Source organism: Triplophysa dalaica, chromosome 9 (genome assembly GCF_015846415.1).
Source record: "Triplophysa dalaica isolate WHDGS20190420 chromosome 9, ASM1584641v1, whole genome shotgun sequence".
Taxonomy (NCBI): domain Eukaryota; kingdom Metazoa; phylum Chordata; class Actinopteri; order Cypriniformes; family Nemacheilidae; genus Triplophysa; species Triplophysa dalaica.
Window position 1 is genome coordinate 5,540,354 of NC_079550.1, and position 72,089 is coordinate 5,612,442.

The window sequence follows — 72,089 nt, forward strand, 5'->3', positions numbered from 1 at the left end:
TTGTATTCAGAATGAAATCCTACAAGGACCTCTTAAAGAACCATATGCAACTAAAATGACATCAATTAGTTTTGTAATACAGTAGTAAATGTTTCTTTTGTGAATTCTTCATTGACATAATTATTCAACCCCTTAAAGACTACCACTCTGAAGAACAGAGGTTCAATGAAGTGTTTTCAATCAGGTATTGAAAACACCTGTGGATATCAGGGAGCAGCAATAAAGCCTAATAAGCACCAATTAGGCAGCTTTAAAATGACTGTGATACTCAGCTCCTTCTAGACATTTACTGGTGTGGTTACAAACATGGTGAGGTCAAGAGAATGGTCCAGGAAGACAAGAGAACAGGTGATTACTCTTCACAGCAAGGGCAATGGCTATAAGAAGATTGCAAAGATGTTAAAAATACCAAGAGACACCATAGGAAGCATCATTCGCAAATTCAAGGCAAAGGGCACTGTTGAAACGCTACCTGGTCGTGGCAGAAAGAAGATGCTGACTTAGACTGCTGTGCGCTACCTGAAGCGTAGAGTGGAGAAAAGTCCCCGTGTGACTGCTGAGGAACTGAAAAAAGATTTGTCAGATGTGGGTACTGAAGTTTCTGCTCAGACAATACGGCGCACCCTGCGTAATGAAGGCCTCCATGCCAGAACACCCAGGCGCACCCCCTTGCTGTCCCCAAAGAATAAGAAGAGTCGACTGCAGTATGCCAAAAGTCATGTGGACAAACCACAAAAGTTTTGGGATAGTGTTCTGTGGACTGATGAAACAAAATCAGAACTGTTTGGGCCCATGGATCAACGCTATGTTTGGAGGAGGAAGAACAAGGCCTAATAAGAAAAGAACACCTTGCCTACTGTGAAGCATGGCGGGGGGTCAATCATGCTTTGGGGCTGTTTTGCTTCTGCAGGTACTGGGAAGCTTCAGCGTGCGCAAGGTACCATGAATTCTCTTCAGTACCAGGAGATATTGGATGACAATGTGATGCAGTCCGTCACAAACCTGAGGCTTGGAAGACGTTGGACCTTTCAACAGGACAATGATCCCAAGCATACCTCCAAGTCCACTAGAGCATGGTTGCAGATTAAAGGCTGGAACATTTTGAAGTGGCCATCGCAGTCACCAGACTTAAATCCGATTGAGAACCTCTGGTGGGACTTAAAGAAAGCAGTTGCAGTGCGCAAGCCTAAGAATGTGACTGAACTGGAGGCTTTTGCCCATGATGAATGGGCGAAGATACCCGTAGATCGCTGCAAGACACTTGTGTCAAGCTATGCTTCATGTTTAAAAGCTGTTATAACTGGAAAAGGATGTTGTACTAAGTACTAAGATTGAATGTCACTTGGGGGTTAAATAAAACTGATAATGATGTGAGCTCAGAAAAGACATTTGTGGTTATTTCATTATAAATGTTATGTTATATTTGTCTGACCTACACGTGCCTCTATGATTTAATTGTAAGCAGGATGACTGAATGATCATAACCAATGTCAAACCGACCAAAACAATCAATTTCAGTGGGGGTTGAATCATTTTAAACACAACTGTAGTTGGGCATACAGCAGGGAGCTTCTTCCAAGGCATGCTTCTCTTAAAGGGAATATGCGCTGTAAGGGTGACAAGTTTTCCTGAGTGGTTTTTCCAGGATCTTGTGGGGGCTCAGGTCCACGTATGTGTAGAGTTAATTTCCTCCTCTATCATTTTGAAGGTGGATTCTCAGAAGTCCAAACTCTTTAAATCTCCAATGGTCTCCCCAGTATGTATCCCTCCACTGCCCATCAGGTACTGTGGTTGTCCCCTCTTTCAGTCTTGGCTTACACATCTTCACGTGGCTTTTATGTCCTAGGTGACGCTGATCCTGGATCTGTACCGCCGTCACCCCCCCCCCCCCCCCCCCAACGTCAACCTGGTATCCTGGTTTCTTGGGAAGATAATAGGGGTGGGAGGGAAGTGTTGCCTGACAGACCTGCCCAGCCGGACCACATCCAAGACAGTCCGTCCACGTTGCTGTTCGAGGCCCCGGCCCGATGTTCTGGAGCGCAAGGAACCAATGGGTCACCGGGGCGTTAGTATCCTTTGCTTGGGCCATCAACTGCAGGGGGGCGTGGTCTGTGACCAGTGCGAAGCTTCGGCCCAGCAGGTAGTGGCTCTAGAACTGGCCACTTCATGGCCAGGGCCTCTTTCTTCACTGCCGCGTACTTGGTCTCGGCGGGTGTCAACTTGCGGCTGATGTAAGTAACGGGGTGTTCTTCTTCTTCTCCTTCCAGGACATGGGATAGGACGGCTCCCAGACTGGTGTCGGAGGCGTCAGTCTGAAGGAAAAAGGGCAGCTGAAGTCCGGGGCATACAGGATCGGTGATGAGGTGAGGGCCTGCTTGAGGGTCCGAACCCAGCTCAACCCCGAGGCACCATGTATCTGGCCGCGAGCACTGGGAGAGGCAGTGCGGTGCACTGCATCCCAATGCTCGCGGCGGCCAGGGAAAGCATGGCTGACATTCCTACATCCGATTCTTCCTGAGCTCATTCCCGGAGAAGGGAGCTGCAAGAAATCATCGGAGTCAGATGCCAGTAAGTCAACCCCGATGCTGCAAGGGAGATCTCATCATCACGCACCGTTTCCGATACGTGGGTGGGACCATCTCTTGGGGAACGGTCAAACGAATCGAGGTGCGAACTGTCCGCGAGCCAGTGGCTAACGGATTTAATGCTCACAGTAATCCTCACATCACCCTCGCTACTCGCCAAGTGTACAGCAGGGCCATAGCCACTGCTGTCACGGAAGGGGAAGCATACGACATGGTGGCTGAGTCCCGTGGGAACACAGCCGCCCGTGACGCAATGTCTGAATCGTGAACCGCCCGCAGTGGGGGCAGAACTTGATCCCCACTCCTTGACGAGTGTATTGCACCCATTAGAACAGCGGGACATGCCACACTGGAGAAATTTGCTCTTTTCGAGATATAACTTGAACGTCCAGGGGAAGTCAGCAGGAAAGGACAGTCCGCTGCATCACGTCCTGAGAATCCAGCAGTAATTCAGCGTAGAGTTAAAGTCTCAAAGTCGACAATGTGTGAAGGCTCCGAAGAACAAAAGGTCAATGAATGCAGCACACCGTTTCCCCTTTATACCCGGATATCCGGGGGCGAAGTCCGGCATGCAAATTTCATTGGCCTGTTTCTGAACCAGTCGAAGTGATAGGTTCTCAAGGGCGAACTATCTGTCGGTTCGAAACAACGTCGAGAGACCGACAGAAAGGGAAGAGTATTGACACGAATAAACCAACTCGATTTACTAAGGTTTGCACTCATCAGTGCACAGGTAATTGCGGCTTTATTTAACGCCCAAAAAAACAAGTCTGTTTTGTAAATCTGCTAATTGGTCTTTGGTACTTGGCAGATATATTTGGGTTATTTTCATGCCTCCATTTACAACTTTGTTAAAGCTGTTACACAAGAAAATGAACCATTCCCTGTTGGAAGGCTATCCACTTTCTACATTTACATAAAGTATTTCTAAGCTGATTAAAAAGAATACTTTTGAGTTCTACTGTAGCACTCCAGATGATTTTGTTGTTATGAAGATGAAACAGTGAAGGTCGTCATGTATGCATATGGCAAACTCTTTTATCCAAGTCATTTAAACATGCGTTCATATTTATTGTTTGGTTCTCTGTTTTTTTCCCAATAATGTAAATGATGTACACTGCATCCGAAGACTATTTTTGTCATCGTATTTTTGCACTTTTTGCAATATTTATTCATAAATTTCCTCCTAGGTCACTCCCCCCAGGGAGTCCTCCAGGGTCCTAGAGCAAATCAGTTTTCTTTAACATTTATGCAGTTGGCAGAAGCTTTTATCCAAAGCGACTTATATTGCTTTATCCAATACATTTATACATAGGTATGTGCAATCCCATGGGATCAAACCCACAATCTTGCATTGTTAACGCAATGCTCTTACCACTGAGCTACAGGAAAGCTGTTTATGTAAATTATGTACAATTTAATTTGTTTATATTTAGAATGATGGATATAGAATGCACTCTGTGTTGTTTGCTTACTTTGCTCAAAAGCATGATGCATGCATGTATACATGTCATAATAACAAGGAACTATCTTCCAACCGCAACTGTAGATCTGTAGTTCCAACCACGCAAATTTACAATGCTGCTTGCAATTGATCAATGGAATGATGGTTTAGAGAAAAACTTGATTTGATGAACCCTTCTGGAATGAAGGAAGTTGCAACCATAGTTGCCTAATGATGCTTTGGGAAACGCACCCCTGACTGGCATTTTAAGATATCGAACCTAACAGCTTAAGGATGAAGTCGCAACGTGATGGGACAGCTTCATGATATATATTTTGATACGGAACTTACCAGACATCCAAAACAATGCTGTGTGCTGCGTTATACATGCTCAGTTAATACCTGCGCATATGAGGGTATTAATAGCAAGCCGGTAACTCACAAAGACCTCATGAAGTGTTTAAAGCAGTCAAAACAGCACCGGGAATTCCTCCATTACACGTGCAGGCACAGATCTTAAAAACACTCCTTTAAGATAACCAACTCACTTGATATTCGGGTCGTATCTTGTTATCACTCCATGTTTTTGATTCGGTTAGATGCCTTTCGTCTGTGTTGCATTCATATTTCAACAGAACTCACCAGAGTTCCTTTGAAAGACTCTCACAAATAAACTGCACTAACAGAGCAATCACAACAGAATTCATTTTAACCGAACTAAACATGCCATATGTGAACGGAGCCTAATATGCATTCGGCGTAGACATTTTATCAGTATGTGTTCCCTGAGAACCACCCCTCATAATCTCCCTCTAAATTAAACTGAAAATAAAGCAGTTAAATATGTATAGTATCTTATCTATACAGAAATCAATGTGATCTGTAATTGAAATTCCCTTTATTGTCAAAAATCTCTGATTACACAGCACATTTTACATTTATTAGAACTATTTCATTCATTGTATTTTATTGACATTTTTTCATCTGATTAAAAACTGAATAAAATCTCATGAGAGATTGTTAAAAGTCTTCTGAGTGGTCAAAAAAATGCAATTAGCAAGGGACAATTTTCATATATATAGGCATACATTATATATATATATCAGACACATCTGACATGACAATCAGCGTACAGTCAGGGACTGTGGTAAGATTTCAACAATTTAATGTGTTTGTACTGAGAACAGCTGAACAGAACAAATGTACCATAACATTATTAACTGAATGAAATTATTCTTAAAAACTATTATGAAAAACTGTATAATAATTGCATTAAATTACAGATGCAGCCACCACTGGACAACACTTCCAGTGTCTTATTTTTTACTCTCTCTGGACTGAATGAAACAATGGAAAACAGATACGTATTTTTTTCCTTGACAGCATTGTATTATCCATTGATTGTTTTCTGTAATATTATTGTAATTTGTGTTATAATCACATATAAGAAGCTACATGAGCCAATGTATGTGTTCATTTGTAATTTGTGCATGAATGCCCTTTTTGGCACTGCTGGATTCTACCCTAAATTCATGTATGATTTATTATCTGAATACCATGTCATTTCATATGCTGGATGTCTGATTCAGATATTTGTCATTTATTCATCTGCTTTGTGTGACTTATCAACATTAACAGTGATGGCATATGACAGGTATGTGGCAATATGTAGACCGCTGGAGTATCATGCAAAAATGACAAAGCAAAGGGTTCTTCAGTGTATCTTGTTTTGCTGGCTGGCTCCATTTAGTTGTATGTCTGTTCTTATTGGATTAACATCAAGACTCACCTTATGTGGCTCAAGTATTGAAAAGCTATATTGTGAAAATTGGGCTGTTGCGAAACTTTCTTGTTTTTCTAACACTGTAAATAATGTGTATGGGTACATTGTAATTCTTGTATACTTTGGTCATGCAGTGTTGATATTTTGCTCATATATCCACTTGATTAGAAAGTGCAGAAAGTCAATGGAGGGGAGACACAAATTTATACAGACGTGTGTACCACATCTGCTCTCGTTGATCAATGTGACTGTTGCTTTACTGTTTGATGTACTTTACAGCCGTTATGGCTCAAAGAGTTTGCCGCAAGGAGTCCGTAACTTCATGTCATTGGAATTCCTCCTCATACCCCCTATTTTAAATCCTGTTATTTACGGATTAAATCTAACGGCACTACGGCAGCATGTCATGAGAGTGTTTTTAAAAAAAACAAGGGGGAATATCTAAGTTAAGTGTCACCTTAAGTCCAATGATGATCATTTGTGATAACATAGTCTACTCTGTAATTAATAAAAACTTTTTTATGATGATGTGACTAATGACATTAAATAAAGCACAATTATACCTAATATTTACAAGGTATACATGTCATTCAGTTTATTTTATTTTTATGTTGAATCCTATGTGGTACAGTCTGTTTTCGATAACACAATAAGGTTGTAAACATTATATTCATGTATAAGCCCAAAACGCCATATAATAATCTTTGTCAAAACAGTTAAAATCAATACAATCTTAACACTTATTCCATCAGTAAATTTAACAGTCGATTAGTAAATGATAAAATTAACATGAAAACATATAAATAAATCTTGTAGAGGTATTCCTCATTGATTTTTCATTTTAGCCAATGGATTAGCAAATACAACCTAATTTCAAAGTGTTACTGTATTATTTTGATTTTGAAACACACTTGGAAAATCAGAAAAAGGCAAAGGCTCTTTTGACCAGGGTCAGTTTTAGGTCACTTCTATGCCACTGTATGTATACAAATGAATTGGCATAACTGACTAGTATAGTTGATAAACGAATAAAATCAATTCATTGACAGTTTCTTTGAATTTAATGCATTTATTTAACAGAATTATTTACCCATTTTGATTACAAACACAGGAATATTAGAGATACATACAATGAAACAGTTTCTTAAAGTGGCCATCTGCGTCTTTATCCCATGCCCATACGGGTGCACCGCTGTAGCACTAAGAATCATGGGGCGTGCAGTGCCCTTCAGTTGTATCCTTTGAAATCTTTTAAGGGCCCTTTGAAATGGCCAGTTATCTGCACTTCAGTTTTGAACGACCCTTCAGTATGGCGACCATGATTGTTCTCATTTTATGAGAACAATCATGGTCAAAATATTACTGGAGTGTCTGATTTGTGGCTCTCTTTCATCTCCTTTCCAATATGGCAGGGATGGCGAACTACGGTTCTGGAGAGTTTTGCTTGTTGTGTGTGTTTCCCTTTGTGTGTCAGACCACAGAGCTTTTTTAAGAGTCATTTTGCTTATTCACATTGTAGTCCCATATAATACTATATAGATAGTATTGTGTGTACATAGTCTCTACATGAATGATGAAAATCAATACAATGGAGGAGTGTCATACAGATTTGAAAAGGAAAAAATGATTACTGAATGTCTATTTTTGGTTGAACTATCCCTTTATGTAATACAGATAAAAAGCTTCAGGTGTAACAATGATCAATGATGGGAGATGTAGTTCATGATGACAGTTTAGGAGATGTGAGGAGTGCCCTCTTGTGGAGCACAAGGGCACTCCAGCTGGTTATTCTATCAGCAAAGCCACTGGTAGGAAAGAAAAGGGGCCGGATTCACAAAAATTCTAATCAAAACAGAAACATTCTACAAAGAAATTCTTATTGTTATCTTTGTTGTGAATTTGATAGAAGACATACAAATTACAGTTATTTGCATATTAATATGTATCTAATTGTATTACCAACCATGTTTACCAACGCTTTTCGCTGTCTTGAGTTGCTTCGATGAACCAAATTTGCAAAAACAAAAAAAGGTCAGTGACATTTAATGAAAAAGGTGCATAAACAGTCATACAATTAACTTGAAACTGGGTATGGGCAATTCCAGTGTAAGGATGTGACATTTTTAGTCATAACTTGAAATATAACTTCTCAGATAATATATTTATTACCAATAAATTGAAATCTGAAATTTTTTTACTAAACCCCTGATTACGGAGTCCACACATCAATACTATCAGTCTATGCAGTTATATAAGCATATAAGTTTTCTGTTTTAAAAGAGGGAAAAAATATGGATTATGGACGTGACAACAAAGGGTGCATAATTTCGAGAGACAACATACTTCTATGAATTAAAAATCAGACACGGGATGACTCTTTACGGAACATGAAGAGAACACTGTTTTAGTTTCATGAGGCCATTTTTGAATATGAACCGTTATGGATGGAAAATTCACTTACCAGACTATTTAAGACTGCTTTAAACACAGACATGAAAATGCACACACTTTTAAAATGTTTAGAGAGAATGTTTATTTTCTTTGGCAGACTGTTTTTTCTTCCAAATCAACTTACATTGCATTGTATTATATATTTTGTTTCTGACTAAGTGCAATCCGCTGGGATCGTACCCATGACCTTCACATTGTTAGTGCCATCCAACCACCGAACCAAAGGAAAGACTTCAGATTGGCGTTTAAACCCAAATAATGACATCTGACCTATCATGGTGAAAACCTTTGGTTAAAATTTAACGTTTGCATTGAATTGCAGATTAAGTTTTGTTTATCTTTTTTATTTATTTTTGAAACATTTCCAAAATCATTCAAATCCTTTTGCCATAATAGAATGTAGTTTCAGCTATCGGCCAGCAGGGGCTAAAGTTCAGTTCTTGACCACCTGATGATCATCTATACTTGATATATAAATATCTTACAGAGGACTCACCAATTATATCTTTCTCCGACTGGCGACAACAACCATCTGCCTGAAGCTACTTAGCAAACTTACCTTTTTGGAAACCAACTACAGCAAATAAAACATATCTGGACTCAAAAAAGACCCTCAGAATTAATTCATGATTGGTTCCTATAAAAACAGACTACTGACAAGTGACGCTTACATTCTCTTTTTAAAGTGACCAGATGGAGAATGGAACCATGCCTTCATATTTTTACTTCACTTTGTTTAAGGAATTTGTTCACCTGAGATATTTCATCCTAATAGTGACACTTTTAGTTTATCTAGCCATTGTATTATTTAATGTCATTATTTTATATGTGGTGTTTAAGGAAAGAAGTCTTCATGAACCAATGTACATATTAATATCTTGTCTGTCTGTCAATGACCTCTTTGGCTCAACTGGTTTCTTTCCTAGATTAATAATTGATATCCTTTCTGATACAAATGTTATTTCCAGGTCAGCATGCTTTGTTCAGATATATATCATTTATACATATGCAATATCTGAATACACAATATTAACTCTGATGGCGTATGATAGATATGTTGCCATTTGTCATCCTTTAAAATATCACAGACTTATGAACTCAAAAGTAACAACACTATACATAGTAGTAGCATCACTTTATGGGATGATTTCTATGGGCCTTGTTATTTTTTAACAGCTAGATTGCCTTTGTGTGGGACTGACATAGCCAGACTTTACTGTTCCACCTGGTCTGTGGTTCGACTCTCTTGTGGGGTTTCAACTTCGACTAACAACATTATTGGATTGTTTGTGACAACAACAACAGTTTTTCTGCCTGCCTTTTTCATTTTATACACGTATTTCAGAATTTTGATCATTTGTCAGAAAAGCTCTAAAGAATTTAGGGGCAAAGCATTGCAAACTTGTCTTCCTCACATTGTAAGCTTTGTTAACTACTCTATTGCATCCTTTTGTGATATTGCTTTAAGTCGACTGGATTCAGACAAGTTCAGGATTGCTGCTTTAGTTTTTTCAGTGGAATTTCTGGTTTTTCCACCATTTTGCAATCCTCTCATTTATGGCTTAAACTTGCCAGAAATACGCAAACATATTTTGTGCTTGTTTCAACGGTCAAAAATTGCCCATGTTCCTAAGTAAGTAAAACAGTTAAATGTAAACTATTTAATTTAGTTAAACTATCAACATAATTACATAAGACAGGGGTTACATGGTTTTATCCAATTTCTGAATATATCAGAAGTGTCATTTCCAAACGTACCGAACCTGTGTGTACCATTGTTCATGGATTCAGCTGAAAAATGTAAATGTATGGTGTTATGGGTTTGACCAGGAAAGTAGAAGAATGAATGAAGACCAAAACTTTTCCTTATAGTTTATGAACTTTAACTTTTAACAGTCTTGGTTAGGGGAAATGTGTTTGTTTTCTGTATAAATAATCTGTAATAATCAGTCTAATATATATTGTTGGACTCATAATTCCCATTATTCTTTTTTATACTTATTTGAGTAGATTTTGGATTGAGAACGTGGAATATACTTTAATATATTTTTAAAAGCGGAAATATACATAATAAAACTCTTATTCAGAAAATGAATAAAATAAAGAAAATACTTTGAATCAAGATTTAAAAAAACATATTTGCACATTGGGAATATGACCAGTACATCACAAAAACTGTCAAAGATATTACAACATAAAGTGTTATTAGCTTCAGTTTGTGAGCGTTTCACATCATATACATTATTTTGTAAAAAATAGCACAGCATGACTACAGAACTGAGCCAAGAAAATTACTTAACCCTTAACCCTCAAAATTACATATTTATAAGTTTTTTTCTTGTGAAAATGATTTACTTCAATGTAACTACACCTCAGCTACATTAAGTATGCAGATACATGAATATGCAAATTATCCCGGCCTCCATTCTCTCGCTCTTGGCAGTTCAGAAGTGAAACTGAGAGCTGATACAGCAGTGCAGTGATAGTTTCAGCCTGAATCATCTTTGCATATTTATGCTACAAACTGTTGATCCACATGGCTCAAATGAGTTGATGTGATTGGTTACAGGTTTATGATGTCATTAACTGGGGCAGTTTCAAATCGTATTTTAAACTGTCTTTGGTAAACTGCAGTTTTAAGAAGAAATACTCAGCAATGGTTAAAAAATAAAAAAATTTACACATGGTTTGTCTTGAAGCACAATATAAACACCACATGAAGCCATTATATGTGCATTTACAAATAAGTTAATCGGCTTCAGGCACATCACTAATTGATGTACTAAGTTTATTTTTATTTGAATGTCTTTAAAGTCACCATGCAATCGAACAGGGAAATTCAAAATGTTTTACACAGTGTTGCACTGATTATTATAAATGATTTATCCGTGCAAACTCTTATTTTTTTATATTCATTTACACTTGTAATCTTTAATCAAAAACGTTAAGCTCCTCTCCCCCTCTCAACAACTCTTTATCACATGATAACCTCAACAAAAAAGAGGTTGGACTTTACTGACTGTCCAATGGCCAGGCATTTTTACCCCTCCCCTGCAGGCCCAACATACAACAAACCAATCAAAAAGGTAGGACCAAAATAAAGCCCAATCCAACATTATTTTCTAATTTCAGAAGCCTGTTACTCTGATATATACAACGATACGGAGAACTCTATCCCAACTTCCGTTTTATGGTAACTATAAATTACCCAACCTTTCTCAATCCCCAGCTGGCCTGCTTTGGCACAACAAATATTTAAATAAACACGACTGATCATGTAATAATCACATATAATACATAGTTATGTTGAAAAGGTCACGCTGGCCGTAGGCTGAACTCCTTAATTTCTTTTAACCAATAAAACCCAATACATAAACATCTTGGATGACATGGGGGTGAGTAAACTATCATTAAAATGCATTTTGAAAATGAACTACTCCTTTAAATGTTATAGGTGTCTTGATTGCAAACAACTTGCTTTTACATATCTTAAAATATATTAGTGTGATTGTTTTGTCTCAAGATGCACACAGTAGTGTTTTTTGTAAAGTATGTTTTCTAAAAACGACCGGAATATCCTGGATTAACAAAGGCCAAGTCCAGGCTTAAACTAATCCCCATCCGAGAAACTACCCCATCCACTGGTCTAGTCTCTGAATAAAAGCAACTTTTTTGTAATTGTAAAGTCTGAGTACAGTGACATTAAAATATGTGTTCTGAGTTGGTCACACAAAAAAAAGTGTGTTATTAACCAGCCGGCCAAATTTGAATGGAGAAAAAAACATCTAAGTAAATAAAATAAATTATCAAAAAGTTGGAAAAATAAGCAGGACTCTCTGCTCACAAACGCTGGGGGCGTGAACGCTGTTGCCGCTTAAACCACGCCTACTGGAATCGCTCAACCTGAGTCCTCAGCGCAGTAGGCTATATGTGAATTATTTGAATACTCTTTATGGGAGGATTTGAATTAAAAAACGTACGATATTCATCAATAGATAATTCACGAGCATATTAAAATGTATGACAATTTGCCAGAGGAGAGGGCTCATAGCCCGGTAGTTTCTTCGGGCTCCGAGCCCGATATTAGCCTGAACCCAGAGTGCGTTCTTGTTACAAATAGCAGCCGGCGATGGTCAAAGATAGCATTTGTGCATGGAGGAAGCTTAAAGAGACAGGCTTCATATGCAGCGTAATAGAATTCTATTTTAATTATAAACAGAGAGCATCTTTGCTATAACCAATCACATATTTAAAAAGCATGCGCAGAATAAAAACGGTCTAATTCTTAGACCAAAGAAGGTGGCGGTTTGTCTTTTTTCTCCCGTGAATATTAGCCATAAGCAGGTGATAACTAACCACTTAGGTGATTGTGATAACGATGGACTGCTGCAGAAATGACAAATGCTGCATATACAAAACTATGCTCCAACAGGCGTTTCGGCCACCATTAACATTTTTCAAGCCAGAGCCTTTTCTCGACCAATCACATTCGGCTCATGTTGTTATGGATATGACAGTTCTCTGTCATTGGTTAGCTGTGAAAAAGTTTCTTGACAGGACGTTTGAATTTTGTTCAACCTCAAAAGAGGCTCTGAGCTGCAGAAAAAGACGCTGGCGCTGGTGTTTTAAAAAGCACTCACGACTTTTTTGGAAAAGATGGTTTAATTCAGGATTACAATTTGAAACAGACGCTAGCAGCTTCAAAAAAGAAGTCAAGTGTGACCCTGGCCTAAGAGAGCTTGGTTTTTGTCTGATAGCGAACCAGCCGGGGTGGATTGTCTGTTTGAGCTCGTCTCAAAATGTGAGAGCTTACAACCCTGAGCTCGTGAATGAGCAGACACCTGATGCTACGCGCTCTTATGATAGTGGAAGCATGCTCGGACAATCCATTGCATCATCGTTCCCCCGTTTTAGCCCCGCCCAAAAATTCCTGAACCGAGAATTGGTGAAAAACTGTTTAACGTTTAACCCCACAATTCAGAACTACATACTTTGAGTCTTTGTAACGTGTTTCAGAAATATATTTCTAACATCTATAATGTGTTTAGAAACAATTCTCTCTACCCGGACTTTAAGTAACTTTTCTCCAGACTGATTTTAAGGGGTGGGATGTTATGAGTGTAAAGAAACAAACCTCACGCTCACTCTCACCGGCATTCTCATCACCTACACTGTAACCATCATCACCACCACATTCAAGATCACTATATAAGCACCAGGGTGGGGTATTGTTTGTATTGGATCGATTCCAAGTAATGATTCCACAGTTCAAGTTAAACATATGTGGTAACACGTTACAATTAACTTACCATCTGCTATCTGAGTTGTTCTGTTACAGTGTGGGCCATAAAAATACATTTCGCCTAGGGCCTCCAAATGTTAAAAACCTGCCCTGATTCTGGGGAGAAATTTGGTCTCAAGAATTCCAATACAAATGTCCTAAATAGAAGTCCAAAGAAAGCTAATTCCTCAAAATAATCTTTAAAATGAAACACAAATAAAAGTTAAATATTCCTTTTAAGCAAAAAATATTAAGAATAAATAAAATAACACTAAAGTCCACATACTTAATGTATGTCAAAATTAATTAACAATAAATATGACTGACTTTAAATAACACACTGAATTTTTTTTACCTGTATGACCTTCGATCACAGTGTTGCAATATTCTTCAAATAAAACAGAAGCCATGAATCTCATCAGCGACTCATTAAGGACTCTCATCTTTGGCCTTTTGACCACAGGGACTTAATTAAATTGTTGAAAATTATACCCGAAAGTCCTTTTGTCTTGGCCCACTGAGGAATGTGGTGGACAGCATGTTTTCTGGATGGCCAAGGGACCATATTAAGAGTCAAAACAAGTTAATGATCTGATAATGACATGTTTATTTTTATTAAGTTACATCATTAAGTTACATTAAATGAACATTTTGTTTTATTTCTTTGTAGTTTCCTTTGACCTTACGTATTGTATGGTGTCTTTTTTTAAGTGACAAACTGTAAAGTACAACACTGCAGTAAAATTTGAAAAATGTGCCACAGTTTCAAAACATTTCAGTTTTATTTCCGTTTCGCATTGCATCTAGAACAACTCATAAGTGTGGCACACCGGACATACACATGCTGGTTAAAAATCTACTCCTAATGTAAAATGTGGCAGTTATCATTTGCTATTAATCAAAATGTGTTTTTTGAATGTTGATCAACAAATATGATATATATCAAGGCATGCGAATGTACTTCCTCAAAGTAACAATAGATGTTTTCCAAATTCTATCACAAAACATATGTCTTATTACCTTAATTTCGTCCAATCAGCATAAACTATTATATCCCACTAAATACCTACATTTTCTGGTTGGTCTGTCTTGTTGTTGTGTTTTCTGACTTAATTAGTTTTCTAACTTTTTTATGTTTTCTGACTTTCAACTTTGTTTTGGGAATTGTTGTTGTGTTTTATGGTTTGTTTTGGGTTTGGTGTCCTCAAATTTGTATTTAGGCCACAGAGGTGCAGACTTGAATAATTGTTTTCATCTATTTTTATTATAAATAACTATTTGTTATTTTCCTAAAAGTTTTGGGCCTTCAGAACTTGTCAGAAATTAGGCCTACGAAAAAGTTGGTATCTGGGTGTGGTGGGGGGCTTTGTAGCACCCCCTGTAACATGGCTTAGTGTTTAGCTCATGCATACAGGTTTGCACGTGTACAAAACTTATCACCCATTAACCATCCATTAACTATACCCAAACTTGAGCTGTATGTTTAGTCACTGGGTCTAATCACATTGATGCGACATTTGTAAGCATAGTGCAAGCAAAGGGCAACAGGAAGCGTGTCACTGAAAAAGGACTTTAAAACAGGCCGATTAGATTTATATATATTTATCTTGTTCAGAATAATATAAAGACACAACTGATTTAAATCTGTGAAGAAATATCATAAATTGTGTTGCTGTGGTAATGCGTCAAACTTTAATACTATATTTAGTTTTTTTATGCTCTTGGTATTCTTTAAATGTCATGATAGTTGGCGCACACAACAGTGGTTCACATTAAAGCAGCTATATGAGGAGGCTTCTGGTCTGGCTCTCATGATATGAGGAGGCCTGGCAATTAGGCTTGATGGACCACATTTGAAAAAACTTTCAATGTTCAAGGTCAAAGAAATCTAATGAAGAGTGGTGGAGGTTGTCTTTTTGGCATCATAGGAGGAAGTAATCTACTAAATCTAAATCTGCAAATATCTACCAGCAGGGGCTGAAAGTCAGTTTGTGATCACCTGATGATCATATATACTTGATATATAAATATCTTACAGAGGACTCAGCAATTATAATTTTCTCCGACTGGCGACAACAACCATCTGCCTGAAGCTACTTAGCAAACTTCCCTTTTTGCAGACCAACTACAGAATAAAACATATCTGGACTCAAAAAAGACCCTCAGAATTAATTCATGATTGGTTCCTATAAAAACAGACTACTGACAAGTGACGCTTACATTCTCTTTTTAAAGTGACCAGATGGAGAATGGAACCATGCCTTCATATTTTTACTTCACTTTGTTTAAGGAATTTGTTCACCTGAGATATTTCATCCTAATAGTGACACTTTTAGTTTATCTAGCCATTGTATTATTTAATGTCATTATTTTATATGTGGTGTTTAAGGAAAGAAGTCTTCATGAACCAATGTACATATTAATATCTTGTCTGTCTGTCAATGAACTCTCTGGCTCAACTGGTTTCTTTCCTAGATTAATAATTGATATCCTTTCTGATACAAATGTTATTTCCAGGTCAGCATGCTTTGTTCAGATATATATCATTTATACATACGCAATATCTGAATACACAATATTAACTCTGATGGCGTATGATAGATATATTGCCATTTGTCATCCTTTAAAATATCACGGACTTATGAACACCAAAATAACAACACTATACATAGCAATAGCATCACTTTATTCAATGTTTTCTATGGGCCTTATTGTTTTTTTAACAGCTAGATTGCCTTTGTGTGGACTGACATAGCCAGACTTTACTGTTCCACCTGGTCTGTGGTTCGACTCTCTTGTGGGGTTTCAACTTCGACTAACAACATTATTGGATTGTTTGTGACAACAACAACAGTTTTTCTGCCTGCCTTTTTCATTTTATACACGTATGTCAGAATTTTGATCATTTGTCAGAAAAGCTCTAAAGAATTTAGGGGAAAAGCATTGCAAACTTGTCTTCCTCACATTGTAAGCTTTGTTAACTACTCTATAGCAATCTTTTGTGATATTGCTTTAAGTCGACTGGATTCAGACAAGTTAAGGATTGCTGCTTTAGTTTTTTCATTGGAATTTCTGGTTTTTCCACCATTTTGCAATCCTCTCATTTATGGCTTAAACTTGCCAGAAATACGCAAACATATTTTGTATTTGTTTCAACGGTCCAAAATTGCCCATCTTCCTGAATAAGTTTATAAGATGAATGTAAACTTCTTATTTTGTTAAACTGCCAATATTAAAAAGACAGATAATACATGGTTAAAAAATGTTTTAGTCCTTTTAATACCAAACATTTGTGAACCAACAATAATTTGGGTTCAACATGTATCTTGTAAAATGTAAAAGTGTGATATTATTTGTTTGACCAGGAATGTAGAAGAATTGTTTAAGATCAAAACTCTTCCTTTCTGCTCATGCAGTTTAAATGATAACAGACTAGATAAGCGACATAAAAATATTTGTTTAGTGCTACTGTATATGCTGAGGGAGATGCTCCCATGTAAAACATCTAAATGCTTTGAACAGCAAAAATAAAACGAATTATACTCTCTTTTCTCTATAAATAACAATCTTTCCAAATAATCACTTTAACATATGCTGTAGTACTTAAAGCACAATTTTGATATTTTTCCTATCATTTTTTATACTAAATATATTTACGCTGGAGTGTATTACTGAGTATTTCTTTAAACTCTGAAAAATGCATTAATAAAAGGCTGTAAAGTTTATCCTGTACTGTGTTCGCATTGGCACAAAACAGCTTTTGAATTGCTTATATGTATGGAATTGAAGTATCAAAATAAAATATAATAATGAAGTTTCTACATAAGTCTCTATAGAACTTTTCAATTTTTTGGCATTGCTGCAAGGCAGTTTTACTGAAAAAGGATTTTAGCAATAAAGGCATGAGAAAAAAAAAATTTAGGAAACAGATTTTCAAGATGGGCTCGGAACATAGACCCTGGACGGATTTAGTACAGTTTATTTTATTTTATTAAAAGTTTGACATGCAGGACACTGCTGACAAAACATCCTGAAATAAGTCAAACCACAACATAGCACATACTCAAAACAATCTTGTGTACTGTGCATAAAAAAAGCTTTAAATATGGGTGCACTGAGATAAACAACAATGGTAATACTCATGAAATAGTATATTACAAATACATCAAACATCCATAAATTATTTATAAAACAATTTAAGACCACGAGGGATAAAGGACAGTTTGTGCATGTTTGACTTCTGGGCACAACACATTCCCTGCCATCGTTGTAAATATGGAGTACGGAGATGATGGTCTAGTGGGTTATAACACTAAACTGGTAAATCAAAGGTTGCTGGTTCGATCCCAGCAGCCACCACCAGTGTGTCCTTGAGCAAGACACTTTACTCCATGTTGCTCCAGGGGGATTGTCCCTGTAATAAGTGACACTGTAAGTCGCTTTGGATAAAAGCGTCTGCCAAATGACTAAATGTAAATAAGCAGGAGTTTGAGGCACAGTCCAGAAACTTTTTTCCTTTTATTCTTTTGAAGTTAAATTTTCTTGCATAAGGCACACTTTTCTATAAACTCTTCAGCACGTTCAAAGTCGTCATGTGATTGGTTGAATTTCACAAGTTTTTCGGGAGATGTGCTTGTGGCGTAATAATTCATCACGATCGACTAAATGCTTAATTCTTCAAATTATGCGAGGCTAATGGCATAAAGTTATAATCATCGTTGTTTCTGTTAACTGTTGACACGTTCGTGAATTCACACCGGTTATTTACTGTGGTGATAATTACACCTGTCTGTTACGATCGGCACAAAACAAAACGTGATTGGTTGATTTACCTGTCAGTCGTATGGGCTCTTGGGCAGGCCTTGGCCAAAGAAAGCGGCTTGTTCCTGGCTACGCGAGACTACCCCACTGATATTCTAAATCTTGCTTCAAGTATAAAATTGTGAGGATTTCTAAAAATAACTGAATATATAATGGAAATATATGCTAAAATAAAAGAAATATATTATGACATTTAAATGTTTTAGATAATTTTCTCAAAAATCATCATGACATGTTCTTAAGTCAGGTTCCTAAAATCATTCCCTTTTGGGGTGTAATAAACTTTGTGTAATAAACATCATACTTATTAAACAAGAACAGCTTATACACGCAAAAATAAATAAAATGAACATACGAAAACAATAAAAAGAATATAAGGAAGAAAAAAAAATTCTTAACAGAGGCTCTCTCAAATTAAGTTAAATTCTTCTAACTGTGAAATTGCAGAAAGGGCTTTCGTATTTTTAATACATTTTAATGTTTTATATATCTGTTTGACTCCAATTAACCATTGCACGAAGTTGGGTTTTGTAATACCTACATTTCTGAAAAAAATATTCTGCCAGACAAATACAAAAATTTGTAATCAAAACCAAATGTTTGTCCTCACATAAAACCCAAATTTAACCATCATCACATCAATGGGTGGGACCAAAATCTCCCTGGATTGCAACCATTCTTGAACAACCCTCTCCAAAAAGGCTGTACAAAGTCACACAGAAAGAAAACATGGTCTAAAGTTTCAATGTTTGTTTCACAAAAGGTAACGCTACTCCACCAGAGCGATTACTTCCATTACTGAAAATGATGTTATACCCCATTGATTGGTCCAAAAACATGTATCCGCCTCTGAAGATTGAGTCTCTTGTAAAAAACACACAATTAAATCTTTGCCCTTTACAAAACAAAAAGATTGTTTTTCTCTTAACTATGTCTTTCAAGCCCCTAACATCCAAAGAACCAAAGGAAATTTTAACATTGAACAGTATCACTGGAACAGAGAAAGAGTATAAAAAAGTAACCTACCCAAATGATATTTTTAATAACAAGCTCTCTGTATCTAAAGAAAAAAAAACAGTGGCCTTCTAGTAGAGCTCCCTTGTCCCTTTAAAGTGTTGCCCCACTCTTTTATGCATGAAATTGCAGCTTTTCATCCGGCAGCACTTATCAGACCCCCTTCAATAAACCCAACGGGTTTTAACATAAACCCAACTTTATCCGCCCTCCTTGCTTGGTCAATCTGTGGCCACAACTTCTTCCTGTCTTCCAAATCCTCTCTAGGAAGAATTTCAGCGAAATTAATTCCTTCGCTTTGCAGACAGCAGAACCTTTACTTTGTTGCCAGATTTCTTCGTTCACTCGCCTTTGTGTAAACAACACAATGACATTTCTGTTTTTCTTGTCCATTTTTATTCCTAGTCTGTGTAGAACATCCACAGCCTCCCCCATCTTCAAATCCATATTCGAGGCAATTTTACAGAGAATTTGGATGACCTTTGATCTGACCTCTTCATGTTTCTTTTCCTCCATGCCTTTAATATGGAGACACCATCTCATCCTGTATCTTTCCTGCTTTCTGATCCTTTCTTTGAAGCAAGTTTTCATTTCGTACCTCCAAATCTTTAAATCTCATTTACCTCTTCCATGGCAAACTGTATCGCGTTGGACACACTTCGTTCCTGGCTCTAATCTGTTTGCTCTGTTGTTGTAAATCCTCCAATTTCTCATCCACCCTCTTATCCAGTTTTAAGATTGCCTCCAAGATGGTTTTGTTAGTAAATTCCGTCTCCTCGCTAACAGATTTTGCTTTAGCTCTTCTTTCCATCGTGTTTTTAACTGGTGTCGAAGGAAGCGAGTCCACTCCGTGTTCTCTTTTGTTTTGAATAGACAATTCTATTGCATAGTCATGGTCCGTCTCTGTAGCCTTTTTTCCTGAATCAGGCAAAGTATCCTTCTCTTTATCCAGAATTAATGTAGCCAGTTTGATCAACGTTTGCGAAGACATCTTGAAAATCCAATAGGGGAATTTATTACTTTAAATCAACTTTTGGGCACAACTTCCACAAGCTCACAATAACACAACTGCCCAACCCTCCCTCTTTCTCTGCCCCTCTTAGCCTCAACTCATAAAACACGTCAATTAAGGCAAACTGCATGAAAGTTTCCGAATAGTCCCACCAGCATGGGATGCAACTGTTCTCCTGGAACAGAGTTCACCTGAACCAGATATTCAGGAATACTTATGCTTGAAGTTAAAAGTCCCACACCATTCGATAATTTCTCACTTGAAACTGAACTGTGAGCATAAAATACCATAAGTAAACATTTTTTACCTGGGTCAATAATTTCTTCATGTAACTTTCTACCCTTACGTTTTATACTTTCATGAAAATGCAAACATCTGTGAGCGTATGACAGCGTAGATATAATATCATTTGGTTTCTTCTATTCACATTGTATCTGTACTCTTTCTGTAGAGTACTCTTTCTCTTTCTTTCTGTGTAGTTATAGGGAGATAATGTCACTCTTTATATATTTATTTGACAAGAGATGAAGGTTCTCACAGATCAGGAAAGAGTGATTGACAGTGTGATGCAATAGTTTCGAACAAAACAAAAAATGCATGCAAATTTACAACAAAGGCAACCAGTTGAGGCCACTAAGACATTTAAAATTTATAATTTAGAGAGGGTAGATGACAGTTTCATAAAATGATCAGTCTTCAAAGAAATCGTTCACCACACTCACACACAAAATCCACTTTTATTTATATTTTGTTCATAAACATCATTTTTATGATCAGCATTACTTCTGCATTCCTTTCTCCCAATGCACGTCTACAGGAGTGTCGCAACTCTTGGTTCTGGGTTAATTTATTAGGCCATGAATGTCTTCATAGTCAGTGTGAAAAATAATATAATTAAAACTTTCCAGTGAAGTTAAACCTGGTGTTTAATCTACACACAGAAATAAAATAACCAGGAAATATGAAACATTTTAATCTAATTTTTTATTTAATGTTTGTATCGCTTTAACATTGTCAAAAGAAACGGGTTGTGTTCTTCATGCAAATGTGTCTCCTGACACATTACAAGATATAAAAGCACAAGCACATATACTGGTGAGCCGTGGTTCCTTCAAAACAACAGATGCAGTGATTCAGAAGTAAGTAACACACATATTCTGGAGAAATGCTGACATGATCATTAGAAGGAATAACACAGAAGGTATTTCAGAGAAGCAGTGTTTGTAATATGTGTTTACCTGGTGAAACATTTGTCTGAAATTGATACAAAATGGATCTTTGGATATTTTAATAATATTGTTAAAATGCTTACAATATAAACTGTACACAATACATTATATTATAACATTTTCAGAGAGTTGATTTGTTTTATTACATGTACATGATGCATTTTATAACTAAACAGTTCTACAATTTTGTTTCTATAATGTTATCTTAGTATAAATATTACAAATTGTTTCCTAGCAGCTTTGTAGAAAAACTGTTGCAGTTAATGCATTTTAATGCAGTTTAGAGAAATTTCCTTAATGCCTCGAACTTCTATATTATCCAGCCAACCGTGAAGAAAGGTCAACTGTGTCAAGAAGTAAACTGAAGGCAATATAACCATCTTGTGTTAATGGAAAACGTCTTGGTTACGTATGTAACCTCAGTTCCCTGATGGAGGGAACGAGACGTTGTGTCGAGAACGACAGATGGGGTTCGCCCTTGAGAACCAATCAACTCTGACTACTATAGAAAAGGCCAATGAAATTTGCCGAATGCAATTTGCATGCCGGGCTCCGCCCCCGGAAATCCGGTATAAAAGGAGGCCGGCGTGCAGCATTCACTTACCTTTTGTTCTGAAGAGCCTGAGACCTCTCAAACTGCAGCAGAATACGATACGTGTTCGTGGCATAAGGGACACAACGTCTCGTTCCCTCCATCAGGGAACTGAGGTTACATACGTAACCAAGACGTTCCCTTTCTGTCGGTCTCTCGACGTTGTGTCGAGAACGACAGATGGGGTTGCCTATGGAAAACACCACAACGCTGTATCGCGTCACAATCTCTAGCGAAGCGACGGTAACAAGCCTGGGCGTGTCATCTCGAAGCTTTCGTGAGACTGTAACCTTCCAGTGTGGTGGTCGGGGGGTTCCAGAGCTTTCTTGGAGAAAGATGGGTACAGCCCTGACCGGTAACTTTCACGGACGGGGCCTTAGCTCTCTATAGGCAAGAGGCCGTCCGGATCAGTTTACACCGGATAAGCGCGACTCTTAATCAGAGAAGCGCTACAGAGGCCACCTCCTACCAGTGGGGAGGAATATGGTGGATAAAAGTATGGTCTCGTCCTTGGAGGAGAACGCATGGAATGTGCGGACTGGGTAGTTAACCGCGAGGTGGAGGTCCACCTGGGGAAGTTCATGGGTTACCATGTGTGGGAACCATAGTCATGAGAGTATAGCAGACGGAACAACCCACGGTGGGGGTGTTGCTGCGTCTGACAGCACCAGGCCGGTTAGAACTATCTGTGATAGGTCATATGGTATCCCGGCCTAAGGGAAAGGTTGCTCTGCCCAACCAATCCGCAGGGGGTGCTTTTCTTAGTGATGGATGGAATGCCTGTTCTTAACCAGAGTCTGGGTAAGAAGGGAGGCTGGTGAGGTACCAATTTTCTTAGCCATGTGATAGGGTAAGAAGAAAAGGTTTATATAGCACACTGACCCAACCTGCTAGAGGGTGGGATGGTGCTTTCGCAGGCATACGCCCTCCCGGATGCCAGTCCTACATGTCGCCACGTAGGACGTGGGCTGACACCGGGTTTACGCGAAGATTGTAAAACTTTGCGAAGGTGGTGGGCGTAGCCCAACCCGCAGCCCTACAAATGTCTGCTAGAGACGCGCCTCTGGCCAATGCCCATGAGGAGGCCAGACCCCGTGTGGAGTGAGCCGTAACCGACAAAGGGCATGGGAGATTCTGTGATCGGTATGCCGTCGTAACGGCATCCACGATCCAGTGCGCTAATCTCTGCTTGGAGACAGCCTACCCTTCTGCTGTCCTCCAAAACAGACAAAGAGCTGGTCAGAGCTGCGGAAGCTCTGTGTACGGTCTAAGTAGAGGCGCAGTGCGCGTACTGGACACAACACGGACCGGGTTGGGTCTTCCTGCCCGATGGGGAGCGCCTGCAAGTTCACCACTTGGTCCCGAAAGGGAGTAGTGGGAACTTTGGGCACGTATCCGAGCCTGGGTCTCAGGACAACGTGGGGGTTACCAGGCCCGAATTCAAGGCAATCCGGGGACACAGAGAATGCTTGGAGGTCCCCTACCCTCTTGAAGGAGGCGAGCGCCAACAGAAGGGCCGTCTTACTCGTCAGGTGAGGAAGATCGGAAGCTTCAAGGGGCTCGAAGGGAGACCTGGATAGGCCCCCCAGGACCACGTTAAGGTCCCAAGAGGGTACGGAGCGGAGACGAGACGGGTTCCGCCTTCTCGCGCCCCTTAGGAACCTGGTGATCAGGTCGTGTTGTCCTAGAGAACTTCCATCTACTGAGTCGTGATGATCGGCAATTGCGGCTACATACACTTTCAGCGTGGAAGGGGAGATGTTAGTCTCCAATTTCTCTTGTAGGAAGGACAACACGATACCGATCGAGCATCTCTGTGGGTCTGCTCCTTGGGAGAGACACCAGGATGAGAAGAGGCGCCATTTGTAAGCGTATAACCGCCTAGTGGATGGCGCTCTGGCCTGTGCAATGGTTTCAGCCACAGCGGGGTGTAACCTGCTCAGGATCTCCTCGTCCCGTCCAGGGACCAGACATGGAGGTTCCAGAGGTCTGGTCTGGGATGCCATAACGTGCCCATCCCCTGAGAGAGCAGGTCCTCTGTCAGGGGAATGGGCCAGGGGGGAGCTGTTGTCAAGAGCATCAGCTCTGAGAACCAAGTGCGGTTGGGCCAGTATGGCGCAACCATTAACACTTGTTGCTCCTCTTCCCTGACCTTGCACAGTGTGTGTGCAAGGAGGCTCACTGGGGGGAAGGCGTACTTCCGCTTGTCCCACGGCCAGCTGTGCGCAAGGGCATCCGTGCCGAGGGGAGCCTCGGTCAGGGCGTACCAAAGCGGACAATGGGTGTTGTCTCAGGAGGCAAAGAGGTCTATCTGTGCCTGGCCGAACTGTACCCAAATTTAATACCGAGGGGTATTACCCCCGCGGAAGATGCCATGTGTCCCAGGAGCCTCTGAAATTGTTTCAGGGGGACCGCCGACTGCCTGAAGTGTTCCAGGCAGTTCAACATTGACTGGGCGCGTGCTGCGGACAGCTGCGCCGTCATGGTGACAGAGTTGAGTTCCATACCGAGAAAGAGGATGCTCTGCACTGGGGAGAGTTTGCTCTTTTCTCGGTCGACCTGAAAGCCCAATCGATCTAGGTGCCGGAGCACCATGTCCCTCTGCGTACACAACAGATCTCGCGAGTGCGCCAAGATAAGCCAGTCGTCGAGATAGTTGAGTATTCGCACACCCTTCTCCCGGAGAGGAGAAAGGGCAGCCTCCACGATCTTCATAAAGACTCGTGGAGACAGGGACAGACCGAAGGGGAGGACTCTGTACTGTTATGCCTGACCCTCGAAAGCGAACCGTAGGAACGGTCGGTGTCGAGGAAGAATCGAGACATGAAAGTAAGCGTCCTTCAGGTCGATTGCCACAAACCAATCCTGACACCTGATAGATGTCAGGATGCGCCTCTGGGTTAGCATCTTGAAAGGCAGCTTGTGAAGGTGCCTGTTCAGGGTACGTAAGTCCAGAATGGGGCGCAACCCTCCGTCTTTCTTTGGAACGATGAAGTACGGGCTGTAAAACCCGCTGTACATCTCGGCTTGTGGGGTGGAGACCTCTGCCCGAAGCACGGAGGCGTCTCTGCCTCTGAGAGAGGGGGAGATGATGCCCCGGAACTTGGGAGGGGCCCTGGCGAACTGGATCGAGTAGCCGAGACGGACCGTCCGCATTAGCCACCGAGACAGTGTGGGCAACTTTTGCCAAGCTCCCATGGACTGTGACAGGGGGACCAAGGGGACGGTCTGCTTCATCATTCCGACCGAGGGTGGTTCGTTGGCAGGCAGTGCCAACCGCATGTCGCGGAGGTTTCCCCGGAGGGATGGTTGACTCCGCCTTTTTGCCTGCCTGGCGGGACAACGGCACGCACTGTCAGTTTGAGAGTGGTGATAGTTGTCGCATGTGTACGGCCTCACACCTCGCCAGGGTGTGAGGTCGGTTCGCCGAGCACAGTCCGGTGGAGTGTGCGATCGGCTGGAATGAACGCCCGGGGAAAGCAACTCTCTTTGTGAGTAAGTGGGCGCCAGGCCCTGAAAAGCTGTGGAGGGATCGTCCCATACCGACCGGTCAGAGATGGTACTGTGAGGGTCGGGCCAGATGTTGCTTCCTCCGGTGTCTTCTCGTCAGGGCCGCTTCTTCCTAGAAGGTTGTTGACGAGGAGGAGGTCTTCCCTTCGGGCTCTTTTTCCGGGGTGCAGCACGGGGGTGCACTTGAGCCGGTGCAGAGTTCGAAGGGGTCCGGGGCTGTCGGGGAGCAGGTGGTGCGTGGGAACTCGGAGGCCTGGGGGCGGCCGAGTCGCGACGCGGTAAGATATGGCTTATAGCCTCCGTCTGCTCCTTCACCGCCGAGAACTGCTGTGCGAAGCTCTCGACGGTGTCACCAAACAGCCCACCCTGCGAGATGGGTGCGTCGAGAAAGCGGACTTTCTCGGCGTCACTCATTCTCGCAAGGGTTGAGCCAGAGGTGTCTCTCCTGGACCACCAGAGTGGACATCGTCCGACCCAGGGCCCGCGCCGTCACCTTAGTCGCCCGTAGAGCGAGGTCAGTGGCGGCACGGAGTTCCTGCATAACACCTGGGTCGGCCCTGCCCTCGTGGAGCTCTCTCAACGCCTTAGCCTGGTGGACCTGCAGGATGGCCATGGCGTGGAGAGAGGAGGCGGCCTGGCCCGCAGCACTGTAAGCCTTCGCCACCAGGGATGCCGAAGTCTTACAGGCTTTGGACGGAAGGCGAGGTCGGGTCCTCCAGGTGGCGGCCGTCTGCGGGCACAGGTGCACCGCAATCGCCCGTTCCACCTGGGGGACGTCGACGTAGCCCTTGGCCGCCCCGCCATCGAGGGAGGTGAGGGAGGCGGAGCTGGACTGAGAGGAGCGAGCCGTTAGTGGGGCGCTCCATGTCCGACACAGCTCCTCATGCACCTCCGGGAAGAATGGAACCGGGGGTGGGCGTGGCTTGACACCACGATCCGACCCCAGAAACCATGTGTCCAACCGCGAGCGTTGGGGTAGAGGCAGTGCCGTACACTGCAACCCAATGCTCGCGGCAGCCCGGGTTAGCATGGCCGACATCTCAACGTCTGCTTCCTCCAGAGCTTGGCCCCCCGTAGGGGGAAGCTCGGATTCGTCATTGTCGGATGCCAGCAAATCTCCCTCCGATGCTGCGATAGACATCTCATCTTCGCCACGCCCCGTTTCCGAGTGCCTGGATGAGGATGCGGACGGTATGCCACCGCCGGTTGGGGAACGGTCAGAAGAGCGTGCTGGGGTGTGAACGGCCCGTGAGCGCTTGGCTGGCGGGTTGACGCTCACAGTAGCCCCCGAATCACTAACGCTGCTAACACGAGAGGACATCGGGGCCGTAGCCACAGATGCCACAACCCTGGTAGCAGACGAAATGTTGGCTGGTTCCCGGAGGAAGACAGCCAACCGTGACCGCAACTTCTGCATGACAATCTGCCCGCAGTGCGGGCAAGATGTGTCAACGAACGCTGCTTCAGCGTGCTGGACGCCCAGACACCTAACACAGCGATCGTGTCCATCCCCCTCCTCGATGAGGGTACCGCACCAAAGAGAACAGCGGGACATGCCGCGCTGTAGAGTGCCGAGTCCTGAAAAGGACTTTTTGGAAATAGCTCTGACACCACTGGAACCACCGAGACGCCCAGGGGAAGGTCGCTGCAGGAAGGGACGATCCGCTGCAAAACGTCGAAGATCCGGTAGTGAAGTTTGAAGAAGATTTGAGAATCCTGAGATGTAATCATGAGCGATGGCTCTGAAGAAAAAAAGGTAAGTGAATGCTGCACGCCGGCCTCCTTTTATACCGCATTTCCGGGGGCGGAGCCCGGCATGCAAATTGCATTCGCCAAATTTCTCAAGGGCGAACCCCATCTGTCGTTCTCGACACAACGTCGAGAGACCGACAGAAAGGGAATCAAACATATTTTTACTTCATGTTGTTTGAAAGGCTTGGACATATGCGATATGCTTTGTTCAGTTTGGGGTTTGTTTTGTACTGTGTGATCCTGTTCCTCAATACACTTATTATTCTTGCAGTATGTTTGGAAAGGACAATGCATCAGCCCATGTACATTCTGATTTTATGTTTGTCCATTAACTCTGTGTATGGTACAGCTGCCTTTTTTCCCAGGGTACTGACAGACTTGCTGTCTAATACAAACATAATCTCCTATGAGGCGTGTTTCTTGCAGAGTTTTGTTATTTTCTCATATACAGCAAATGAGTTTGCAATATTAATGCTAATGGCATTTGACAGATTTGTGGCAATCAGTAAACCATTACAATACCATAACATAATTACTTCTAAGAGTCTAATTGTTTTAATAGTTATAAACTGGATGTATCCATTCATTTGTCTTGGTATAGGAAGTCTTTTAACTGCCAGACTTCAAATGTGTGATAATAAATTGTGGAAGGTATACTGCCACAACTATGAAATTGTTAAGCTCTCTTGTGTGAACTCTGTTCTTTTAAATCTTTGGGGCTTTTTTGTACTATTTATAAATGCTGTTATCCCTTTTATTTTCATTTTTTATTCGTATGTTAAAATTCTTTTCGTTTGTCACAGAAGTTCATCTAAGTTCAAGAGCAAAGCTTATCAAACTTGTTTATATGTAACAATTATAAAATCAATTGATAACATCAATAAATCCTTGCCATTCATTCTTTACTGCTGAAGTTGTTTTTTAATGCTTTTTATATGATATGACATGCCATATTACATGACTAAATTAGTTATTTTACTCTTTCTATCAATCATAAAGCCTATTTTGCATAGTTTATATAATTAAAAGGGGAAACCAAATTATAAAAATGTGCTGCATTTTTTATTCTGTTATACACATTAGGGCTGTGCGATGTTAAGGTAAAGTGCGATATGCGATTTTCGATATGCGATACTATATATATTTTTTTCTAAAATCAATTTAAATTGTATTAAAATATATTTTACAAATTATATAACCAACATATGTTTCACATTATTTTAGGAAAAATAAATTATCACAACAACTTCTGAAAGATTGCTGAAAAATACTGCCATATCTTTAAGGTGCTTCTTCGTTTTGGCACAGAATCGTCAGCAGCAGCTGCGGATGTCTCAGGATGGCTCATCTTTGCTCGTTATGAACGCTTTGTGACGCTGATTCTTGATTGATTTGCGTCAAAGTACATGCACGCTATCATTCGCACGCACGTATATCCCAACTAACTTCCGCTTGCCAGATGTTACTATCCCCATTGACGCTCCTATCCCCATTGACCTAAAACTTTGACCATACATAACTTATCAAAGAATTAAATAGCTTATTAATTGCAAACCATTGCGATATGCATATTGCATGTCAGTGTTTGCGATATTTCGATATATTGCACAGCCCTAGTATATATGTGCAAACTTTTAAATTAAGATACAATTACTTGAGCAGCAAGAATAAAGATATTGTTTTCTAAAGAAATTATTAGAATTATGTGAATTTATGCTTCAAAAATGAATAATAATGATTAAAATAGTAAACTTTAGAATGGATATTAATTTGAAACAAAACGGGAGCTCCGAGGTTGCCCTCTTGGACAAGTCAGAGAACTAAGAGAGGGATTTGGAACCAATGGGCAGGCAATCTTGTAAACGGGATCTGGGCTGGTGGCCATCTTGCAGGCGTGCTCTGTTTTGGCGGCTAACTTGCAAATAGGCTCTGGAGTGGTGGCCATCTTGCAATCGAGCTCTGGACTTGCAGTCATTTTGTGAGAGGATTCTGGACTGGCGGCCATCTTGCAAGCGGGCTCTGGACCATAAATGTCGAGCATGCAGGCTGCCGTGCGTGACCTGGCTCCTGAGAACAACGACCACCTCCCAAAAATGCCTCCTCCTTCACCTTGCCAGGACAGTTAAGGGGGACCTGCCAATGAAAAGTAAAAAATTCACGAAGCTACCCGTGAGGACGATGAGTTAATGTTTGTAAAAGTCTGACAAGAGACCGGGAAAACACTAGGGCTATATACAGAGGTCAGTAAATGTGATAACAAGAGACACATGAAACTATTGACAACACAACCAATAGAAAAACGAACTACAAAGAACTACAACACTTTACAGGAAACAGGAATTAAGGCATACAAACGTCTTGGTTACGTATGTAACCAAAGGAACGAGATGTTGTGTCGAACCGACCGAATGACGTTTGATCTTGAGAACCTATCATCCCGGATTGTACTTTTAAAAGGCCAATGAAGTTAGCGAATGGCATGCCAGACTCTGCCCGGTACTTACAGGTATAAAAAGGGTAACCTTTGAGCTGAGGAACCTGAGAGGAATTCCCGGTTGCTGCAGCGGACGGCGAAGCGAAGGACACAACGTGTCATTTCCTCCAGGCGGGGGTCTCAGAACCGTGTGGTAGTCGCCCCGGCCCCAACTCAAGGTACATTTGTAATACACAGAGAGTGCATGCACATCCCCTACCCTCTTGAAGGAAGCGAACAACTCCCAGAGAACCGTCTTCATTGTGAGATGAGGTAGAGCGGCTTCTCGTAGGGGCTAAAACGGGGCCATTCCTAGGTCACAAGGACCACATCAAGGTCCCAAGAGGGTACGGCCTCGGTCAGGGAGTACAAAATCGGACAATGGGAAGTGTCTAGGGAGGCAAACAGGTCCTCCTGAGCCTACCCAAACTACACCCAAATGAGCTGGATGGCGTGGGGATGGAGTCACTATTCTCCACGGAGTGTGACCTGCCGAGAGAGCGCGTCGGCTATCTGGATGAGGTCGCTGAGGATATGTGTGGTGTGCAGGGATTCCAATAACTCTAGACAATTGATATGCCATGGCAGGCAGGGTCACGTCTAGCGCCTCGACACTGCAAGCAGGGAGGCATCTGTCATCCCAACGACGCACCCTGAGACCTGCCCCATTGGGACTTTAGCTCAGAGAAAGGATATGTCTGTCCAGTGGGCTAGGTTCCGATGGAAGTGAGACGAGATGTAAATAAGCCTCTTTCCAATGTTTCACACTCTCCAAGGAATTTGACTCTGAAGCCAAATGCTGAAGATGTCTCATATGCTTCAACTCGAGCAGCACGTCGAGGACGCCATATTCCTCCCGGAGCCTCTGAATAAGACCCACAGGAGGGTCAGACAGCACTATATCGACTGTGCATGCTCAGTGGTGATGCACGCTATCATGGTAACAGAATCTAGTTCCATACCTAGATATGAAGTACTGTGCGCTGGGGCGAGCCTGCTCTTGTCCCAGTTGACCTTTAGGCCCAATTGGTCGGGGTGCCAGAGCACAAGGTCCATGTGTGTACATAACATCTCGCGAGTGAGCCAAGATAAGCCAGTCATCGAGATAGTTGAGGATACGCATGCCCTGCTCCCTGAGGGGAGCGAGAGCTGCCTCCTTGACCTTTGTAAAGGAGGTATAAACCCGAAGACATCTCGGCCAGAGGGATTGACTAGATTGCCCCCTTCGCCAGAAGGGTGGCTACCTCCGCCCGAAGTATGGGATTACTCTGGCCTCGTGAACAGAATGCCCCGAAACTTGGGCGGGCACCTGGCAAACTGTATCGAGTAGCTGAGATGGATCGTCCTCATTAGCCACTGTGATGGGTTGGGAAGCTGTAGCAAGGCCCCCAGATACCATGACAGAGGAACTATTGGGGAGATCTGCAACATGGTCCCCGTGGGGAGTGCGCGTCTGCTGACTTGCCTGCCTTAAGTCTTTGCTGCATGACGCACCGTCGAGTGGAGAGTGCTGAAGGCTGCGGAATTTGCATGACGCAACGTCAGGTAGAGGATGCTGCATGCTTGAAAACTTCCAGGGAGGAAGGTAGCTCTCTTTGTGTGAAAGTGGGCCGCAGGCCCTGAAAAGTCTTGAGGTGGGACGAGGCAGGGATCGTACCAATGCGGCTTGACAGCAGTGGTGTGGCTGGAGCTGCGCCAGATGTCCTGGTCCTCCCTGTGCTGTCCCCATCGGCCCCACTTCTTCTTGTTCTGCTTCTGATGGGGAGTAGAAGTTTTTCTCCGTAATGTCCTAGAATTTGACCTCGACGCCCTGCTGGGGACCGTGTTGCGGCGGGGTAGAATGTGCTTAACAGCCTCCGTCTGCTTCTTCACCATCGAAAACTGTTGGAAGAAGTCCTCGACAGTGTCACCAAAAAGCCCAGCCTGCACGATGGGCACATCGAGAAAGCAGACTTCTCTGTGTTTTGCATCTGCACAAGGTTTAGCCAAAGTTGTCACTCCTGGACCACCAGAGTGGACATTGTTCGACCCAGCGCATGCGCTATTACCTTGGTCGCCCGGAGAGCGAGATCAGTGACGGTGCACAGTTCCTGCATATCCGCTGAGTCATGCTGTCTCTAATCCAGTTTCTTCAATGCCTTAGCCTGTTGGACCTGCAGGATGGCCATGGCATCAAGCGCGGAAGCAGCTTGACCCGCAAAAGTGTAAGCTTTTGACACCAGTAATGACGAAAACTTATATGCTTTGGAAGGAAGCCTAGGTCAAAAAGTTGGAAACAATCGAAAAACAGAAACACATCGGTGGACACAGCCCCTTACAGAGCTTTCTGCTGCTTGAAAACAGACTATTTATAGTTTATTTTTAAATCTGGAAACATCGTATTACCATTTATTTGCCGCTCTGATTCCACTCACAAAGCACAAAACAATGCAGGCTCATTCTTGCTCAAATCCAAGGTAAATTACCAACGACATCATCTCTTACATGTGTTTTATAGATTGTAATCTGTTAATGCGCATGCGACTGGTGCACACCTGAGTTCGTGTGACAGCTTTTACATTAGCGATTTTTCATGCAAACCATGCTCCTTTCCGAACTAAACTACTAATGTGAAAGGCACCTGAAATCCATCTAAGGGCCTCTCTCAAAGTGCAGCCTAGGGACCCCTGACGACCATTACCTGCCCTTAGCCCTGAATAAATATCAGAAAGGGCTTAATTGCCAAGTGTGCTTTACAAACTTAAGGAATTTGTCTTAGTGACAGTATATAGTTAAAAATGACAAGACATGTAACAAAAAGTAAAAAAATATATAATGTAAAGACAGCACACTTGACAAAAGAGCAAGAGTATATTGTATAGATGTGCTAAATACTGGTTGTAATATGGTATATACAAATTATGTAAGGGAATTGTGAACAGTATTAATTCAGTAGCCTAAATATAATAAATCTATATGAGTATAAGTAGTTGTAATTGCACATATTTTATTGCACAGTGAGGGAGAACGTTTAACTGTTCATGCAAGTCTTAACCAATCATGGGTATAATAGGTCGAGTCTTCTTAACAAAATGCTGGTGGGATAATTTTAATGGGACGCAGATTAAAGACAACTCGGAAATAACGGAGAAACCACATCCTGTATTGATTCAAAATAGGAGCGCTATTTCATTTTCAGATATGGGATGATTCTGTATTTTGAGGGAATGGTGGCAATCCTATGTGTTTGGGAAACCCTGAAATAAATGGCTTTAACTGCAAAGTTTGGAACTATAATCCCCTTCATGTTCTTGCTCGTTCCATTCACACAATGCATATAAGGGAGTGAAGCAACTCTGTTTTTTAACAGCTCTGGGTTCAATTATTAGACCATAAATGACTTCATATTCAGTCTGAAAAATAAAATAAAAACTTTCTAGACAAGTTCAACATCTACACAGAATTTATTACCAGAAAATATAAAAAAAAAATCTTGCTTTAACAATGTCAAAAAACCAGGGGGGGGGGGGGTTGGGGGTGTTCTTCATGCAAAGTAAGCCATGTGTCTCCTGACACATTACAAGATATAAAAGGACAAGCACATATACTGGTATGCCATAGTTCCTCTAAGACAGCAGATGCAGTGATTCAGAAGTAAGTAACACACATATTCCGGAGAAATGCTGACATGATCATTAGAAGGAATAGCACACAAGCTATTTCAGTGAAGCAACGTTTGCAATTTATTTGTTTTACTACATGTACTTAATGCATTTTATAACTTAACAGTCTCTCTATTTTGTTTCTATTATGTAATCATGATATAAATTATGTACATTGTTTCAGCTTTGTATAAAAACATATTGTACTGTTTTTAATGCCTGATCAATCAGTTTAGGGAAATTTCCTTGAGCCTCGAATTTCTTTTCTCCAGCCACCCGTGAAGAAAGAACTCGTGGCAAGAAATAAACTGAAGGAAATAAATCCATCTTGTGTGAATGGAAAATCAAACATATTTTTACTTCATGTTGTTTGAAAGGCTTGGACATATCCGATATGCTTTGTTCAGTTTGGGGTTTGTTTTGTACTGTGTGATCCTGTTCCTCAATACACTTATTATACTTGCAGTATGTTTGGAAAGGACAATGCATCAGCCCATGTACATTCTGATTTTATGTTTGTCCATTAACTCTGTGTATGGTACAGCTGCCTTTTTTCCCAGGGTACTGACAGACTTGCTGTCTAATACAAACATAATCTCCTATGAGGCGTGTTTCTTGCAGAGTTTTATTATTTTCTCATATACAGCAAATGAGTTTGCAATATTAATGCTAATGGCATTTGACAGATTGGTGGCAATCAGTAAACCTTTAGAATATCATAATATAATAACTTTGAGGGTTCTTACAGCTTTAATCTTCATGCACTGCACTTTTCCAATGTTTTGTCTTGGTATCTCTGTTCTTTTAACTTCTAGACTAAAAATATGTAATAATAAATTGTGGAAGGTGTACTGCCACAATTATGAAATTGTTAAGCTCTCTTGTGCAAACGGTTTAATTAATAACATTTGGGGTATTTTCCTATTGATTGTTACTTGTGTTGTTCCATTCATTTTAATATTATATTCATATGTTAGAATTCTTATAATTTGTCACAGAAGCTCATCAAAGTTCAAAAGCAAAGCTTTTCAAACTTGTATTCCACACATAGTTATCCTTTTAAATTTCTCAGTTGCCATTGTTTCTGAGATCACCTTAAGCCGGTTTGAGAATTTAGAAATGCCATTAGGGCTGTCTGTTCTTATTTCATTAGAGTTTATTGTTTTACCCCCCATCCTCAACCCACTTATTTATGCGTTAAATTTCACTGATATTCGCAAAAAGATTATTTCCCTTATGAAAACATTCAGGTAGATGTGTTGTTGTGTTGTGTAAATCTGGTAGAGTGTTTCAGTGAACATATTTCAATTGTAAAATCAAATAAATTGTAAAAAGTAAAGGACAAATAGGATCCCACTTTTCCTTTTTTGATGCAATCGAAGTGCTTATATATGTTTGGTAACACTTTAGCAAAGTGAACAATTATCAGTTTTAACAAATTGCCTATTATCTTGCATATTACTATCATAGTGACTGTTATTTGTACTTATAAAGAACATATTAATAACTTATCCTGCATGACAACATTCTACATCCCTTATAACCCGCGCCAAAACCTGAACACAACAGCTACCTTTTATACTTATTGGCACGATCACAGTTACATTTGTAATATATAATATTATGAAGCAACAGTGTTTTAAGCTGGGGTCTCAAAAGACTGAAATACCAAAAAAATACAAAGAAATGATTCAAATTTACTTTGCAAATAAGGAAAGCAATTTTCCTGATATGTCCATACAACTCACTTTTCCCTACATAAGTCCACATGAAAGAATAAATGAAAATGATTAAGTAAATTTGGACATTTGATAATATCCACTATAAATTCAGACTGCCTGACATTTTACACTGTTTTACATTATACATTTACATAGCCAATGCCCGTCTTAATCTTTTGAGCCATACAAGTTTTCATAGCTGGGGTAAAAAATATTTCTAGTCAAGCTTAACTTCGTGTTTGATGCTAAAAATGCAAAAGGTCTTATTTAATAGTAAAGTAATTAAAATTAAGTTTAAAATTTAAAACAGTATTCCGGTTTGTGAATTTAGAAATGCCAGTCGGTCTGTCGATCATTATTTCAATATAGTTTACTGTTGTACCAACCATCCTCAACCTGCTTATTTATGCTTTAAACTTTAGTGATATTTTGCAAAAAAATTATGAAAGCATCCAGGTAGATTTGTTGCTGTACAGTTGTGCAAACCTTGTTGATCAAAAGAGTTTCAAGCAACTTCTTTTACAAAATCCCTGACCGATGAAAAAAAATGTTTTGCTTACATTCTTGGATCATCTCTTAATTACATTTAATTAAACTCTTTCAGAACAAATTTCACATTCGTTGAAGAGACCAACTTGACAAAGAAGACCATAAAGAGTATTATTAATTATAAGGGTCCTTCTTTCAATGTTTGCTTTTTCATACAATAAAGTTTTTACAATCAAGTGTTTAGTATGTATTAAACGGTAATCATTATTTGCACATCTCTAAGAAATCAGTTGCTTCTTGAAACCATTCTCAAAAAGAATATTGACAAACATCATCGATACTTGTGTGATGGAAACTATACTGCTCTCTGTGATTGACTGAAGCATTGTTTCAAATTTAATTCCCTTCAGAATAACAAGCAACGTAAAATGCATTTCATGCCTACACCATCTCTCTCACCACACAACAAACCATTTCACCCAAGAATTAATCACCTGGACCTGAAACTCATCACTACGCTTATGACACTCCATCTTTGTCAGGTCTCCATTATAGTAATGTTCTGTCAATAAGAACCTACCTGTGATCCCCTGTTCCAGTGCTTCTGATCTCTATTCCCTTCAGCGTCTCCCTAAAGAATCTCCCAGCTCGGCCAGTTTAATCAACCTCTACCAGCAACCTGTATTCAGTTCCTGGAATGGTCTGTAACCTCTCCTGTGTCCCAGAGTGTGCTCTCCACCTGGTAAACCCAAATAAGAAACTTGTAATTACTAGTAATCAATCAGTATCAAGAACTCTCTATTTATCATTGTCTACTTTTTATCATTGTCTTTAATAAACACTGCTAATGATTGGTACCTCTGTGTCTGAGTCTGGTTTCCGTAAAAGAAGACTGGACCATAACAACATGAAGATTGCAGGCAACAAACTGTTCCAGGAGCTGCTGGATTCCCTTTGTTGGCTTCTGTCAGTGCCAACTCAACCTGTCACCACACCTTCCTAACGCCGGTTCTGCCATCATTCACTTCTTCGGATCAACATTACACTGCCAGTCCAATGGTCACACCTGCGCCCTACAGCAGAGGATTGCTATGGCATCCATCTCCAGTGCTCACTCTTCCTAGAGGTGCAACCTCAACTTTTTCCGACTGAGGGAGCTTCCCATATTCCCATCATCTCATGGACTAACAGTGACATGATGAGGTGGGGCAATAAAGTGTTTTCCTCTCCTTCCACGACCAGTCTCTCCTGCTGCTGTGATTCCAGTTTACTCCATGTCAATCGAAAGTTCCCTGGAGAACCAATCTGTGGATATCCCTTAGAAATATGCTTCCTTCAAAGACGTATTCTGTGTAAAACCAACCCTTGCCACCACATCAACTATGGGACTGTTCCATCTACTGTACCTCGTTCCCGATGAACCAGTGCCCAGAGACAAAGTCTATCCACTTTCCATAGGAAACAGAATGCCATGAGGCTCCACAACAGTGTTACATTAATCCTCCAACTCCCCTGCTGCTTTGAGTTTCTTTTTTGTGGCCTGTGGACTATCCACTTTCTCTTGTCCCAGAAGCTTTGGAACAGCTTTGCAGAGCCAGGATCTTCACCAAGTTGGACATCAGAAGCGCATACAACCTCATCTAAATACGTGAGGGGGACAAGTGGAAGACAGCCATCATTGCCCCTACTGGCCACACATCCAGGTGTACTCCAGGTGTACTTTTAGTGCATTTAACTAGACTCATTTAAGCTCAACATTTCTTAAGATGATCTAGAACATCTTCAGTGCTTCCTTATATGAAATGCAAACTGATTTTAGACAAGACTCATGTTCCCTTTCTGTGTCCTGCAAATCGCAAGTCCAGTACGGTGTACCACAGGGCTCAGTCTTAGGGCCACTGCTCTTCGCATTATACTTGCTACCTCTAGGAGATATAACAAAGCGACACGGAATTAGCTTTCACTGTTATGCTGATGATACTCAACTTTATATTTCCTCGAGGCATATATTTCCTATATATTTATATTTCCTATATAACTCTAGACAATTGATATGCCATGGCAGGCAGGGTCACGTCTAGCGCCTCGACACTGCAAGCAGGGAGGCATCTGTCATCCCTACGCGGCTGTCATGATTCCACTATCATGTCATGTTTATTCTTGTTGTTTGAGTGGAGTCATGGCATAACCTATGGTTTTGTGTGAGATTGAGTGATCTTTCTCGTGTCTTGTCATTGTTCCCTACATCTCGTCCCTCGTCAGCTTTCCCTGAGTGCTAATCCCCAGCACCTGTTGCTCGTTTCGATCCTCTGTTGTTTCCCCTATAAAGAGTCCTCATGTTTCTTTGTCTCGTTGCTCGTGCATTACTTGTTGCTACTTGTTGCACATGTTGCTGTATGTTACTCTGTTCATGTTCTTGTCGCTGTACTTGTGGATGTTCCTGTTTGCTTATCTTGTGCCTTGTTCCTGTTTCCCCGTGAGTAGTCAGTGTTAGTGTAGTGTTTATTCCAGTGTTTGTTTTGTTAGTAATAGTTTTAGTAAGTCAGTGTCCCTGTTTAAAGTATATTTATCCCTGTATTGTTTTCCCCCATCGTGGGTCCTTGTTTTGTGTTTATTTGTCATAATAAAAGTCTTCGTTGTTACATCATACCGTCTGTGTCTGCCTGCACTTGGGTTCTTCCATGTCATACCCTGACAGCGGCACCCTGAGACCTGCCCCATTGGGACTTTAGCTCAGAGAAAGGATATGTCTGTCCAGTGGGCTAGGTTCCGATGGAAGTGAGACGAGATGTAAATAAGCCTCTTTCCAATGTGCCACACTCTCCAAGGAATTCGACTCTGAAGCCAAATGCTGAAGAGGTCTCATATGCTTCAACGCGAGCAGCACGTCGAGGAAGCCATATTCCTCCCGGAGCCTCTGAATAAGACCCACAGGAGGGTCAGACAGCACTATATCGACTGTGCATGCTCAGTGGTGATGCACGCTATCATGGTAACAGAATCTAGTTCCATACCTAGATATGAAGTACTGTGCGCTGGGGCGAGCCTGCTCTTGTCCCAGTTGACCTTTAGGCCCAATTGGTCGGGGTGCCAGAGCACAAGGTCCATGTGTGTACATAACATCTCGCGAGTGAGCCAAGATAAGCCAGTCATCGAGATAGTTGAGGATACGCATGCCCTGCTCCCTGAGGGGAGCGAGAGCTGCCTCCTTGACCTTTGTAAAGGAGGTATAAACCCGAAGACATCTCGGCCAGAGGGATTGACTAGATTGCCCCCTTCGCCAGAAGGGTGGCTACCTCCGCCCGAAGTATGGGATTACTCTGGCCTCGAACTGAGGTGAACAGAATGCCCCGAAACTTGGGCGGGCACATGGCAAACTGTATCGAGTAGCTGAGATGGATCGACCTCATTAGCCACTGTGATGGGTTGGGAAGCTGTAGCAAGGCCCCCAGATACCATGACAGAGGAACTATTGGGGAGATCTGCAACATGGTCCCCGTGGGGAGAGCGCGTCTGCTGACTTGCCTGCCTTAAGTCTTTGCTGCATGACGCACAGTCGAGTGGAGAGTGCTGAAGGCTGCGGAATTTGCATGACGCAACGTCAGGTAGAGGATGCTGCATACTTGAAAACGCCCAGGGAGGAAGGTAGCTCTCTTTGTGTGAAAGTGGGCCGCAGGCCCTGAAAAGTCTTGAGGTGGGACGAGGCAGGGATCGTACCAATGCGGCTCGACAGCAGTGGTGTGGCTGGAGCTGCGCCAGATGTCCTGGTCCTCCCTGTGCTGTCCCCATCGGCCCCACTTCTTCTTGTTCGGCTTCTGATGGGGAGTAGAAGTTTTTCTCCGTAATGTCCTAGAATTTGACCTCGACGCCCTGCTGGGGACCGTGTTGCGGCGGGGTAGAATGTGCTTAACAGCCTCCGTCTGCTTCTTCACCGTCGAAAACTGTTGGAAGAAGTCCTCGACAGTGTCACCAAAGAGCCCAGCCTGCACGATGGGCACATCGAGAAAGCAGACTTTCTCTGTGTTTGGCATCTGCACAAGGTTTAGCCTAAGGTGTCACTCCTGGACCACCAGAGTGGACATTGATCGACCCAGCGCATGTGCTGTTACCTTGGTCGCCCGGAGAGCGAGATCAGTGACGGTGCACAGTTCCTGCATTTCCGCTGAGTCATGCTGTCTCTAATCCAGTTTCTTCAATGCCTTAGCCTGTTGGACCTGCAGGATGGCCATGGCATGACCCGCCACAGTGTAAGCTTTTGACACCAGTAATGACGGAAACTTATATGCTTTGGAAGGAAGCCTAGGTCAAAAAGAAAATCTGACAGCTGAAAATTGGAAACAATCGAAAAACAGAAACACCTCGGTGGACACAGCCCCTTACAGAGCTTTCTGCTGCTTGAAAACAGACTATTTATAGTTTATTTTTAAATCTGGAAACATCGTATTACCATTTATTTGCCGCTCTGATTCCACTCACAAAGCACAAAACAATGCAGGCTCATTCTTGCTCAAATCCAAGGTAAATTACCAACGAAATCATCTCTTACATGTGTTTTATAGATTGTAATCTGTTAATGCGCATGCGACTGGTGCACACCTGAGTTCGTGTGACAGCTTTTACATTAGCGATTTTTCATGCAAACCATGCTCCTTTCCGAACTAAACTACTAATGTGAAAGGCACCTGAAATCCATCTAAGGGCCTCTCTCAAAGTGCAGCCTAGGGACCCCTGACGACCATTACCTGCCCTTAGCCCTGAATAAATATCAGAAAGGGCTTAATTGCCAAGTGTGCTTTACAAACTTAAGGAATTTCTCTTAGTGACAGTATATAGTTAAAAATGACAAGACATGTAACAAAAAGTAAAAAAATATATAATGTAAAGACAGCACACTTTTGACAAAAGACAATACATGACAAAAGGGCAAGAGTATATTGTATAGATGTGCTAAATACTGGTTGCAATGTGCTATATACAAATTATGTAAGGGAATTGTGAACAGTATTAATTCAGTAGCCTAAATATAATAAATCTATATGAGTATAAGTAGTTGTAATTGCACATATTTTATTGCACAGTGAGGGAGAACGTTTAACTGTTCATGCAAGTCTTAACCAATCATGGGTATAATAGGTCGAGTCTTCTTAACAAAATGCTGGTGGGATAATTTTAATGGGACGCTGATTAAAGACAACTCGGAAATAACGGAGAAACCACATCCTGTATTGATTCAAAATAGGAGCGCTATTTCATTTTCAGATATGGGATGATTCTGTATTTTGAGGGAAGGGTGGCAATCCTATGTGTTTGGGAAACACTGAAATAAATGGGCTTAAGTGCAAAGTTTGGAACTATAATCCCCTTCATGTTCTTGCTCATTCCATTCTCACAATGCATATAAGGGAGTTAAGCAACTCTGTTTTTTAACAGCTCTGGGTTCAATTATTAGACCATAAATGACTTCATATTCAGTCTGAAAAATAAAATGAAAACTTTCTAGACAAGTTCAACATCAACACAGAAATTATTACCAGAAAATATTTTTTAAAAATCTTGGATGGTTGAATTGCTTTAACAATGTCAAAAGAGGGGGGTTGTTCTTCATGTAAAGTAAGCCATGTGTCTCCTGACACATAACAAGATATAAAAGGACAAGCACATATACTGGTATGCCATAGTTCCTCTAAGACAGCAGATGCAGTGATTCAGAAGTAAGTAACACACATATTCCGGAGAAATGCTGACATGATCATTAGAAGGAATAACACACAAGCTATTTCAGTGAAGCAATGTTTGCAATTTATTTGTTTTACTACATGTACATAATGCATTTTATAACTTAACAGTCTCTCTATTTTGTTTCTATTATGTAATCATGATATAAATTATGTACATTGTTTCAGCTTTGTATAAAAACATATTGTACTGTTTTTAATGCCTTATCAACCAGTTTAGGGAAATTTCCTTGAGCCTCGAACTTCTTTTCTCCAGCCACCCGTGAAGAAAGAACCCGTGGCAAGAAATAAACTGAAGGAAATAAATCCATCTTGTGTTAATGGAAAATCAAACATATTTTTACTTCATGTTGTTTGAAAGGCTTGGACATATGCGATATGCTTTGTTCAGTTTGGGGTTTGTTTTGTACTGTGTGATCCTGTTCCTCAATACACTTATTATACTTGCAGTATGTTTGGAAAGGACAATGCATCAGCCCATGTACATTCTGATTTTATGTTTGTCCATTAACTCTGTGTATGGTACAGCTGCCTTTTTTCCCAGGGTACTGACAGACTTGCTGTCTAATACAAACATAATCTCCTATGAGGCGTGTTTCTTGCAGAGTTTTGTTATTTTCTCATATACAACAAATGAGTTTGCAATATTAATGCTAATGGCATTTGACAGATTTGTGGCAATCAGTAAACCTTTAGAATATCATAATATAATAACTTTGAGGGTTCTTACAGCTTTAATCTTCATGCACTGCACTTTTCCAATGTTTTGTCTTGGTATCTCTGTTCCTTTAACTTCTAGACTAAAAATATGTAATAATAAATTGTGGAAGGTGTACTGCCACAATTATGAAATTGTTAAGCTCTCTTGTGCAAACGGTTTAATTAATAACATTTGGGGTATTTTTACATTGATTGTTACTTGTGTTGTTCCATTCATTTTAATATTATATTCATATGTTAGAATTCTTATAATTTGTCACAGAAGCTCATCAAAGTTCAAAAGCAAAGCTTTTCAAACTTGTATTCCACACATAGTTATCCTTTTAAATTTCTCAGTTGCCATTGTTTCTGAGATCACCTTAAGCCGGTTTGAGAATTTAGAAATGCCATTAGGGCTGTCTGTTCTTATTTCATTAGAGTTTATTGTTTTACCCCCCATCCTCAACCCACTTATTTATGCGTTAAATTTCACTGATATTCGCAAAAAGATTATTTCCCTTATGAAAACATCCAGGTAGATGTGTTGTTGTGTTGTGTAAATCTGGTAGAGTGTTTCAGTGAACATATTTCAATTGTAAAATCAAATAAATTGTAAAAAGTAAAGGACAAATAGGATCCCACTTTTCCTTTTTGATGCAATCGAAGTGCTTATATATGTTTGGTAACACTTTAGTAAAGGGAATAATAACCAGTTTTAACAAATTGCCTATTATCTTGCATATTACTATCATAGTGACTGTTATTTGTACTTATAAAGAACATATTAATACCTTATCCTGCATGACAACATTCTACATCCCTTATAACCCGCGCCTAAACCTGAACACAACAGCTGCCTTTTATACTTATTGGCACGATCACAGTTACATTTGTAATATATAATATTATGAAGCAACAGTGTTATAAGCTGGGGTCTCAAAAGACTGAAATACCAAAAAAATACAAAGAAATGATTCAAATTTACTTTGCAAATAAGGAAAGCAATTTTCCTGATATGTCCATACAACTCACTTTTCCCTACATAAGTCCACATGAAAGAATAAATGAAAATGATTAAGTAAATTTGGACATTTGATAATATCCACTATAAATTCAGACTGCCTGACATTTTACACTGTTTTACATTATACATTTACATAGCCAATGCCCGTCTTAATCTTTTGAGCCATACAAGTTTTCATAGCTGGGGTAAAAAATATTTCTAGTCAAGCTTAACTTCGTGTTTGATGCTAAAAATGCAAAAGGTCTTATTTAATAGTAAAGTAATTAAAATTAAGTTTAAAATTTAAAACAGTATTCCGGTTTGTGAATTTAGAAATGCCAGTCGGTCTTTCGATCATTATTTCAATATAGTTTACTGTTGTACCAACCATCCTCAACCTGCTTATTTATGCTTTAAACTTTAGTGATATTTTGCAAAAAAATTATGAAAGCATCCAGGTAGATTTGTTGCTGTACAGTTGTGCAAACCTTGTTGATCAAAAGAGTTTCAAGCAACTTCTTTTACAAAATCCCTGACCGATGAAAAAAAATGTTTTGCTTACATTCTTGGATCATCTCTTAATTACATTTAATTAAACTCTTTCAGAACAAATTTCACATTCGTTGAAGAGACCAACTTGACAAAGAAGACCATAAAGAGTATTATTAATTATAAGGGTCCTTCTTTCAATGTTTGCTTTTTCATACAATAAAGTTTTTACAATCAAGTGTTTAGTATGTATTAAACGGTAATCATTATTTGCACATCTCTAAGAAATCAGTTGCTTCTTGAAACCATTCTCAAAAAGAATATTGACAAACATCATCGATACTTGTGTGATGGAAACTATACTGCTCTCTGTGATTGACTGAAGCATTGTTTCAAATTTAATTCCCTTCAGAATAACAAGCAACGTAAAATGCATCTCATGCCTACACCATCTCTCTCACCACACAACAAACCATTTCACCCAAGAATTAATCACCTGGACCTGAAACTCATCACTACGCTTATGACACTCCATCTTTGTCAGGTCTCCATTATAGTAATGTTCTGTCAATAAGAACCTACCTGTGATCCCCTGTTCCAGTGCTTCCGATCTCTATTCCCTTCAGCGTCTCCCTAAAGAATCTCCCAGCTCGGCCAGTTTAATCAACCTCTACCAGCAACCTGTATTCAGTTCCTGGAATGATCTGTAACCTCTCCTGTGTCCCAGAGTGTGCTCTCCACCTGGTAAACCCAAATAAGAAACTTGTAATTACTAGTAATCAATCAGTATCAAGAACTCTCTATTTATCATTGTCTACTTTTTATCATTGTCTTTAATAAACACTGCTAATGATTGGTACCTCTGTGTCTGAGTCTGGTTTCCGTAACAGAAGACTGGACCATAACAACATGAAGATTGCAGGCAACAAACTGTTCCAGGAGCTGCTGGATTCCCTTTGTTGGCTTCTGTCAGTGCCAACTCAACCTGTCACCACACCTTCCTAACGCCGGTTCTGCCATCATTCACTTCTTCGGATCAACATTACACTGCCAGTCCAATGGTCACACCTGCGCCCTACAGCAGAGGATTGCTATGGCATCCATCTCCAGTGCTCACTCTTCCTAGAGGTGCAACCTCAACTTTTTCCGACTGAGGGAGCTTCCCATATTCCCATCATCTCATGGACTAACAGTGACATGATGAGGTGGGGCAATAAAGTGTTTTCCTCTCCTTCCACGACCAGTCTCTCCTGCTGCTGTGATTCCAGTTTACTCCATGTCAATCGAAAGTTCCCTGGAGAACCAATCTGTGGATATCCCTTAGAAATATGCTTCCTTCAAAGACGTATTCTGTGTAAAACCAACCCTTGCCACCACATCAACTATGGGACTGTTCCATCTACTGTACCTCGTTCCCGATGAACCAGTGCCCAGAGACAAAGTCTATCCACTTTCCATAGGAAACAGAATGCCATGAGGCTCCACAACAGTGTTACATTAATCCTCCAACTCCCCTGCTGCTTTGAGTTTCTTTTTTGTGGCCTGTGGACTATCCACTTTCTCTTGTCCCAGAAGCTTTGGAACAGCTTTGCAGAGCCAGGATCTTCACCAAGTTGGACATCAGAAGCGCATACAACCTCATCTAAATACGTGAGGGGGACAAGTGGAAGACAGCCATCATTGCCCCTACTGGCCACACATCCAGGTGTACTCCAGGTGTACTTTTAGTGCATTTAACTAGACTCATTTAAGCTCAACATTTCTTAAGATGATCTAGAACATCTTCAGTGCTTCCTTATATGAAATGCAAACTGATTTTAGACAAGACTCATGTTCCCTTTCTGTGTCCTGCAAATCGCAAGTCCAGTACGGTGTACCACAGGGCTCAGTCTTAGGGCCACTGCTCTTCGCATTATACTTGCTACCTCTAGGAGATATAACAAAGCGACACGGAATTAGCTTTCACTGTTATGCTGATGATACTCAACTTTATATTTCCTCGAGGCATATATTTCCTATATATTTATATTTCCTATATAACTCTAGACAATTGATATGCCATGGCAGGCAGGGTCACGTCTAGCGCCTCGACACTGCAAGCAGGGAGGCATCTGTCATCCCTACGCGGCTGTCATGATTCCACTATCATGTCATGTTTATTCTTGTTGTTTGAGTGGAGTCATGGCATAACCTATGGTTTTGTGTGAGATTGAGTGATCTTTCTCGTGTCTTGTCATTGTTCCCTACATCTCGTCCCTCGTCAGCTTTCCCTGAGTGCTAATCCCCAGCACCTGTTGCTCGTTTCGATCCTCTGTTGTTTCCCCTATAAAGAGTCCTCATGTTTCTTTGTCTCGTTGCTCGTGCATTACTTGTTGCTACTTGTTGCAAATGTTGCTGTATGTTACTCTGTTCATGTTCTTGTCGCTGTACTTGTGGATGTTCCTGTTTGCTTATCTTGTGCCTTGTTCCTGTTTCCCCGTGAGTAGTCAGTGTTAGTGTAGTGTTTATTCCAGTGTTTGTTTTGTTAGTAATAGTTTTAGTAAGTCAGTGTCCCTGTTTAAAGTATATTTATCCCTGTATTGTTTTCCCCCATCGTGGGTCCTTGTTTTGTGTTTATTTGTCATAATAAAAGTCTTCGTTGTTACATCATACCGTCTGTGTCTGCCTGCACTTGGGTTCTTCCATGTCATACCCTGACAGCGGCACCCTGAGACCTGCCCCATTGGGACTTTAGCTCAGAGAAAGGATATGTCTGTCCAGTGGGCTAGGTTCCGATGGAAGTGAGACGAGATGTAAATAAGCCTCTTTCCAATGTGCCACACTCTCCAAGGAATTCGACTCTGAAGCCAAATGCTGAAGAGGTCTCATATGCTTCAACGCGAGCAGCACGTCGAGGAAGCCATATTCCTCCCGGAGCCTCTGAATAAGACCCACAGGAGGGTCAGACAGCACTATATCGACTGTGCATGCTCAGTGGTGATGCACGCTATCATGGTAACAGAATCTAGTTCCATACCTAGATATGAAGTACTGTGCGCTGGGGCGAGCCTGCTCTTGTCCCAGTTGACCTTTAGGCCCAATTGGTCGGGGTGCCAGAGCACAAGGTCCATGTGTGTACATAACATCTCGCGAGTGAGCCAAGATAAGCCAGTCATCGAGATAGTTGAGGATACGCATGCCCTGCTCCCTGAGGGGAGCGAGAGCTGCCTCCTTGACCTTTGTAAAGGAGGTATAAACCCGAAGACATCTCGGCCAGAGGGATTGACTAGATTGCCCCCTTCGCCAGAAGGGTGGCTACCTCCGCCCGAAGTATGGGATTACTCTGGCCTCGAACTGAGGTGAACAGAATGCCCCGAAACTTGGGCGGGCACCTGGCAAACTGTATCGAGTAGCTGAGATGGATCGACCTCATTAGCCACTGTGATGGGTTGGGAAGCTGTAGCAAGGCCCCCAGATACCATGACAGAGGAACTATTGGGGAGATCTGCAACATGGTCCCCGTGGGGAGAGCGCGTCTGCTGACTTGCCTGCCTTAAGTCTTTGCTGCATGACGCACCGTCGAGTGGAGAGTGCTGAAGGCTGCGGAATTTGCATGACGCAACGTCAGGTAGAGGATGCTGCATACTTGAAAACGCCCAGGGAGGAAGGTAGCTCTCTTTGTGTGAAAGTAGGCACCTGAAATCCATCTAAGGGCCTCTCTCAAAGTGCAGCCTAGGGACCCCTGACGACCATTACCTGCCCTTAGCCCTGAATAAATATCAGAAAGGGCTTAATTGCCAAGTGTGCTTTACAAACTTAAGGAATTTCTCTTAGTGACAGTATATAGTTAAAAATGACAAGACATGTAACAAAAAGTAAAAAAATATATAATGTAAAGACAGCACACTTTTGACAAAAGACAATACATGACAAAAGGGCAAGAGTATATTGTATAGATGTGCTAAATACTGGTTGCAATGTGCTATATACAAATTATGTAAGGGAATTGTGAACAGTATTAATTCAGTAGCCTAAATATAATAAATCTATATGAGTATAAGTAGTTGTAATTGCACATATTTTATTGCACAGTGAGGGAGAACGTTTAACTGTTCATGCAAGTCTTAACCAATCATGGGTATAATAGGTCGAGTCTTCTTAACAAAATGCTGGTGGGATAATTTTAATGGGACGCTGATTAAAGACAACTCGGAAATAACGGAGAAACCACATCCTGTATTGATTCAAAATAGGAGCGCTATTTCATTTTCAGATATGGGATGATTCTGTATTTTGAGGGAAGGGTGGCAATCCTATGTGTTTGGGAAACACTGAAATAAATGGGCTTAAGTGCAATGTTTGGAACTATAATCCCCTTCATATTCTTGCTCTTTCCATTCTCACAATGCATATAAGGGAGTGAAGCAACTCTGTTTTTTAACAGCTCTGGGTTCAATTATTAGACCATAAATGACTTCATATTCAGTCTGAAAAATAAAATGAAAACTTTCTAGACAAGTTCAACATCAACACAGAAATTATTACCAGAAAATATTTTTTAAAAATCTTGGATGGTTGAATTGCTTTAACAATGTCAAAAGAGGGGGGTTGTTCTTCATGTAAAGTAAGCCATGTGTCTCCTGACACATAACAAGATATAAAAGGACAAGCACATATACTGGTATGCCATAGTTCCTCTAAGACAGCAGATGCAGTGATTCAGAAGTAAGTAACACACATATTCCGGAGAAATGCTGACATGATCATTAGAAGGAATAACACACAAGCTATTTCAGTGAAGCAATGTTTGCAATTTATTTGTTTTACTACATGTACTTAATGCATTTTATAACTTAACAGTCTCTCTATTTTGTTTCTATTATGTAATCATGATATAAATTATGTACATTGTTTCAGCTTTGTATAAAAACATATTGTACTGTTTTTAATGCCTTATCAACCAGTTTAGGGAAATTTCCTTGAGCCTCGAACTTCTTTTCTCCAGCCACCCGTGAAGAAAGAACCCGTGGCAAGAAATAAACTGAAGGAAATAAATCCATCTTGTGTTAATGGAAAATCAAACATATTTTTACTTCATGTTGTTTGAAAGGCTTGGACATATGCGATATGCTTTGTTCAGTTTGGGGTTTGTTTTGTACTGTGTGATCCTGTTCCTCAATACACTTATTATACTTGCAGTATGTTTGGAAAGGACAATGCATCAGCCCATGTACATTCTGATTTTATGTTTGTCCATTAACTCTGTGTATGGTACAGCTGCCTTTTTTCCCAGGGTACTGACAGACTTGCTGTCTAATACAAACATAATCTCCTATGAGGCGTGTTTCTTGCAGAGTTTTGTTATTTTCTCATATACAACAAATGAGTTTGCAATATTAATGCTAATGGCATTTGACAGATTTGTGGCAATCAGTAAACCTTTAGAATATCATAATATAATAACTTTGAGGGTTCTTACAGCTTTAATCTTCATGCACTGCACTTTTCCAATGTTTTGTCTTGGTATCTCTGTTCCTTTAACTTCTAGACTAAAAATATGTAATAATAAATTGTGGAAGGTGTACTGCCACAATTATGAAATTGTTAAGCTCTCTTGTGCAAACGGTTTAATTAATAACATTTGGGGTATTTTTACATTGATTGTTACTTGTGTTGTTCCATTCATTTTAATATTATATTCATATGTTAGAATTCTTATAATTTGTCACAGAAGCTCATCAAAGTTCAAAAGCAAAGCTTTTCAAACTTGTATTCCACACATAGTTATCCTTTTAAATTTCTCAGTTGCCATTGTTTCTGAGATCACCTTAAGCCGGTTTGAGAATTTAGAAATGCCATTAGGGCTGTCTGTTCTTATTTCATTAGAGTTTATTGTTTTACCCCCCATCCTCAACCCACTTATTTATGCGTTAAATTTCACTGATATTCGCAAAAAGATTATTTCCCTTATGAAAACATCCAGGTAGATGTGTTGTTGTGTTGTGTAAATCTGGTAGAGTGTTTCAGTGAACATATTTCAATTGTAAAATCAAATAAATTGTAAAAAGTAAAGGACAAATAGGATCCCACTTTTCCTTTTTGATGCAATCGAAGTGCTTATATATGTTTGGTAACACTTTAGTAAAGGGAATAATAACCAGTTTTAACAAATTGCCTATTATCTTGCATATTACTATCATAGTGACTGTTATTTGTACTTATAAAGAACATATTAATACCTTATCCTGCATGACAACATTCTACATCCCTTATAACCCGCGCCTAAACCTGAACACAACAGCTACCTTTTATACTTATTGGCACGATCACAGTTACATTTGTAATATATAATATTATGAAGCAACAGTGTTATAAGCTGGGGTCTCAAAAGACTGAAATACCAAAAAAATACAAAGAAATGATTCAAATTTACTTTGCAAATAAGGAAAGCAATTTTCCTGATATGTCCATACAACTCACTTTTCCCTACATAAGTCCACATGAAAGAATAAATGAAAATGATTAAGTAAATTTGGACATTTGATAATATCCACTATAAATTCAGACTGCCTGACATTTTACACTGTTTTACATTATACATTTACATAGCCAATGCCCGTCTTAATCTTTTGAGCCATACAAGTTTTCATAGCTGGGGTAAAAAATATTTCTAGTCAAGCTTAACTTCGTGTTTGATGCTAAAAATGCAAAAGGTCTTATTTAATAGTAAAGTAATTAAAATTAAGTTTAAAATTTAAAACAGTATTCCGGTTTGTGAATTTAGAAATGCCAGTCGGTCTGTCGATCATTATTTCAATATAGTTTACTGTTGTACCACCCATCCTCAACCTGCTTATTTATGCTTTAAACTTTAGTGATATTTTGCAAAAAAATTATGAAAGCATCCAGGTAGATTTGTTGCTGTACAGTTGTGCAAACCTTGTTGATCAAAAGAGTTTCAAGCAACTTCTTTTACAAAATCCCTGACCGATGAAAAAAAATGTTTTGCTTACATTCTTGGATCATCTCTTAATTACATTTAATTAAACTCTTTCAGAACAAATTTCACATTCGTTGAAGAGACCAACTTGACAAAGAAGACCATAAAGAGTATTATTAATTATAAGGGTCCTTCTTTCAATGTTTGCTTTTTCATACAATAAAGTTTTTACAATCAAGTGTTTAGTATGTATTAAACGGTAATCATTATTTGCACATCTCTAAGAAATCAGTTGCTTCTTGAAACAATTCTCAAAAAGAATATTGACAAACATCATCGATACTTGTGTGATGGAAACTATACTGCTCTCTGTGATTGACTGAAGCATTGTTTCAAATTTAATTCCCTTCAGAATAACAAGCAACGTAAAATGCATTTCATGCCTACACCATCTCTCTCACCACACAACAAACCATTTCACCCAAGAATTAATCACCTGGACCTAAAACTCATCACTACGCTTATGACACTCCATCTTTGTCAGGTCTCCATTATAGTAATGTTCTGTCAATAAGAACCTACCTGTGATCCCCTGTTCCAGTGCTTCCGATCTCTATTCCCTCCAGCGTCTCCCTAAAGAATCTCCCAGCTCGGCCAGTTTAATCAACCTCTACCAGCAACCTGTATTCAGTTCCTGGAATGGTCTGTAACCTCTCCTGTGTCCCAGAGTGTGCTCTCCACCTGGTAAACCCAAATAAGAAACTTGTAATTACTAGTAATCAATCATTATCAAGAACTCTCTATTTATCATTGTCTACTTTTTATCATTGTCTTTAATAAACACAGCTGCTTTGATTGGTACCTCTGTGTCTGAGTCTGGTTTCCGTAACAGAAGACTGGACCATAACAACATGAAGATTGCAGGCAACAAACTGTTCCAGGAGCTGCTGTATTCCCTTTGTTGGCTTCTGTCAGTGCCAACTCAACCTGTCACCACACCTTCCTAACGCCGGTTCTGCCATCATTCACTTCTTCGGATCAACATTACACTGCCAGTCCAATGGTCACACCTGCGCCCTACAGCAGAGGATTGCTATGGCATCCATCTCCAGTGCTCACTCTTCCTAGAGGTGCAACCTCAACTTTTTCCGACTGAGGGAGCTTCCCATATTCCCATCATCTCATGGACTAACAGTGACATGATGAGGTGGGGCAATAAAGTGTTTTCCTCTCCTTCCACGACCAGTCTCTCCTGCTGCTGTGATTCCAGTTTACTCCATGTCAATCGAAAGTTCCCTGGAGAACCAATCTGTGGATATCCCTTAGAAATATGCTTCCTTCAAAGACGTATTCTGTGTAAAACCAACCCTTGCCACCACATCAACTATGGGACTGTTCCATCTACTGTACCTCGTTCCCGATGAACCAGTGCCCAGAGACAAAGTCTATCCACTTTCCATAGGAAACAGAATGCCATGAGGCTCCACAACAGTGTTACATTCATCCTCCAACTCCCCTGCTGCTTTGAGTTTCTTTTTTGTGGCCTGTGGACTATCCACTTTCTCTTGTCCCAGAAGCTTTGGAACAGCTTTGCAGAGCCAGGATCTTCACCAAGTTGGACATCAGAAGCGCATACAACCTCATCTAAATACGTGAGGGGGACAAGTGGAAGACAGCCATCATTGCCCCTACTGGCCACACATCCAGGTGTACTCCCTGAACATCGTCACCACATTTTTGAGCAGTGGTGGATAGAGTTGCCCAAATCTTTTTCAAATAAAAGTACAAGTAACTACAGAAATTGTTATTCAAGTAAAAGTATTTAAAAAATATTAAAAAAAAGTTAGCAATGAAAAACCTACACAAGTGGCTGGTTACTTTGTATCTTATTATATACGATTCATTAAATTAATATTATTGCCAATATTTTAAAAATCTTATTTATTATTATGATCATAAACAGATATATTTGCAATATACACACAGAGACTATAGAGTAGACGAACACAGAAGAGACAAGCATTTCTGTTAATTTCTTCTAGTCCAATGTCAATTTATACTACACAACTTATTTAGAATAATAGATCATCCCAAACTAAAGAGAACCTGCAGAGTTTTAAAATTTTAGTGCATTTAACTAGACTCATTTAAGCTCAACATTTCTTAAGATGATCTAGAACATCTTCAGTGCTTCCTTATATGAAATGCAAACTGATTTTAGACAAGACTCATTTTCGCTTTCTGTGTCCTGCAAATCGCAAGTCCAGTACGGTGTACCACAGGGCTCAGTCTTAGGGCCACTGCTCTTCGCATTATACTTGCTACCTCTAGGAGATATAACAAAGCGACACGGAATTAGCTTTCACTGTTATGCTGATGATACTCAACTTTATATTTCCTCGAGGCCTCATGAAACCCAACAGTTCCATCGAATAAAGGAATGCATAGTTGATTTAAAAAACTGGATGAATAACAATTTTTTACTACTGAACTCGGACAAACAGAAGTGTTACTTACAGGACAAAAAAACACCATACGTAACAACCAGGAATACTGCTTTACTATTAACGGATGCTCCATAAAATCCTCAACGTCAGCGAAGAATCTTGGCGTTGTACTCGATAGTAATCTGTCATATGAGATCCATGTCGCCAACACGTGTAAAATTGCATTTTTCCATTTTAAGAATATATCTTAACTACGTCATACACTGTCTCTGTCAGATGCAGAGAAATTAATTCATGCATTCATGACATCAAGACTAGATTACTGTAATGCACTATTAGGTGGTTGCCCTGCAGGCCTATAACAAAAACTGCAACTGGTTCAAAACGCGGCGGCTCGAGTTCTTACACGTACAAAAAAGTATGAGCATATAACCCCGGATCTGTCAACCTTGCACTGGTTAAAGCATCGCATTAACTTTAAGATCTTGCTTATTACCTATAAAGCCCTACATGGTCTAGCGCCGCAGTATTTGAATGAACTTCTATTGTATTACAATCCTCCACGTGCATTAAGCTCTCAGGCGTCCTGTCAGTTGGTAATACCTAGAATTTCAAAATCAAGTGCAGGTGGTAGATCCTTTTCTTATCTAGCACCTAAACTTTGGAATATTCTTCCCTGCACTGTCCGGGAGGCAGACACACTCTGTCAGTTTAAATCTAGACTAAAGAGGTATTTTTTGAATCTTGCATACACTACACTTCCATAATATTAATCCTCAGAAGATTTAGGCTGCATTATTTAGATCAACTGGATCAAAAAGGAACACATCCAACAACAAATTATGTACTTGTTGCATCAAAGAGTGCAGAACAGTACTCTACTCTCAGCTAGTCTTGTCTCTTTTTTCAAAGGTTACCGCAGGATGCAGTTCATGCCCAGACCTGATGGCAGAGCTGAGAATGGGAAGCGGGGACCTGACAAGAGCTGAGATGATAGAGCTGGATAAAGGACGCGGAAACTTGACACGATTTTTTTTTCTGCAACACTTCAAATGCTATTAGATTGTTTATGATAATCTTAAATCTAAAATTTACCTTATTAGTAAGTTTTTGGAGTTCTGGGTTCCTCGCCACTGTGCGCATATTATTTTGCACTATTTGCCTGGCCAGGGGGCCTGATTTAGAATTTAGAAGTTAAACATAATTAATATTGCATATAGGAATTTATAGTCCGTTTAATATTTGACCTGTGATTCTCTCTCCTTTATCTCAAATGTGTGCTTTCACTGTGCGTGTGTGTTTGCGTGTGTGCGTCTATTTCAATGTGTGTAAGTATGTATGCATATTGTGTGTGTGGAGCATGTCTGTCTTTTGTTGTTTTCACTTTTTTCTTGTTTTTACAGGTATATGCCTTTAGTTGTTTTTCTTGTATTCAATATGTGTCATGCACAGCTGCTTTGTAACAATGAAAATTGTAAAAAGCGCTATATAAATAAAGTTGACTTGAGGTGTTGGTCTCTTGGCGTTGTGTCGAACCAGCAGATGGGTCTCGCAATGTTGAGATGTCTATCAAAGCATCGCAGGGTGATCAACTGGCAGCCAATCCCGTGCAAACATTCTCACAAAAAGAGTTTCCGGTCTCTCTATGTGTTTTCACATCCGCTCTTACCGTCTACATGATGGTATTCGGCAGTACGTGCACTGCGCCTCTACTTTGACCACACACAGAGCTGGGGGGCTAGAATAAACTGCCCAATCAAGCCGGCGCACAAGCCGATACTTGGCATATGCTCCCCATCAAACTTACCCAATATAAACGGTTGCCTGAACGTGTTGATATGTCTCCCTTTTCTGAGACCAGCGGCTAACGATCGTCAGGTACACTTCACCACTCACCAAGATCACTTCTACTTACACCTCAAGAGGATTCACAACGCGATCACACCACCTGAACGGATATAGTTAATTCCCATTATTCTCTCACTGTTCACTGTATCGTTTTTCTGTCCGTCACAGTTGCTCTTGTAAACATACAGTTAACAGTGAACCACTCCCCCATCAACAAGTTTTCTTCCTTCGGTTCTTCAAATTTATATTTCTGCATGCTCACTTCTCTGTGTCTAACAGGTTGTGCGCATGTTGCTGTGTCTGATGTGCATATATGGCGGCCATTTATCATTGTTTAGCTCACCTGTGTTGAAAGCTTCCATTTCCCTGCTAGGTGTGACCGTTAGTCTGTCTTATAGACATTACCCTCCGAGGAACAGTCAGACCAATCTAGGAGACAGGCCGTTACCTCCGTAACTTCTTTCATGACCACCAGAACTCCTGGAACCAGTTCATCAACTGAGCCAAGTACGCACAGAACTCCCTACATTAACCATCTACTAGCCTCACTCTATTTCAATGCATATTTTGCTACCAACCTACACCTCTCTTTCCCTGATCTGGCGAACCTTCCGATGTCCCATCTGTTATCCACTGGTTCAGGGAGAGCAAGAGCTTCAGGGACTCAGTACATCAGCACTTACAACAGGCAGTACAACAATAACAACTGCATTCAGATGCCAACAGGGCTTCCATCAAATAAGGTCAGAAGGTTTGGCACTACCCTCTTAACTGTTGGAGCCCTTTTTGAGCCTACACATGAAAATGCATGTTGAAACTAAAATGGCGGTAACATGGGGGTACATTTCCCATCACCCTATGCACTCCATAAGCCATCTTGATTACACCCGCAATTGTCACTTAAAGGATTTCTGATTGCACATGCACCTGTTCCCCATCAACTCATACTCTTTAAATACTCAACAGAAAAATTGTTCTCACGGGCCAGAGTCGAGAACCACTGCATTAAACTTTTGATTGGTAATTATGGTTGAATATCATTTCACAATGACACTTACAAGAAATCTATTTAACATTTGTATCTATATTCTAATAAACTGCTTTCGAAATTGCCTCGTCACCTTTACAAATGGGTTTGGTTTTTAGGAGGTAAAAAATGTATCCAACATGATTACACTGTCTTAATCAACAACTCTGAACTCTTTTTACACTATGAATATGTGTGCAACAAATGCATTAATTTAAGTATGGAATCTATGACAAAACTATTTGATATATCATGCAGGTACTTAACTATTCTCTGTCGTGTGTCTTTGAAGTATTTGAAGCTTGAGTTTTTGTCATTATTGTCCTTCTAAGAGCATAAATTTAAATAATAATTTGGTTTCAAGTAGGTTCAATAATTGTGTGGTATCAAATATTTTTATATTTTTAAACCGTATATGGACCAATAACACAAGCAGTTGTCTGTATCACAGCATCAACGAGCAGAAAAGTTGCCTTTAGAGAGCTTGTTAAAGCTGTTTTTCAATGTTTGTGGTCATGGGAATAAGCCAGACCCCAGTCCTTATATAACAAACCACATGTAACCCTCAAGTCGTATGACAAACATACAAACATAGAACATGGTAAGATTTCATGGTAACTGTTTTATCACTGATAGATCTTTAAATGCTATTGCTGATATCACAAGTAATCATCAATTAGCAAGAACAAAATTAGATAAGTGTACGCAATAAGTTATTTTTTTGTCCAATTGAGGAGCTGAATAAGGAGTCTAAAGACATGACTTTACCAAGACAAAACTATTTTAAACATATATAAGTCGGCCATTACCTTCATAATAACAACTGTATATGCATTTCATTACAGATACAGTTATCATTGGAGAACATTTCTAGTCTTTATGAGTTTCAATTGTCTGGACTGAATGACACAATGTTAAACAGATATGTGTTTTTGTCTCTGACTGCGCTGTATTATCCTCTAATGGTGTTGTGTAATGTAGTTGTAATTTTCACTATTATTTCACATCAGAAGCTTCATGAGCCAATGTACATATTTCTGTGTAATTTGTGTATGAATGCCCTTTTTGGCACTGCTGGATTCTACCCAAAATTCATGTATGATTTATTATCTGAATACCATGTCATTTCATATGCTGGATGTCTGATTCAGATATTTGTCATTTATTCATCTGCTTTGTGTGACTTTTCAACATTAACAGTGATGGCATATGACAGGTATGTGGCAATATGTAGACCGCTGGAGTATCATGCAAAAATGACAAAGCAAAGGATTCTTCAGTGTATCTTGTTTTGCTGGATGGCTCCGTTTTTTTGTATGTCTGTTCTTATTGCATTATTATCCAGACTTACCTTATGTGGCTCGAGTATTGAAAAGTTATATTGTGAAATTTGGGCTGTAGCAAAACTTTCTTGTTTTTCTAACACTGTAAATAATGTGTTTGGGTACATTGTAATTCTTGTATACTTTGGTCACGCGATATTGATTTTTTGCTCATATATCCACTTGATTAGAAAGTGCAGGAAGTCTATAGAAGTCAGACACAAATTTGTACAGACGTGTGTACCACATCTTCTCTCATTGATCAATGTGACTTTTGCTTTGCTGTTTGATGTATTTTTCAGCCGTTATGGTTCAAAAAGTTTGCCGCAAGGCACACGTAATTTCATGGCACTGGAATTCCTTGTCATAGCCCCCATTTTAAATCCCCTCATTTACGGACTAAATCTGACAACAATACGCAAACAAGTTATTCGACTATTTTCCAAGAAACAAATTGGAATATCTGAGTAAATGTTTATTTAATCAAAAGACCCCACGCTAACCTTGTTTTGGATTTTTTTAAACCTAAATATTTCAAAACTTTTTTCTCCAAAACAACTTTAAACATTTGGTTATTTTAGTATTGATGATATATTAATACCATGAGGGACATGATATTGTCTTGATATTTTATATTGTTGTATTATTTTGTCACAGTTAGGGGGATGTTAGGGATGAAATAAAACTGGTCATGAACTTGGTTAACAATGGTTCTGTACAATTTTAATGCACACACTTGGGTATGTACAGTTCTGTTATTGTTTTTATCAACTTGGCAAATGTGTTCATATGGTCAAAACAAGACAAATTAATGTGCTGTTGGGGTAGGAAGGAGATACTGTATGTAACCACTGGTGCTCACTGAATATATGACAGGTATTAAAACGTACAAATAGTTGAACATATTTTGCTTAACAGAGCCTTCCTCAGAATACACATCCATTCTTTTCACTGATATGAGTGGCTGCATGCCCTAATATGTTTATTACACAAATATTGTCAATAGAAACACATAATTTATTTATATTACAAAAAATAATACAGTATATAATAATTATTATTATTTTAACCTAAGGAGGTTTCTTTTTGATTATGTAAAAGTTCAACCAAGTTGAAATATCATTTTCATACAGAAACACAGCTTAGTTATCCTGCAGATATAGTGTAAAGAGTATATCATAAATAATATGTTAATATGTAGCTACTGACGGATAACATGTTTACCTTGCTGTAGCGTAAAGAGAACGGGTTTAGGTTGGTATTTCAATGCAAAACAAAATGACGAGCTCATAGTGAAAATGTTAATGTCAAAAAAACGAAACGTTGTATGAAATCCTACCAAGCAGTTGTGAGTACAAGTTATAGACCGCCGGTCACTCGCATCCACGCGCTGGCTAGCTGCCGGATCCCCTTTGTTCTGTGTAAGAATGTGACGAAATTACGCATAGATGAAAGACAACGTATAGGGATCTCCAGGATAGTTGATGCGACAGGGAAAATTACAAACCATGATTACAAGCTTTCCGCGTTCTTTCGTGTACTTGCTCAACAATTGGTTTTTAACTCAATTTTAACTCAAAATAACTTGCACACTGTCGCTTTAATAGTAGCTTATCAGTTTGGGTAATTTTCTTTTAAACATTCACAACTTCACACGACTTTAAAGACTTTGATTTTTATATTTTTACATCTTCAAATATCTGGTTATATAACAAACCATACAGACACATGTGTACATGCATTAATACAAAATAAATGTAGTCAGGACTGACTAGCTTAGATTTTTTTTTAAATCTGTTGTTTAAAGTCTAAGTCAAGTGAAAGTCTGCTTTATTGTCAATTCTGCCACATGTACTGTACATACATATAGAGGATTGAAATGATTTTCTCAGCTGCTCTCACTATGCGTTGGAGAGTCTTGCGGCAGGACGCAATACAGGCGCCATACCCCACAATGATGCAGCCCGTCAGAAGGGTCTCTATGGTGCCTGTGTAGAAGGTGCACATGATGGGGGCTGGGGCTCTGGCTCTTCTCAGTTTGCAGAGGAAGTAGAGACAGTTCCTTGCTTTCTTGGCCAGTGCTGTGGTGTTGTTAGTCCAGGAGAGATTCTCAGTGATGTGCAACCCCAGGAACTTGGTGCTGCTCACTCTCCCCACAGTCGCACCATTGAAGGTCAGAGGAGCATGCTGAGAGTGTACTCTCCTGAAGTCAACAACAATCTCCTTCGTCTTCGCCACATTCAGAGAGAGATTGTTGTCACTGCACCACCTGGCCAGATGGCTCATCTCGCTCCATAGTTTGTCGGATCTTTATTGCTAATGAGACCTACCACAGTCGTGTCGTCCACAAACTTGATGATGAGGTTGGAGTCTTGTGTCAGTGTGCAGTCGTGGGTCAGCAGGGTGTAGAGTAGGGGGCTAAACACACATCCTTAAGGGGCCCCCGTGTTCAGTGTGATGGTACAGGATGTGTTACTGCCGACCCGTACTGCCTGAGGTCTCCCTCAGAAAATCCAACAGCCAGTTGCACAGCGAAGTGTTTAGTCCCAGCTGGACCAATTTTTGAGTGAGCTGTTGAGGGATGATTGTGTTAAATGCTGAACTGAAGTATATGAACAGCATTCTGACGTACAAGACTTTTTGTCCAGATGAGTGAGTGCCGCATGGAGGGCAGTGGCGATGGCATCATCGGTCGAGCGCTTGGACCGATATGCAAATTGGAAGGGGTCCAGAGAGGGGGCGGACAGACTTGATGTTGTGCATGACTAGCCGTTCAAAGCACTTCATGAGAATAGGAGTAAGTGCAACTAGACGGTAGTCATGGAAGCAGGATGGAGATGACTTTTTTTGAACTGGAATGATGGTGGTAGCTTTCAAGCATGTGGGTACTCAACTCAACTTTATTTATATAGAGCATTTTACAATTTTCATTGTTACAAAGCAGCTGTACATGAGACATATTGACTACAAGTAAAATATCTAAAGTCATATACCTGTAAAAACAAGAAAAAGGTGAAAACACAAAAAACCGACATACAAATGCTCCACACACAATATGCATACATACTTACAAACATCGACATAGACGCACACACACAAACACACTTGCAGACACGCACAGTGAAAGCACACATTTAGGATAAAGGAGAGAGAACCACAGGTCAAATATTAAACGGACTATAAATTCCTATATGCAATATTAATTATGTAAAACTTCTTAATTCTAAAGCAGCCCTCCGGCCATGCAAATAGTGCAAAACAGTATGGCAAAAAGTTGGCACAAGCTGTTGCCTCTGCACAAGCTCAACAGTGCTTGCACAACAAGGCTAAATAAAAAATAAATAAACTTACTAATAAGGTAAATTTTAGATTTAAGATGATCATAAACAATCTCATAGCATTAGAAATTTTGTAGTGAATTTTTTTCAAGTCGCCGCGTCCTATATCTAGCTCTATCATCTCAGCTCTTGTCAGGTCACCGCTTCCCATTCTCCGCTCTGTCATCAGGTCTGGGCATGAACTGTATCCTGCGGTAACCTTGGAACAAAGAGACAAGACTGGCTGAGAGTAGGGTACTGTTCTGCACTCTTTGATGCAACAAGTACATCAGTTGTTGTTGGATGTGTTCCTGGTTCCGGTTGATCTAAATAATGCAGCCTAAATCCTCTGAGGATTAATATTATGGAAGTTTAGGTTATGCAAGATTGAAAAGATGCGTCTTTAGTCTAGATTTAAACTGACAGAGTGTGTCTGCCTCCCGGATCTACCACCTGTAATTGATTTTGAAATTCTAGGTATTACCAACTGACAGGACGCCTGAGAGCGTAATGCACGTGGAGAAGTGTAATACAATAGAAGTTCACTTAAATACAACGGAGCTTGACCATGTAGGGTTTTATAGGTAATAAGCAAGATCTTAAAGTTAATGGGATGCTTTATAGGTAACCAGTGCAAGGTTGACAGAAAAGGGGTGTATGCTCATACTTTTTTGTATGTGAAAGAACTTGAGCTGACACGCTTTGAACCAGTTGGAGTTTTTGTAATAGGCCTGCAGGGCAACCACCTAAAAATGAATTACAGTAATCGGTAACACTTTGTAATAACTGCACGCTATGAATCGTTAGTTACGCATCAGTACATAGTTAATTAATAATTTATGAAGCATTGGCCCCACATTAATAGACATTAGTAAGCAGTTCATAAATACAGCTATAAATGCTTTGTTCTTGATTTATAAGCATGTATATAAAATGCTTAATAATCAAATGTTCATACTTTATTAAGGATGAAGTCATCATTTCTAAATTAAGGATTACATTACTTACAAACCAGTTAGTTAGGAGTTGTCAGTGGTTCATGAGATCATTTAGAAAGTGTAAGTAAATGATTATTAAACTCTTTGAATGCACATTTATACATCTTATTATTCTGACATATAGTCACAGTTACTTAATTTGTTAATAAATGCTTTTTTAACAAACATTCCTGCTGTAATTCATGATTAATTAAGGTAGTTATAAAACATTTACTAGTTGTTAGATAACTATTTTTTGTGAGCTCATCTAAAGTGAGGACTACATATGCCTTGTAAAGCATTTACAAATGAGAGTTGGATATCACTTCACAGTTATATTTTTTCTGGAGGTGTGCAGGAATTAATTTTTTTTCAGAAGTTTAATTTTCATTTTATATCTATTCATTTAATGTTAATTTATATGTTCGGTTGTACAATTTTTATTTTGCAGAGGTTTATTTTTTATTTTATATTAAATCGTTTTATATTCATTAATATGTACAGATTAATTTCTTTCGCATCTTGAAATAAATATTTCTATGTTCTTTATCCCTCTGTGTTGTGTTTTTCCTATTTCTGTTTAGAAGATAACTGAGCCTTTAACTCTCATTTTTAGATGCTTTACAAGACATACATAGTCCTCACTTAAGATGAGCTCACAAAAATAGTTAACTGACAACTAGTAAATGTTTTATAACTACCTTAATTAATCATGAATTACAGCAAGAATGTGTGTTAAAAAGCATTTATTAAAACATTGAGTAACTGTAACTATATGTCAGAATAATAATATGTATAAATTTGCATTCAAAGAGTTTAATAATCATTTACTTACACTTTCTAAATGATCTCATGAACCATTGACAACTCCTAGCTAACTGGTTTGTAAGTAATGTAATCCTTAATTTAGAAATGATGAATTCATCTTTAATAAAGTATGAAAATTTGATTATTAAGCATATTATATACATGCTTATAAATCAAGAACAAAGCATTTATAGCTGTATTTATAAACTGCTTACTAATGTCTATTAATATGGGGCCAATGCTTCATAAATGATTAATTAACTATGTACTGATGCTTAACTAATGATTCATAGCGTGCAGTTATTATAAAGTGTTACCCAGTAATCTAGTCTTGATGTCATGAATGCATGGATTAATTTCTCTGCATCTGACAGTGACAGCATATGACGTAGTTTAGATATATTCTTAAAATGGAAAAATGCAGTTTTACAGGTGTTGGTGACATGGCTCTCAAATGACAGATTACTATCGAATACAACACCAAGATTCTTAGCTGACGATGAGGATTTTATGAAGCATCCGATAGTTAAGCAGTATTCTTGATTGTTACATATGGAGGTTTTCGGTCCAGTAAGTAACACTTCTGTTTTGTCCGAGCTCAGTAGTAAAAAATTGTTACTCATCCAGTTTTTTAAATCGACTTTGCATTCCATTATAAGATGGAACTGCTGGGTTTCATGAGGCTTCGAGGAAATATAAAGTTGAGTATCATCAGCATAACAGTGAAAGCTAATTCCGTGTCGCTTTATTATATCTCCTAGAGGTATCATGTATAATGCGAAGAGCAAAGGCCCCAAGACTGAGCCCTGTGGTACACCGCACTGGACTTGCGATTTGCGTGACACCTCATTGTTTATTGCTACAAATTGAAAATGGTTGGATAAATAAGGCTTAAACTGTTTCAATGCTATTCCGTTAATGCCGACGTAATTTTCAAGTATATGTAGGAGTATGCTGTGGTCAATGGTGTCAAATGCAGCACTAAGGTCTAGCAGCACCAAAAACAAAATACAGACACGGTCAGACGCAAAAAGTATATCATTTGTAACTCTAATCAAAGCAGTCTCTGGACTGTGACATGCTCGAAATCCAGACTGGCATTCTTCTTTAATATCATTCCTTTGGCGGAAGGAACTTAATTGAGTTGAAACAACTTTTTCCAGAACTTTAGATATAAAAGGTAAATTTGATATAGGTCTGTAATTCCCTAGTTCTCAAGGGTTGAGTTAGTTTTTTTTGACAAGGGGCCTTATAACAGCCACCTTAAATGCTTTAGGCACATGTCGTAATGTCAGAGATGAGTTAATAATACTGAGAAGAGGATCTATTATTTCTGGGAGCATTTCTTTCAGAAGTTTTGTAGGTATAGGGTCTAGCATGCATGTTGTTGATTTAGATGATCTTATGATTTTAGACAGTTCATCGTGATCTACGGTAGAAAATAATTGCAATATCTCCTTAGCGGTGCAGTAGTTAGCTTGTTCAGCAGGTTTCACTTCTGGTTGCATTTTTATAATTTTTTCTCTAATATCTTGGATTTTACTAGTGAAGTAGTTAATAAATTCATCACTGTAATACTGACTTATTTTTTGTTAATTTAGCCACTGTGTTAAAGAAAAACCTAGGCTTGTGATGGTTTTCTTCTATCAGTGATGAAAAGTATATGTTTTTATGGCATTCCTGTATTTATGCTGTTAGAAATACCTCTAATTTAGTTTTCTTAAAATTCCGCTACATTTTCCGGGTCGCTTTCTTTATAGCCTGAGTGTGTTTAATATACCACGGTGTTGGGCTGCCATTTTTAATCTTCTTTAAACGCAGAGGAGCAACTGTGTCTAATGTTTCCGAGAAACTGGAGTTAAAATTTTCAATAGTACTGTCAAGATCTTCAACGATTTTACTCATGCTAGAGAATTGAGACAATTACAGATTATCGAGAAACACATCTTTGGTAGTTGAAATAATCGTTCTACCATATTTGTAACAAGAAGTTTGATTTGCAGCCGAAATGTCTTCACTCTCCTGAAGGATTTTAACATCGTCCACATTTATACCGTAAAATAGTATTAAATCTAAAGTATGATTACGAAGGTGAGTGGGTCCTGACACATGTTGACTAAGGCCCATGGAGTTAAGAGTGTCTTTGAAAGCCATTCCCAAGGCATCTGTATCTTTATCTACATGGATGTTAAAGTCACCAACGACAAGGACTCTATCTGCGGCCAGTACTAGTTCTGATAAGAACCCACCAAATTCTTTAATAAAATCTGTGTGGTGCCATGGAGGCCTATATACAGGGGCGCCGTATGGGGGGAAAGTTAGGACAATTCCAAGGGCCCATGACTAACAGGGCCCCAAACATATGTAAAAACTTATATAACATTTTCAAACCATCATCATTCATTCTATAATTTTATTAATGAAATAACTACAGTGACCACAATGCTGCCAAGTAACGTTAAATCAAAATCTGGTTTTCCATAAAAGAGAGGAAAGACAAAGGAAAGGGTGTCAAACTGTAACCCAGTTTTTCACCAAGAAAGGTGGGTAGCCTATAGCAGTGGTTCTCAACCACTTTCCTGCCGAGATCTACTTTCCTGCCGAGTTAAGCACCAACACTGATAAAACACCTGAAGAGGCGAATCAGTGACTTCAGGAATAGACGATGTTGGGCTGCGCAGATTGTTTTGCATATCACATTAAAGGTCCGCGCAATCTGCACTTAAATCTCTTTTGCGGTATTAAAATGTCATACGCTGATAGATTTGCACAGTGCCACATTAACACCACACGCCCAGTATGCCGCTGATTAGCTTGTTCATGTGTTTTATTTCACAGTTGGGTATAAACTCTGCAGGAAAATGGATCTCGCGGGCCAGAGTTAAGAACCACTGGCCTATAGTCTGTGAGTGGTATTAACCTGTTGGCTTAATGTCCATAGTAAAATAAGCTAGCTAGCAACAGACTAGTGTTAGTGTACATTTAATCACCATTTAATCAGTGCAGGGAAACGTTTAGCACTATAATAACCCTGGTGTGGAAATTCCATTTTACATGTCCACTTTATTTTCTTGTCACTTTAAGACCTCCTAATTGTTACCAAAAACCTACCCTGCGAGATGGGTGCATCAAGAAAGCGGACTTTCTAGGTGTCACTCTTCTGCGCAAGGTACAGCCGGGGGTGTCTATCATGGACCACTACTGTGGACACTGTCGGCCTTACCCTCGTGGAACTCTCTCAACGCCCTGGCCTGGCGGACCTGCAGAATGGCCATGGCGTAGAGAGAGGAGGCAGCTTGGCCTGCAGCAGAAAAAGCTTTCAGCACCAGTGATGCCGATGTCCTACTTGCTTTTGACGGTAGGCGTGGCCTATTCCCCCAGTTGGTAGTCGTCTGCGGCACAGGTGCACCGCAGCCGCACATTCCAACCGGGGGATCTCGACGTAGCCTTTGACTGCCCCACCATCGAGGGAAGTAAGGGAGCCGGAGCTGGTTTAGCTGGAGCGGGCCGTGAGAGGAGTGCTTCAAGTTTTACACAGCTCCTCATGCACCTCCGGGAAAAAAATGGCACATGGGGTGGGCACGGTTTGCACCACGCTCCGACCTCAGGAACCACGTATCCCCGGGTTAGCACGGTTGACATCACGATTCGTCAGAGTCGGTTGCCAGTCTCCCCCCGATGCTGCGAGCGACATCTCATCTTTGTCAGACATCGTTTCCGAGTGCGTGCCTGAGGATCCGGACGGTATGCCACCGCCGGTTGGGGAACGTTCAGAAGAGCAAATCGGGGTGCGATCGGCCGTGAGCACTTGGCTGGCGGGTTTACGTTCGCAGAGATCCCCACATCACTAACGCTGGTAATACAGGCGGACTTCGGGGCCGTAGCCACCGATGTCACGGCCCGGGTAGCAGACGAAATGGTGGCTGGTTCCCGTAGGAAGACAGCCACCCGTGACCGCAACTTCTGAATGATAATGTCGCAGTGCAGGCAAGATGTGTCAACGAACGCTGCTTCAGCGTGCTGGACGCCCAGACACCTAATGCAGCGATCGTGTCCATCCCCCTGCTCGATGAGGGTGCCGCACCCAAGAGAACAGTGGGACATGCCATGCTGGAGAATGCTCAGTCCTGAAAACTGGAAAGAGAGTAGAAAAAATCTCTAACACCTCCGGAACCGCTGAGACGCCCAGGGGAAGGTCGCTGAAGGTAGGGACGATCCGCTGCTCTACGTCGTAGATCCGGCAATGTAGAAGAAGAATTCATTGAATTTGTTTTGTTTGTAGTCATGAGAGAAGGCTCTGAAGAACAAAAGGTAAATGAATGCTGCGGCCTTCTCTATAGTAGTCAGAGTTGATTGGCTTTCAAGGGCGAACACCATCTGTCGTTCTCGACACAACGTCGAAAGACCGACAGAAAGAGACCAATATTTAAGATGACGTGACCTGTACCATAACGTTTGTTTCCTATGATCAAATTGTGCTTAAAAACATTATTTACCATGTTGATTTAAATACTATACGCAGGCGCAAAGCTTCGCTAGGGCGGCCATATTGAGTGTTGCGTTCCTCCCCATTCATTTCAATGGCAGTGACGCATCTTAATATAACTTTTTTTGTTCAGGCTTATTATGCTCGGGGTGTGACTTCTTTTAAAGCTGCATCCCATTGCCATACCTCCTTGTCCCTGTGAGCGACTTCTTACCAGTCTCGCATAGCTTATCGCTACTTTCATTGGCCAAGGCCTGCCCAAGAGGCCATATGACTGACAGGTAAAGCAACCAATTACATTCCGTTTAGTGCCGTTTATGTTTCGAGGCATGGAAATCTCCACGCAATAACACATTCACATATATACATTCAACGTGTCAAAAGTTAACAGCAACAAAATGATCATTAATTTATGCCGTGAACCTCGCATACCTTTAAGAATTAAGCGTTTAGTCGATTGTGATGCATTCTTATGGTAACCATAGTTCTTAGATAAGTTCGCTTCATGTTGTTTCTAGGTGGACCATTAAAGATGGGAAATTCAACCAATCAGAAGACGACTTTGAACCTGCTAAAGTGTTTCCAGTGAAGTGCCCATTTGCATCAGACGTTTAACCGACGGTCCGTGGGCGTGACATCTAATGCTGAGACTAACTTGTTAAAGTCTATCAGAACCAAGTGCTACCATGTTCCGCTTCCATCTTTTAAGCTTTCAGCATTTACATTTTTAGAGGATTCATAGTTGTGTGGTATTCAATTTTTGTTTGAATTTTGATCTTCCACCATACATGGACCAACAATGCAAAACATGGTCTGGATAAGCATGAACCAGAAGAAAAGTCACTTTTAGAGAACTGGTTAAAGCTATTTGTCAATGCTTGGGATCATGGGAATTAGCCAGACCATTGTCCATATATAACAAACCAAATGTTACCCTCAAGTCATTATGAGAAACCTGCAAACACAGACCATGGTAAGATTTTGTATTATCTCAGACATATCATTGAATGCTATGATATCACAAATTTACTGAAACAAAATGATTATTAAATAGCAATAGCAAAACTAAACAGCAGTATACAATAAGTGGTTTTATTTATATCAACAAACTGAAAAAGAAGTGACCAAAGACATGACAGTTAAGACTTAATCAGCGAGTTAAATGAATGAATGAGGCATTTATACTGTATATAGCGCTTTATTGTGTATTGCTGTACATCCAAAGCGCTTAACAATCATATGAGGGGGGTGTCTCCTCACCCACCACCAGTTGTCCAATACATTCATGATAACAACTGTATTTTAATTGCATATTATTACAGATAGAATCAACGCAGGCGAACATGTCCAGTGTTTTAAAGTTTCAATTGTCTGGACTGAATGACACAATGTTAAACAGATATGTGTTTTTGTCTCTGACTGCGCTGTATTATCCTCTAATGGTTTTGTGTAATGTAGTTGTAATTTTCACTATTATTTCACATCAGAAGCTTCATGAGCCAATGTACATATTTCTGTGTAATTTGTGTATGAATGCCCTTTTTGGCACTGCTGGATTCTACCCTAAATTCATGTATGATTTATTATCTGAATACCATGTCATTTCATATGCTGGATGTCTGATTCAGATATTTGTCATTTATTCATCTGCTTTGTGTGACTTATCAACATTAACAGTGATGGCATATGACAGGTACGTGGCAATATGTAGACCGCTGGAGTATCATGCAAAAATGACAAAGCAAAGGATTATTCAGTGTATCTTGTTTTGCTGGCTGCCTCCATTTTGTTGTATGTCTGTTCTTATTGCATTATTATCCAGACTTACCTTATGTGGCTCGAGTATTGAAAAGTTATATTGTGAAATTTGGGCCGTTGCAAAACTTTCTTGTTTTTCTAACACTGTAAATAATATGTTTGGGTTAATTGTTATTTTTGTATACTTTGGTCATGCAGTGTTGATAGTTTGCTCATATATTCAGTTGATTAGAAAGTGCAGGAAGTCTATAGAAGTCAGACACAAATTTGTACAGACGTGTGTACCACATCTGCTCTCATTGATCATTTTGTCTATTGCTTTGCTGTTTGATGTATTTTTCAGCCGTTATGGATCAAAAAGTGTGCCGCAAGGCGCACGTAATTTCATGGCACTGGAATTCCTTGTCATACCCCCCATTTTAAATCCCCTCATTTACGGACTAAATCTGACAACAATACGCAAACAAGTTATGCATCTATTTTTCAAGAAACAAGTTGGAATATCTGAGTAAATGGTTTAAGACCCCACGCCTTCCTATTATTATTAGTATTATTTTAAAGCAAGATTTTTCTCAAAAGGCTTTAAATATTTTATTATCGTTATTATAATTATGCACATTATGCACATGAGATTGTGATATAATCATTTTGTCACAGATAAGGGGTGCTGTTAGGTTAGTAAGTGCCCAAAACTTAAAATAATGGGACAATTTTAATACCACACCCCCTTGCTGGCTTATACTGTTTAAGAAACCATGGTAACTGCAGTGTGTTAAAATACCATATTCTGAATAACAAACAGCTATGTCAGATATAGTTTTTCACAACTAATTGTTTTTAGAAACTATGCACATATGTTTAAAACCAGAAGTGTGCTATAGGGGGAAGCATATAAGTACAGTAACCACTGGTGCTCACTGACTATATAAGAGTGATAATATCAATGGTAAATGTCAAATGTAACAACAAAATATTTAAATACACTCACAGGGGGGGTGAAAAAAAATTCAAAAGCATAAAACAAACAAAATCAATAAACGCCCACACATTGTGTTGCTTAATACAGCCTTCCTCAGGATACACATCCATTGTTCACGCTATAGTGTCCTTTTACAAATGTTAAATGTGAGTGGCTGTATGACATACTTGCCTGCAGTACATATGTTATGGTTGCCTTTTAGCAACAAAAAAACTGTTATTAGAAACACATTCAAAATGACCAGTTGTTAATAATTATTTTAACCGAAGAAGGCTGTCATTTTTCTTTTTGGTGATGTATAAAGGGCTGCACCCACAGGTTAACCGAACTGAAATACAATTTTAATTTCTGTCTTGCTTGTGTCTTAGGGTCCAGTGTTGTCCATAATTGTGTTAGACTCTCTTTGTTTGGATTCCTTGTTGGATTGTTGGATTTATTAATGACTGCCTTATATCTTTATCTGTGTCTTTGTGTGTAAAACTGCATTAGAAGTATCACATGAAAATTCTGAAATGCATTTTATCTACATCAAATTAATGCGAAAAGAATGTGGTTCTTGTCACTCAAACCTTTTGTAAATTGGGAAAAGGATTAGGGAAGCTTTTTGCTCCTTCTATTTATGTTGAATCCCTTTGGGATTTTAGATTAAAACTGACAGCCGCCTTGGTATTTTTGTTATAACTTTTCGTTCCCTTGCTTTTTTCTAGTTTATAGTATTTTTTTACATTTTTACATTTGGAAATAAATTTAAAATGATCGTATCCATCTTGATTGTTTCCTGGCGTGTCTGTTTGCCCCAGTGTCAATTGTTTTTCACCAAAATGTTCGGAAGACATCCCCAATAACACCAGGCAGGGAACGCACCACTGTAACAGATTTTTGTAATATATATACAGTAAAATACTGTAAACAGTACAATAATGTAACTCGCAATGGATTCAGGGTATAAATACGCTCACTTATTCTATGATTTGCAGTGGAGAAACTGCTATCAAAAAAGCTAAATACTGGCAAGGGAAATTTCTGACATGGGAAACACTCAACAAAAAGAATAAAATAGTTGTCCGTCATTTCATGAATGTAGAGACAAGCACCAACTTGTTCAACATAATTCACATTTAATGGATTATTGATAAATATGGAGTTCACACATTGTCAAATAAGCATCTTGACAAGTTTTTAAAGGATAAATGCAGCATTTTATTTGCAACTCATATGGACATACAATAAACATCATATACTAGGAATATCACATCTATAAAACCAAAGGTATCACTGGTTCAAAAAAAACTTTTTTACAGTACAAGTACACAATATTTGAATATCATACACGTACATCATGAACCTTCAAAATAATTTTTTACACTTATGTAAAGCCTGAAAGATTTTTAATGTTTCAACCAATCAAAACAGATTCTATTTGTCTCGTCCACTCAAAATAACAGTACAGCTGCAGTCTTGCTATTCAATGGTACATAATTAATTTAAGAATAGCCCCATTTAATGAATTTAAGTCAACATACAGCTGTAAAAACAAAACGATGGCAGAAATACATTTAAAGTCAAACAGCAACAAAATTTATATATTGCGCAGATTATTTATTACATTGTCAAAGGTTATACATTATAATATATATACAAAGGTGAGACTATATCCTTGTCATACCTTCTGCTAACTATTGGACTAACCAAATGGGTAAAGACTGCACGTTTTTTCCTGGCCTTTAATCTGTGAGTTCCGTACAATGAGGTCACATTCTCTCCGACATTCTGTTGACAGCAATAGTTCACCCAAAAAGGGAAATTCTGTCATCATTTACTCACCCTCTTATCATTTCAAACCTGTTTGAATTTCTTTCTTCTGCAAAGCACAGACAAATTTATTATAAGAATGATGTTAACCGGTACTCATTCTCTTGCATTGGTTTATTGTCCATACAATAGAAGTGAATGGGAGCCTGTGCTGTTCGGTTACCAACTTTCTTCAAATATATTCTTTTGTGTTCCGCAGAAGAGAGTCATAAAGGTTTGAAATGACAAGATGGGGAGTAAATGACAGAATTTTCATTATTGGGTGAACTATTGCTTTAATCAAGATGACAGGAGCTACTGCTTGTCAAGAATCCTAAACAGGGTAGGTCAATGTCGGGCCTCTGGTGCATTGCGTATGCAACCCACATCTGATAAACAAACTAAAATGGGCACAGCCGAAACAAAACAGGTTTCATAAACAAGATGTCGGCTCAGTTCTTTAAGATATTTGACAGCAGCAGCTTCCATGCTAAACTTTGTGCGCTTCCAGCATGGCAATGCCAGCAGATTACAGCAAAGCATCAAGATGCTGTCCTGCTCGCCTCCTGATTATCAATGCTTACAACCATTGCATAAAGTGTGCCAGCAAAAAAAACACATACGCATGTACATATATACACAAGCTCATGGGTATGCAAAAATTCATGACTCATAAAGCTTGAAAAG

General features: G+C 39.9%; 10 protein-coding genes across 11 annotated transcripts in view; 9 read left to right on the plus strand and 1 right to left on the minus strand.

Annotated features, from left to right (window-relative positions):
- The first annotated feature begins 5,312 nt into the window (after window positions 1-5,312).
- or62c5 (odorant receptor, family 62, subfamily C, member 5) lies at window positions 5,313-6,257 on the plus strand. Its single transcript, XM_056757171.1, has one exon. It carries the CDS (start codon window positions 5,313-5,315, stop codon window positions 6,255-6,257), a length of 945 nt encoding a protein of 314 aa, XP_056613149.1.
- Window positions 6,258-8,956: 2,699 nt separating this feature from the next.
- On the plus strand, window positions 8,957-9,900 carry LOC130428131 (putative gustatory receptor clone PTE01). The gene is given in 2 exon segments (XM_056755997.1): window positions 8,957-9,422; window positions 9,425-9,900. Coding segments are annotated over 2 exon segments (942 nt in total).
- Window positions 9,901-15,786: 5,886 nt separating this feature from the next.
- Window positions 15,787-16,730, plus strand: LOC130429092 (olfactory receptor 52K1-like). The gene is given in 2 exon segments (XM_056757458.1): window positions 15,787-16,288; window positions 16,291-16,730. Coding segments are annotated over 2 exon segments (942 nt in total).
- Window positions 16,731-26,750: 10,020 nt separating this feature from the next.
- LOC130428132 (olfactory receptor 7C1-like) lies at window positions 26,751-28,386 on the plus strand. Its single transcript, XM_056755998.1, has 2 exons — window positions 26,751-26,913; window positions 27,620-28,386. Exons 1-2 carry the CDS (start codon window positions 26,751-26,753, stop codon window positions 28,384-28,386), a joined length of 930 nt encoding a protein of 309 aa, XP_056611976.1.
- A 5,538-nt stretch (window positions 28,387-33,924) lies between these two features.
- On the plus strand, window positions 33,925-34,842 carry LOC130429070 (olfactory receptor 51I2-like). Its single transcript, XM_056757440.1, has one exon. It carries the CDS (start codon window positions 33,925-33,927, stop codon window positions 34,840-34,842), a length of 918 nt encoding a protein of 305 aa, XP_056613418.1.
- A 7,011-nt stretch (window positions 34,843-41,853) lies between these two features.
- On the plus strand, window positions 41,854-42,771 carry LOC130429096 (olfactory receptor 51I2-like). The gene has a single exon (XM_056757461.1). It carries the CDS (start codon window positions 41,854-41,856, stop codon window positions 42,769-42,771), a length of 918 nt encoding a protein of 305 aa, XP_056613439.1.
- A 6,001-nt stretch (window positions 42,772-48,772) lies between these two features.
- Window positions 48,773-49,690, plus strand: LOC130429095 (olfactory receptor 51I2-like). Its single transcript, XM_056757460.1, has one exon. The coding sequence runs from the start codon at window positions 48,773-48,775 to the stop codon at window positions 49,688-49,690; it is 918 nt and encodes a 305-aa protein (XP_056613438.1).
- A 5,862-nt stretch (window positions 49,691-55,552) lies between these two features.
- Window positions 55,553-57,758, plus strand: LOC130428134 (olfactory receptor 1468-like). The gene is made up of 2 exons (XM_056755999.1): window positions 55,553-55,681; window positions 56,811-57,758. The coding sequence occupies exons 1-2, from the start codon at window positions 55,553-55,555 to the stop codon at window positions 57,756-57,758; spliced, it is 1,077 nt and encodes a 358-aa protein (XP_056611977.1).
- Window positions 57,759-67,144: 9,386 nt separating this feature from the next.
- LOC130428135 (olfactory receptor 6N1-like) lies at window positions 67,145-69,144 on the plus strand. Its single transcript, XM_056756000.1, has 3 exons — window positions 67,145-67,155; window positions 67,393-67,459; window positions 68,197-69,144. The coding sequence occupies exons 1-3, from the start codon at window positions 67,145-67,147 to the stop codon at window positions 69,142-69,144; spliced, it is 1,026 nt and encodes a 341-aa protein (XP_056611978.1).
- Window positions 69,145-70,794: 1,650 nt separating this feature from the next.
- Window positions 70,795-72,089, minus strand: part of LOC130428426 (glucose 1,6-bisphosphate synthase-like) — a 14,967-nt gene continuing 13,672 nt past the window's right edge. For both annotated transcript variants that reach the window (XM_056756459.1, XM_056756458.1), the window contains one exon: window positions 70,795-72,089. This exon is cut by the window's right edge and continues 483 nt beyond it. The gene's annotated coding sequence lies outside the window, so the exon portion shown is untranslated.

Excerpts from the sequence above, each read along its gene's own strand:
- LOC130429095 (XM_056757460.1), top strand. The coding sequence starts at position 48,773 with ATGGAAAATCAAACATATTTTTACTTCATGTTGTTTGAAAGGCTTGGA.
- LOC130428135 (XM_056756000.1), top strand. Across the intron at positions 67,460-68,196 it reads AACCTGCTAAAGTGTTTCCA|ATAGAATCAACGCAGGCGAA; the intron begins GTGAAGTGCCCA and ends ATATTATTACAG.
- LOC130428132 (XM_056755998.1), top strand. The coding sequence starts at position 26,751 with ATGGCCGACATCTCAACGTCTGCTTCCTCCAGAGCTTGGCCCCCCGTA. Across the intron at positions 26,914-27,619 it reads CCTGGATGAGGATGCGGACG|GGAATCAAACATATTTTTAC; the intron begins GTATGCCACCGC and ends ACCGACAGAAAG.
- LOC130429070 (XM_056757440.1), top strand. The coding sequence starts at position 33,925 with ATGGAAAATCAAACATATTTTTACTTCATGTTGTTTGAAAGGCTTGGA.
- or62c5 (XM_056757171.1), top strand. The coding sequence starts at position 5,313 with ATGCAGCCACCACTGGACAACACTTCCAGTGTCTTATTTTTTACTCTC.
- LOC130428134 (XM_056755999.1), top strand. The coding sequence starts at position 55,553 with ATGTCCCATCTGTTATCCACTGGTTCAGGGAGAGCAAGAGCTTCAGGG. Across the intron at positions 55,682-56,810 it reads CAGGGCTTCCATCAAATAAG|ATACAGTTATCATTGGAGAA; the intron begins GTCAGAAGGTTT and ends ATTTCATTACAG.
- LOC130429096 (XM_056757461.1), top strand. The coding sequence starts at position 41,854 with ATGGAAAATCAAACATATTTTTACTTCATGTTGTTTGAAAGGCTTGGA.